Source organism: Trichechus manatus, unplaced genomic scaffold, assembly GCF_000243295.1.
Source record: "Trichechus manatus latirostris isolate Lorelei unplaced genomic scaffold, TriManLat1.0 scaffold00117, whole genome shotgun sequence".
Lineage (NCBI taxonomy): Eukaryota > Metazoa > Chordata > Mammalia > Sirenia > Trichechidae > Trichechus > Trichechus manatus.
The window spans coordinates 6,953,987-7,025,790 of record NW_004444053.1 but is presented as its reverse complement, the minus strand read 5'-3'; the positions used below and the strand labels follow the sequence as shown (position 1 = coordinate 7,025,790).

Sequence of the window (71,804 nt, the reverse complement as noted above, 5' to 3'; positions counted from 1 at the left end):
CTCAGTTTCTGGATCCCAGAATGAGGTGCTCCTCCTTTAAAGGACTATGAGGGAGGATATTCATCTTTTATACTTCATTTGGTGCCAACTTTTGCAAATTAAATTCCCAGTTAATATGGAGCACATAACGACTAATTTGATTTTTGGGAAAATCAAATCAGAGTTAAAGAGGAATTGTTTTTAAAAAATTAAAAAGAAAGATTTCTTTCATTTCTAGAGGGCAAATCTTCCGCCTTTAGTAAGCCCTGGACTGCGTATATTGTTGTTGTGCGGTACTCTTAAGTCGATGTCTAGTCATAGTGACCGATGTGACAGAGTAGAACTGCCCCATAGGATTTTCTTGGCTATTATCTTTATAGAGCAGATCGACAGGCCTTTCTCCCACAGAACTGCTGGGTGAGTTTGAATTGCCAACCTTTTGGTTAGCAACTGAGCGCTTAACCATTTGTACCACCAGGGCTTCTTAGATTGTGCATAGCTCCTGAAATATGCTTACAAATAGTAAATATTGCATTTATTTAGTCAGTCGACTAAAACTCACAGTGTACCTGCTATATGCCCTGTACCATGCCATCTAAAGGTAGAGAAATGATTAAGTTATGGTTCCTGCCTTCAAGCCCAAGGAGGGGCTCAGAGTCAGTCAGTAGTATTTTTGCAATGCAAGTGTTTATCATCTTCATCTCTCTGAACACCTCCATCTCCTCAGTGGCCCTGGCCACATTCATCCTTTGATTTGCAGGTAATCTAAAACACTTCCCCTGACACGCTCCAGTTCTGGGCAGCCATGCTAGTCCAGGGAGAGGAGAGATGACTTCTTCCTGTCCCCATTTGACTAGCAAATGAGTAGGTTCATGCTAGACTGTTTTGTTGTTACAGGCTGATTTGCAAGTTATTGGTCTGTGGCCATTTTTTAAAGGGAAAAGTGAAGAATTTTGATCTTAAGCCATCTGGAAAGAATCACTATTGCTTTAAGCATTGAAAGCAGAAGTACCTAAAAGAAATGCCAGCCCTTTGGAGAATCTTTGAAAAGCTCAGCTATTTGGCCACCAGCCAACTCTATCCTTTCCTCAAACATATAAATTCCTCCTTAGGAAGTTGCAGGTTATAAGGGCCCAAAATGAAATGCTTGAGGATTAGTTGTCATGGAAACAAAGCTAGGACATTAGCAGCTCACACAGCCTCACACTCCCTTCCCAACCAGGCCCTGCTCTGGGGGAAGAGCTGAGGGAGGGACACAGCCACAGAACAAAGATCAAAGGGTTTCAGATCAAGGAGCCTTGCCTGCTCAGTATTTTCCAGAGGAGCCCTTGTTTTTCATTCCTGAACAGAGGAGCAGTGAAGAAAGTGTGGTTTGGAGCTCTTCGTTTTACATTAAGTAGGGGCTATCATCTTTTCCCTTCTCTCCTCCTCCCCTTCTCTTCCTTTCCCCTCTCCTCTTCTCTCCATTCTTCTATTTTCTCTCTTTCCTTTCTCTCCTTCTCTCCATCTATGCTCCTTGTTTCTCACTTCATCCTGCTCATCCCCTCCCTAATAGTGTCATACTGACCTCCTTTTGATACTCCCAACAGTTGACAAACCAGTTCCTCCACTGTCACCTTCACCTCCACAGTCATCACCAAGTAACAGGTCAACCTTCTGGAGAGAAAAGATGTGCCTTTTACAAAGAAAATGAGGGCAGCCTCCTTAAAGAGAGATGCCAATCTCAGCTGCTCCTAACCTAGCGTCTCACTCAGACTTTGACATCACTGACATTATTTTTACATAGTGCAGCAGCTAATGATAGCTTGGTTTTATAGGTATGAATTAATCATCTTTGTCTCCGGTGCTCAACACAGTGCCAGGCCATAATAAATGTATATGGTATTATCTGCTCAGCTCTACCCACTTCCTTTGAAAACTATGTTTCTTCCCTTGCCCCACTTCATCCTTATGAGCTCTTATTTAATCCCTTCCCAATGATCATAATTGATTGCTTGATGAGATGGCACCTTTCCAATATGGGCCAAGTGCCTTGGGATGTTTGAACTTGGGACTACAAGTCGTCAAAAGCTATAAGGCCTAAAGCTTGGAAGCTGCCAGTAGTCACGTTTCCTACCACACGAAAATAGGCAGTCTGCAAGAGAAGAAAGAAAAAGGCAACACTTAGAGACAGCAGAGGAAAAAGATGGAGAATCTTCATCACACTAGGCCCTGGCTCTATGGTTCCTGGGGCCTGCTACATCTTTGCCTTTCTTGTGGCTTGCTTGCTGTGGTAGATAATGCAGGATCCTTCAAATGCATGAGCTGAGTTTCTGTCGCTTGTGACCAAAACAATCCTACTTCCTGTCATTTACAAGAACTTTGTAAATGTTTGTTGAATGATAAATGAGTTGTTTTTCAGTGTCCAAATGCAGAGTATCATAAGGCTGGAAGATGTTGCACAGGTCACTTGGGTTATCCCTCATTCCTCGGGCAGATCCACAGGGACACAAGCCTAGGAGAAAGTACTCTTAAAGCCCTCTGTGATCATTAAGGTTGTGTGCCAACTTGACTGGGCCATGATTCTCAGTGGTTTGGCAGTTATGATGTAGTTTGGCAGTTGTGTAAGGATGTAATCACCTCCATGATGAAAACTGATATAATGTGATCACCTCCATGATAGGATCTGATAAAAGTAGTTAATCAGTTGAAAGGGAGTATCCTTGGGAGTGTGACCTGCAGCCAATATATGTGGACTTTCTGGCAGAGCTTGCTGGCTTTTGCTCTGCTCTGGATCCTGTGCTTGGCTCGTCAACATCTGACCTCTGGTTCTTGGGCCTTGGGCCAGTGGTCTGCCGTCTTACCTGCCAATCTTGGATTCATCAGCCCTCGCAGCTGTGAGCCAGCAGCCTGCAGTCTGACCCGTGGATCTTGAGTTCATCAGCCCCTGCAGCTACATGAGTCAGGAGAAGCCCTGGCCTGGCCTGATTCCTGATCTCTATCCATGGACTTCGGACTTGCCAGTGCCTACAACCATGTAAGCCATTTCCTTGAGATAAATCTATATATACATATATATTGACTGGTTTTGCTTCTCTAGAGAACCCAGCCTAACCCTCCTAGAAAAACATTTTATGACCTCCCGTGGCTACTTAACAAAGGGGATGAGAGGAACATCGGCAACAATGACATCCTGAATTTCTCTTTCTTTCTTGAGAGTCCTCCTGACTTTCGTTCCCAGTCTTGATAATTTCCAATTCTCATTTAAAAAATATTATTTTAAATCTTTATCTCTTTCAATTTTTCATGTCATCTAAAATCTGTTTGTATTTCCCATCCTTTTTTTTTTGTTGCTATCATCCCATATATCATTGCCCCTGGATGATAAGCCTTATCATTTTCCCAGAAAATTAAAGGGGCTCATCATAAAGGGAGATATAATGTACATTCTTTCATCCAGAAAACATTTACTGAGAGTCTTGTATACATCAGGCACTATGCTAACAGCTGACATAATTTAAGCTCATAGGAGAGAAACATCAGGCCATATCCCAACACAATGAAATCTATAAGATGGCTGGAGTTCTTTGGTTATATTAGAAATAAACTGATTTTGATTATTACTGGAGTAGGTGGAACACTGTTTAAGTATTGTGAATCTTGGCTCTGAGGATTTACTTTTGCTTCTGCCAGTTACTCCAAGACCACTTCTTATTAAATTCTCAAATTGAGGATATTTGTACCACACTAGTAGTGTGAACTTAGATCACAAACCTGTATGAGTGCCAGGTTGTAGTTCAAATTCTCAGGTGAGATTTCCTCTCCTCCCTCCACTTAGTGCCAAGGTAGAGACATGCACTTTCTTTGCTGCCCCTGTCTATGTGGTGAATTTATTTCTTGTTTACCTTTGTATTGAGAGTGTAGCCCTTTGGTGTCCCAGCTCTATGCAGAGGTCTCTTATTAGATACCTCATCTTGAGCATTTTTTCTTTCTTATTAGTGCATAAAGAATAGCAGTGCATCTTTTAATTGATGGTATCTTATAATGAGTAAACAGAACCTGTTGTCGTCCAGTCAGTTCCAACCCATGGTGACCCTATAGGACAGAGTAGAACTGCTCCATAGGAGTGGCTGGTAGATTCGAACTGCTGACCTTTTGGTTAGTAGCCGAGCTCTTAACTGTTGCGCCACCAGTGCTCCTATAATGGGTACATACGGTAATTAATGGTTAAGAGCTATGGCTGCTAACCAAAAGGTCAGCAGTTCAAATCTACCAGGTGCTCCTTGGAAACCCTATAGGGCAGTTCTACTCTTTGGGATTTGGAAATAGGATGGGCATGGGGAAAGGAGAAAGCCACTGAAAAGAAGAGGTAGAAATGAACAAAAATGATTTTGCATAATTTTTACTTCAAGGATTCAGAATCAATGCCTTTGATCCTATTTGTCCATTATAATATATACATGGTAGGTCTCTGTTCCAAACAGCCCTGACCTCATGATTAATTATTAATCTACAGCCAATCAGAAAAGAATAAGAATCTGCATTGACTGATATATGTACTAATTACTATTGGCTGCAGGGCCATTTGGAGCTTAGAGGCCTGGGGAAGAGCTAGGACACTAGTGAGATCTGGTACCTTAGAGTAGTACACGTCACAGCTAGGAAAGTGCTCCAAGAGTACAAATTGTAACCATGGTTCAATGTGAGTGGGACCATATTCTTTCCCTGGAAGGGAGGGTGCCTGGGGGCTCGTGGCCACCATTTATTTATTGTTTATATCCCTTATTAAATGTAAATTCCGTTAAGGGCAGGAGCTTTGATTTCCTTCTTCATCAATGTCTTCCAGTGCCTAGAATAGCACCTCCCATAGTAGGTGCTTAAAGAATTCATTCATTGGATGAATGAATGGGTGGTAGGACACTGCTGGCACTGACAGTGGTGTCCCAGGCTAGGGCCAGAGTCATGGATGTGGTGCCTCAGGTCTGAGTTTGCAGTGCTGAGGAGGTGCAGTCACCAGGCCCAAAGTAAGTAACATAAAAATTTCACAACCCCTTTGAAAAATCACTAACGTGCAAAAGATAGTTTTTTTTTTAGCTAGAATTCATCTTCTGCATATCCTCACCAGCTAAAAAGAATTTGTTCAGATTTACTTTCTTCATTTTGTATTATGAACACACAACAAGCATAGTCTGTTTTAAATACACACACAAACTATTTCGATATTGAAAGCAATTTCTAACTGCACCCCCTACCCCCATAGATCATGATGTGGCCCCACTGAGAATCTCTGTGTTTCCCTGTTTTGTTCTCTACAAACTCCCTTCTCCAAACTGGATTCCAGCCCCTTGAATCTTGTCCAGTGGCTAAGCTTTGTCACAGGCAACCAGACTTCCAAGATGATGAATTCCTTCCCTTCACACACACCCCTCCACCTTCACTCCCCACTTTGCTGGACTCCTCCACTTTGTTTGGGCTCCAATTGCTGGCCCAAATCCCAGGGATGACTGGTGCAAGATGTGTTCACTGACTTTGCCACGCTCTTGGGTCTAGTCTGTCTTCCTACCCTCCTCCCCCCACCTCCCAAGCCTTGTCTACTCTGGTGGGCAAGTTTCCTGTCAGGACCTGGCTCTTTCTGGTCCCTCCCTGCCTTCCCACTCCAAAGACATGACACATTCAAATAAACCTGAATGTTTAACAGGCTGAGAGAACAGAGGCCTCTGCCTGAAGCAAGCGTGTGGTATTTCCCCTACAAGATGAGGCTTGACTTTGTTTTGCTTGCAGTCAGTTTTATCCCTCAGAAGGTAGAGGATTCCAAAGAAGGAATGGCTACTTGGAGCTTAACTCTAACCAAGGCTGAAGTGATTCGTTGATATGAAATCTTAGATTTGAGGGGGTGGAAGGAGCTCCAGCTGCGGACTCGGAAAGGCCTAAGTTCAATCCCCAGCTTAGTGTGAACCTGGGCAAGTTACTTAACCTTTGTGAGATCCAATTTCCTCATGTACATTATAGGGATAATAGTAGCTATTTTGTAGTGTTACTGTAAGAATGAAATGTAAACCCACCAACAGTGTTGAACACCAGTTGCCATTGAGTCAGTCCTGACTCTTGGAGACCTCCTGTTTGTCAGTGTAGAACTGTGCTACATAGGGTTTTCAATGGCTGGTTTTTCAGAAGTAGTTTTCCGGGATTTTTTCCAAGGCATCTCTGGACTCCAACTTCTAACCTTTTAATTAGTGGCCAAGTGTGTTAACCATTTGTACCACCCAGGGACTTGGACATGTAGTAGGGAGTGCAATAAATGCTTATCTGGTCACCCTCTTTGCCAGCACACAACATAGATTTGCAAGTGTTAGTTTCTTTTTCTCTTAATAAAAATTAAAACTTCACATTTCCAAATGTAAAATAAAAACATAAGTTTGTTCCTATGGTCAGAGACTCTAAACGCAAAGCTTGGATGCTCATTATACCCATCCTCGTAAGAATCTTAGTATTCTAACAGGTGTTTTTATTCTCATTATTTTGTTGCTGTTGGTGTGCCATCAAGTCAATTCTGACTCATAGCAACCCTAGAGGACAGAGTAGAGCTGACCCATAGGGTTTCTCAGCCTGTAATCTTTACAGAAGCAGATTGCCAGGTGTTTTCTCCCTCGGAGCTGCTAGTGGGTTTGAACTACCAACTTTTGGTTAGCCGCCAAGAGTTTAAACATTGTGCCACCAGGGCTCTTTATTATAGAGCACAGGAAACCAAGACCCATAGAGGTTAAGTAACATGACCAAAGGTATACAATTATTAAGTATCACAATTCTGGGCTTATCCTTGAGATGGTATCAACCCAATTATAGTAAGAATGTTACCTCAGGCTCATCAGAAGCTCTAATTGGGAGTTATATATGATTTTGATTAATAAAAAGAAAATTAATAATTGTTTACTAAGTGGAACTTCTTTGACAGCAGTGTTTGAAACTAACAGAACATAGAGAGGGGTAGTATTTAAAGAGGTCTTTGCCATTCTACAAAACAATTACTTCGCTCTCTTCAATAGGTCTGTCCTAGGCTGGGTTCTCTAGAGAAGCAAAGTCAGTGAAGTATGTGTGTGTGTCTATATATATATGTATATATGTATATATAGAGAGACAGAGAGAGAAAGAGAGATATTTATATCAAGAAAATGGCTCATGCAATTGTACAGGCTGGAAAGTACCAAGTCCGTGGGTCAGGCGTCAGGCTGGAGGCTTCTCCTGACTCACATAGCTGCAGGGGCTGATGAACTTAAGATTGCCAGGTCAGACAACAGGCTGCTGGCTCATGGGGAGCAGAGGTGACAAATCCAAGATTGGCAGGTAAGATGACTGGCTGCTGGCTCAAGTCCCAAGAATCAGAGTTCAGATGATGACGAGCTGAATGCAGGACCCAGAGCAGAGCAAAAGCCAGCAAGCTTTGCCATAAAGTCCACATATATTGGATATAGGCTTTACCCCCAAGGAAACTCCCTTTCAAGTAATTGGTTGCTCATAACAATCTCATCATAGAGATTACATTATATCAGATCTCATCATGGAGGTGATTATATCATTACATAACTGCCAAACTACATCATAACTGCCAAACCACTAAGAATTATGGTCCAACGAAGTTGAAACATAACTTTAACAATCTAGTCCACCCTTTGCTAACTTGGCACCTGTGCACATCTCCTTAAACCATACATAATCTCTAAATAAAGACAATTATAGAGTAATTCTTGTGCCTAACATGATACAACTAACACCTGCACAACTGAAAATGTACTAGCCCTGTTTATATCTTATGTTTTATGAGTGAAGAAAACAAAAATATTTGATACATACATAAAAGGAAGAAATACTCATGACAATTAAAGTCCTCCTTTCTGCAACTGGTCATGTGGTTGTAGCTGGTATTTAGAACTACCTTCTTCCACCACCCACTATGTATTCCCTTTAAATTCAGCAAGCACTCAGCTTGTTATGGTTCTTTGCCTAGGGAGGTGACCCACACCTTCATTCCTGAAGGATCTAGGCCATTAGTAGTCATGTCAGAACTGGGTTGCTGTGGTTTTCCATTGACTTTAATCCCAGGGCATGGCAGTACTAAGAGATGCCCTAAGGAATCTCCTGCATTCCAGACATACTCTTCTTTACTTCCATAATGTACTATCAATCTGATTTCCTCTTGGTAATCAGGATCAATCACACCCAAATATGGTAACTCCCTTCTTTGCCTGTTGAACCAGAGGCATAAAGAACCCAAAGTGGCCAGGTGGCATTCTTAACTTCCAGTTCAGTGGAATCAGTGATGTGTTTCCAGGTGGGAGCATTCCTCCCTTTGGAACTAAGACCTCTAGGCCTGCAGAGCATAAGGTTGTGGGGACAGGAAGCAAAAATCTTGCAAGTGGGTCACTAGGGGTAATAGTGAGTGGTGCCACTCCCATTTCCACCCCTTGATTCTAGGAGCCACGAATCCTGGCTATGGGAGAAACAGCACCATATATTGGATGCTGGTTTAGAGCATATACAGCCTCCTTGAGAACAATGCCCCAATCGTGCAAGGTATTGCCACCTAGCTGATGCTATAATTGTGTCTTTAGAAGGCTATTCCATTGTTCTATTAAGGCGGCTGCTTAAGGATGATAGGGAACATGATAAGACCAGTGAATTCCATGAGCATGGGCTCATTGTTGCCCTTCATTTGCTTGATCCAAGTTGACTCTGTATGGGATACCATGACGGTGGATAAGGCATTCTGTAAGTCCATGGATGGTAGTTCTGGCAAAAGCACTGTGTGCAGGGAAGGCAACTCCGTATCTAAAGTAAGCGTCTGTTCCAGTAAGAACGATCTGCCCTTTCCATGATGGAAGTGGTCCAATGTAATCAACTTGCCACCTAGTTGATGGCTGATCACCTTGAGGAATGGTGCCATATTGGGGACTCTGTTGGTTTCTGCTGCTGGCAGACTGGGCACTCAGCAGTGCCTGTAGCCAAGTTGGCATTGGTGAGTGGAAGTCCATATTGCTGAGCCCACACATAACCTCCATCCCTGCAACCATAGCCACTTTGTTCATGAGCCCATTGGGCAATGACAGGAGTGACTGGGGAAAGAGGATGACTGATTTCCACTTAAAGTGGAAAGTTTTAACTTGATTGTTAAAATCCTCCTCCACCAAGGTCATCTTTTGGTGAGCATTCACGAGCCACAAGTATCTTCACTTTTTTGTCCCATTCAGAGAGGTCTATCCACATAACTTTTCCCCATACCTCCTTGTCTCCAATTTTCCAATCATGTTCCTTTCCAGGTCCCTGACCATCCAGCCAAATGATTGGCCACAGCCCATGAATCAATATACAATCACACATCTGGCCATTTCTCCTTCTAAGCAAAGTGAACAACCAGGTGCAATGCTCAAAGTTCTGCCCACTGGGAGGATTTCCCTTCACCACTGTCCTTCAGGGAGGTCCCAGCAAGGGGCTGTAGTGCTGCTGCTGTCCACTTTCGAGTGGTGCCTGCATATCGCTCAGAACCATCTGTAAACCAGGCATGAGTTTTCTCTTCCCCAGTCAGCTGATCATAAGGAACTCCCCATGAGGCCATAGGTGCAGACGGGGAGATGGACGGTAATGTGACAGGAGTGGAGACCATGGGCATTGGGGCCACTTCGTCATGCAACTTACTTGTGCCTTCAGGTCCTGCTCAAGCCTGATGTTGCATATACCACTTCCATTTAATGATGGAGTGCTGCTGTGCACATCCCACTTTATGCCTCTGTGGTTCAGTCAGCACCCAGTTCATGATGGTGAACTCAGGCCGCATGGTGACTTGGTGTCCCATGGTTGAGCATTCACTCTCTACTAAGGTCCAGTAACAAGCCAAAAGCTGTTTCTCAAAAGGAGAGTAGTTGTCTGCAGAGGATGGCAAGGCTTTGCTCCAAAATCCTAAGGGTCTGTGTTGTGATTCACCAATAGGAGTTTGCCAAAGACTCCAAACAGCATCTCTGTCTGCCACTGACACTTCAAGTACCATTGGATCAGCTGGATCATATGGCCCAAGTGGCAGAGACACTTGCACAACAGCCTGAACCTGTTGCAGAGCCTTCTCTTGTTGTGGGCTCCACTCAAAACTAACAGCTTTTCAAAGCACTTGATAAATAGACCAGAGTATAACACCCAAATGAGAGACATGTTGCCTCCAAAATCCAAAGAGGCCCACCAGACGTTATGCTTCCTTTTTAGTTGCAGAGGGACCAGATGCAATAACTTATCCTTCCCTCTAGAAGGAATATCTTGACATGCCCCACAGCATTGAACCTCTAGAAATTTTACTTAGGTGGAAGGTGCCTGAATTTTTGTCGGATTAATTTCCCACCCTCTAGCACGCAAATGGAGCCCTGGTGGCACAGCGGTTAAGAGCTCGGCTACTAAACAGAAGGTTGGCCCTTTGAATCCACCAGCTGCTTCTCGGAAGCCCTATGGGCCAGTTCTACTTTGTCCTATAGGGTCGCTATGAGTCAGAATTGACTCGATGGCAACGGGTACACAGCATGCAAATGTTTTACCAGTAAGTCCAGAGTCATTGACATTTCTTCCTTACTAGGTAAAATCAGCATAATGTCATCAATGTAATGGACCAATGTTACATCTTGTGGAAGGGAAAGGTGATCAAGGTCCCTGTGGACTAAATGATGACATAGGGCTGGAGAGCTGATATACCTCTGAGGTAAGACACTGAAGGTGTATTGCTGGCCTTGCCAGCTGAAGGCAATCTGCTTCTGGTGGTCCTTCAAAACAGGTATGGAGAAAAAGGCATTAGCCAGATCAATAGCTGCACACCAGGTACCAGGAGATATATTAGCTCAAGTAATGAAACCACATCTAGAACAGCAGCTGCAATTGGAGTCAACGCCTAGTTAAGTCTAGGATAATCCACTGTTATTCTTCAAGATGAATCTGTTTTTTGCACAGGCCAAATAGGTAAGCTGAATGGCGATGTGGTGGGAATAATCACCCTTGCATCCTTCAGGTCCTTGATGGTGGCAGTAATCTCTGGAATCCCTCCAGAAATGCAGTATTTCTTTTGGTTTACTATCTTCCTATGTAGTAGCAGTTCTAATGGCTTCCATTTAACCTTTCCTACCATAACAGCCCTTACTCTACATGTCAGGGATCCAATGTATAACCCATTTCAAGTTGCTGAATATGTCTATTCCAATTATGCATTCTGGAACTGGGGAAATCACTACAGGATGGGTTTGGGGACCCATTGGATCCACTGTGAGATGGACATGAGGTACACTCCATTAATAACCTGACTTCCATATGCCCCCACTCTGACTGGTGGGCCACAGTGATGTTTTGGGTCTCCTGGAATTTAGTGTTACTTCAGAGCCAGTATCCAGTAATCCCCCAAAAGTCTGGTTATTTTGTTTCCCTCAATGAACAGTCAATCTCGTAAAAGGCTGTAGATCCCTCTGGGAAAGGCTGGGAGAAAGATTAACAGTATATATTTTGGCAGTGTGGTGGGGTTCTTCCTCAAGGGGACCCAGCCTCCTCTTCATTCAAGGGGTTGTGGGTCTGTAAACTTGCTCAAGTCTGGAAACTGAGGGGCTCTGACTCTCTATTTTGGTGATTCAAGTTAGACTGCTGTTCACTAGACCTACAATTCTTCTGCTTGTACAGACCAAGTAAATATTTAGTAGATTTCCCATCTATTTCACTCCTAGTTAAACAATGACTAAGTAGCCAATGCCATAAGTCCATACAAGTCAAACTATTCTGATTACTCTTTTGACTCCACTGTCCATTATCATGGTAACCACGCCCACCTTGTCTTTGTCGCTTGAGTGTCACCATTTGGTCCCTACTTAGCACCACAGGGCCCAATAATACCCATTGCAGTTAGGTGTCTTAATTCAGTTAGTGCAGTTCCCACTGTCAAATTGGACTTGCATAAAACAGCAATGACAGTGGTCTTCAATGATGCTGGGGCTCCCTTCACAAATTTGGTCCTCACCGTTGTGGTAAAAGGTATGTCCTCTGGGCACCCCATGTGTGGTTCTGTGGGTCTAACCTGATAAATCCACTCTAACATGCCAATTTCCCTAATCCTTCGGATACCTTCTTCTACCGTATATGAAGGAAGTCTGATACTTCAACTTGATATAGTGTAGGTCACCATGTAATCCATTATTCAGCGACTCAACCAAATAAACTATTAGATCCTTTCCTAACCTCTCATGTTGAAACACTGAATGAAGAATCTGTGCTTAGTGGGTCCATATCAATAAACTCAGACTGATCTAGCTTTATGTTCTTTGCACCATTATCCCACCCTCTTAATAGTCTTTACCACACATATTCCCCAAGTTTCTGTTTGTACATATTAGAAAAATCAAGCAGTTCTTTTGGAGTCTAGTGTATCTCCTCCTGGGTCACACTTTGTACTTCACCTTTTGGAGATTGCTGGAACTTAAGTCTAGTTACAGGTCTAGAAACAAAAATGGGTGGTGGGGATGTGTTTTGAGAACATTCAGCAATGTCTTGTATGGCATCTGCCTCAGGCAATGCCCCAGGTGATGACTCAGACACCACCCCAGGTGATATCTCAGAGAAAGGCTCTTCAGACACAGTTGGGTTAATTTCATCAGATAGGGGTGCAGGGGCTAATGGTTTTGTTGACAGGAGTGATTCAATAGAATTCTGAGGCTCAGTGTCCCCAGCTTCCTGATTATCTTCCCACATGTCCCCATCCCAAACATCAGGATCCCATTTTTTCCCAATCAATGCTTTCACTTTAACTTCAGACACCATTCGAGGTTGGGACTGCAATTGGCATTGTAATTCAGCTACTCTTACAATAAAACTCTGGGTTTGGTTTTTGGCAGTATCAGTTCTGTTACTAGAAGAAATAATGCTTTCTTTCAGGGCGCAAGTGGCAACTTTGAGGTCATTTATGTGGTGCTTGAGTTTTGACTCTGAAACCCTGAGCTCATCTCTTTCACCATTTTGTCTAGCAAAAGTAAAATCAACCAACCAGCTTCCTTATACTTCTCATTCTGACAAAATTATAGAAAAGTATCAAGCATGTGACCACCTAGATCCTTGCTTCTCACCGATACTTGATTTATTGGTAGTGATATTTTTCGTATTCATATTGCCAAATCACACCATGGATTAGCAGTACCCTCTTTACTACTGGAAGCACAGTCATCAACATCTTTAAGACTAACCAGACTCGAGAATCAGTTTAGAAAATTCATCCTTACAATTTTGTTTCTCTAGAACCACTCTGTACCAAATGTCTTAGGCTGGATTCTCTAGAGAAAAAAAACTAGTGAAGCATATATGTATGTGTAGAGAGAGAGAGAGAGATTTATATCAAGGAAATGACTCATGTGGTCATCGAGGCTGGAAAGTCCCAAGTCTGTGGGTCAGGCATCAGGCTGGAGGCTTCTCCTGACTCACATTGCTACAGGGGCTGATGAACCCAAGATCAGCAGGTTAGATGGCAGGCTGCTGGCTCAAGTCCCAAAAACCAGAGTTCAGATGATGACGAGCCAAATGCAGGATCCAGAATGCCATACCCCCCAGAAAACTCCCTTTAAACTGACTGGCTACTCATAACAATCTAATCATAGAGGAGATTACATTATATCAGATCTCATCATGGAGGTGATTACATCATAACTGCCAAACTACATCATAACTGCCAAATCATTGAGAATTATGGCCCATCCAGTTTGACACACAACCTTAACCATCACAATATGAACATCATAAAAAGTCAAGTGGTGTACATGTCTAGATTAAAAGAGAACAAATGCAAACTGCCATCCTTTATTTGATTCAGATGTAAACAAACCAGCCACAAAAGATATGTTGGGAGGAAAAGATTAGTCCAAAGGACTAATTGTCCACAGCTACCAAGGCCTCCACCGGACTGAGTCCAGTACAACTAGACGGTGCCCGGCTACCACCACTGACTGCTCTGACCAGGATCACAACAGAGGGTTCTGGACAGAGCTGTAGAAGGATGTAGAGCATAATTCTAACTCACAAAAAAAAAAGACCAGATTTACTGGCCTAAAGGAGACTGGAGAAACCTCAAGAGTATGGCCGCCAGACACCCTTTTAGCTCAGTGGTGAAGTTACCTCCAAGGTTCACTGTTCAGTCTGGGAGTGGACAGCCCCGTAAAACCAAATGAGACTAACGAGGTACAGGAGTCCAGTGACAAGGGCCAGAAGGCAGAAGGGGACAAGGAAGCTGGTGATAGGGAACCCAAGGTTGAGTAAGGATATTGTTGATGTGTTGTGAGATTGTTAACCACTGTCATAGGGCATCATTTGTAGTAACTGTTAAATGAGAAACGATTTTGTTCTGTAAGCCTTCATCTTATGTGAGAATAACAGCAGAATTGGAAGAGCGTAGTCAATGTCACTGAACTGTGTATGTAGGAATTTTTGAAACGGTGTCTCTTTGGCTATGTGTATTTTCACCAAAAAAAAAAAAAAAAGTTGAGAATTTAGAGGGTTAATATGTTGCGGGATTGTTAACCAACGTCATAAAACAACATGGGTACTACTGTTTCATGAGAAACTATTTGTTCTGTAAGCCTTCACCTGAAGTACAATAAAAATAAAAAAAGACATGTTGGGGACAATTTAGGAAATGCGAATATGAGCTGAGTATAGACAACAATAGGGAATTATTACTCATTTTTTGTTCAGTGGGATAATGGTATTATGTTTTGAAGGAGACTTTGAAGTATTTAATGATAAAATGTCACGTCTTTATTTTAAAATGGTTTAGCAAAACACTATGTAGATGAAAGAAATGTGACAACATATAGACAGTTGTAGACTCTAAGTGGAAGGTATATGGGTGTTCACTGTGTGATTATTTCTACTTCTCTGTATATTTGAATACTGTCATAATAAAATATAAATTAAAAAAGAGGACTTTTGGAATCCCTGACTGAAGGGAGGGCTCTAGAGCTGTTGGTTCCTGATCCTGTTCCTTTCAACATTTGTATCAAAGACTGAGAGGAAAGACAGAAGACCAGGTCATTAAACCTAGGAGGACTAGTGAAGGATGGAATCTAGATTCAGAAAGATAGTCACTGACTGGAACATAGCCAGAGGAACCTTAATAAGGAGGAATATAAAACCTGTTGCCATGGAGTCGATTCCAACTCATAACAACCCTATAAGACAGAGTAGAACTTCCTCATAGGGTTTCCAAGGCTGTCTATCTTTACGGAAGTGGACTGCCACATCTTTCTCCCGCTGAACAGCTGGTAGGTTCAAACTGCTGGCCTTTCAGTTAGCAGCCAAGTGCTTAGCCACTGTGCCACCAGGGCTCCTTAGGAGGAATACAGTGTCGTGAGCATAGGTTTAAAAAAATTAACAGCCTGGGGAAAGCTGAAAGAACAGTAAACGGGCAAAAAGACTTTAATTAGTGTCAGTCAATGTGAGAGAATAAGCGTGATGCAGATGCTAGGAAAACTAATGCCATTTTAGTTTATATTTCTAGAAGTAAGAGATCGAGAACAAGGGAGCTTAGGAATCCCAAAGTCACATTTAGCCAGGCCACACCTGGAGTTTTGGACTCCACTTTAGTTGCCACATTTTGACTGACACTGGAGTGGATCTAGAGAGGATGACTGGGGCCATGTCATCAAATATTTCAAGGACCATGGTTTTGTGGAAGAGGGTCTACTTCCACGTAGGCAGCTCCATAAAAAAGAACCAGATGCACTTGTTTCAATAAAGGGAAAACTTTTTTGAAGAGCTGCACCAGTGAAGGACTGCATTTGTTAAACGGCATTGTGTAAAACATTATTGCTTCTGTTTAATGATAGGAGAACAATGGTAAATTTGACCCAGAAAGAGAGGAAAAGCAAGTGAAAGAGCTTTGAAAGGTTTAAAATGCTACATAAGCTTGAAGCATTTGATACTATTTGCCAGCAGTAGCACGTCAGTGGAAAAATTTCCAAGGGCCAGTGATAAAATTTATTCTTTAAACTGGATGCTTGACTGAACTTTGTAGTATTCAAGGACTGTGTTTGTGTCAGGAAGACAAACAATTATGTTGATAGTCTACTGACTTCCCAACTCCAAAGCTAGATAGCCCCCAGGCAGCTTTGAAAAGGTTTTTAGTTTGTTTCACTCTGTTTTGTGTTTGAATCAGTGAAACATTCAAATGATTCAAAATTCAAAGAGTAAATTATAATGTGAAAAATGCCCCCTCGAAATTTCTGTCCCCCCAGCCACCCAGTTCCACTCCTCACTGGCAGTTAATGTGCCAATATCTCTTTCCTGTTATTTTCTCACATCTTACTCTTTATGCAATTTCTCGGTGTGAGAATCTAGGAAGTCAGGGCTTCCTGACTTTTCTGGCTGTGTGACATCCCTCAGGATGATCTCTGCTACACAAGACTGAGTGGAGGACAACCCAAGAGTTTTAGGAACAAGTTTTCCTTGCAACAGCAAGCATCTCCCAGTGCCCAATTTCACTATTCTGCAGTTGACTGCCCAGGCAGTTAAACATCTTGCCAAAGACTTTGCAAAGAACAAGATAACATCCTGTGTGCCTGAATGTGGCTATTCCCCCCCCCCGCCCCCACACCAACGTTCCTGACAGGGTCACAAAATTGCATCTTTGTTCCTGTCCAGAGAGTTGGACAGTTGCGTCATGGAGAACGTTATTGCTGTAATCACAGGATGTTCAGTTTATAGTAGAGAGGAATTTGTGCTTACTCACGTTCTGTCCCGCGTCCGCGCTCTTCATTTACGTGTGCAGGTGTGCACGTGCATGTGTGTGTGTGTGCATTATTTCTCCAGTTAAAATTGTAAGTTCTTCAGAGGCAGGATTCTAATATCTAAACCCTTTGTATCTTCAGAGCCCAAATTCAGGGATCTTAGCTCAATTATTTTATCATAGTGTTTGACAAGCCTTTTCACTATTCTGAATATCTCTCAAGTATGTGTCTGGGTAGCTCCTGTGGGGATATAATGTTAGCATGAAATACTCTTCTTGTCCCCATTAAGTTATATATTTTCTAGAGAGGTAAGAGTTGCATATATGACACAGGGACCGTACTTAATAAAGTGCTACATTAGGACGGGCTTGAGGCGGACATGGTTGAAACAGAATCAGTCATCCCCATTTCCCCTAGCAGGTAGTTAGTTACATTTTGTCCATTTCTAAAATTTTCTAATTTAACCTTGATTCGTAAGGATTTAGTTTATAGAGAATAAAATGTTTGAGGTTGATTATTAGAAACAAGGCCTGAGCTTCCTCCTCATCTTGCAAATCTTCTATGCTCCTCATCCCAAAGATGCCCCCTGACTTGAGTAACTGCACCTAAATAGGAACATTCTAGATAGGGCTTTCCTTAGGAGGAGACAAGTCAGCTCTGCCAAACTTGTTACACTTCTGCTATTTAGTACAACGGGAAGCTCCAGTGTGATATCACAAGTCCCAGGAGCTAACAGGTCCCCTGACAGGCCTCCCCTGAGCTTGGATGGAGACAAGGGAAACGATGAGTGACTCTGAACAGAGCACACGGCCTTGGAGGCCCGCAGGGTTTCCCAAGGTTAAGCTGTCAACTGAATGTGACAATGATTTTGAGTTAAATACCTGAAAAATTATATTTTTAAAGCTATAGCATGACTCTTCCTTGAATACAGCATTTCTCTGCATTCCGGGGAATGAAGGAATTGTGCTGATTGATTGGTTTTTAAGTTCTCTGTTGGGGTGAAGGAAAAAGAAAGAGTAGGAGTAAGTCTGATTCACGCCTGTTGATTTTTACTGAGTCTGTCTTTTTTTAAGAACAACAAAATCAGATGTTAGTCTTGAAACAAAAAGCAACCCAAGATCAACCATTTGGTAAAATTAATCTGAACTGTACATGACTTCGAACCGTAAATAACATTATGACTAGATTTTCATAATGAAGAAATTGCCCTGGCCTATTGACGAGAGGTTTTGGGATAAAGCCTAGGAACATACTGTAGATAAAATAATAACTGCCACATCCACATTATTACCTCTAAGGACCCAACTCTGTATAGGAAAGGTTGTACCAAAAGCGATGACAAGGCAACCATCTCACCCCACATCACAAGTGGAAGCAAAGGTTTCCATAGGTAGGATTATTTCTTTTAAACATTTACTACTGGTAGATAAAATCAGGCAGCATAAGTATACGAAGATCTCTTTTCAAGTTTAAATAAAAATGGTGGCACTAGGTTGGTCATGTGGCAAAGTTTGTCACAGCAGGATTTCTTAATTTAGGAAATTCATCCCTCAGTGCCATTACTCTCCAGGATTTGGTTACAGGAGCAAAGGAAAAGAGGAAATTAACCAGCTGGCTAGCCATTCAACAGAGCTGCTGAGGGAGCATCTCTGAAGGGGCATCACTAGTGTGCTAAGGCCACACTGGTCCAGGTTTGGACCTCAGATTCTGGGAAGTGAGTTCACACTAACCAATAGCAAATAAACTAATCAACAAACCACCCATCTAGAGAAATGACAGTTTAAAGGGAACTAGAATTCTTGTGACAGCTGGTCAATCCACTCAATTCTCTTTGGGACACTATTTGAGAAACCAAACTAAGATTATAAAGTTGCTGGGTAGACAATCTGAGCATAAGGTGATAAATTATGCTACAAGTCAGTAGCATCATTTAACTCTGAAAACCTGCTGCTCCTGTTGTTCTAAATCCTATGTCAGAGGAATCTGATTACTCAGGTCGGTGTGTGAAAGCATCTTGGCATCACTTTCCCTGAAGGGACGGAGGCAAAAGGGTATCCTCACATAGACCAGAAGTTATCAAAGTGTGGTCTGGGGAATCTATGAAACCCTTTCAAAGTACCTGTGAGGTCAAAATCATTTTCACAATAATTCTAAGGTGTTATTTGCCTTTTTATTCTCTTTCTCTCACAGGGTACAGTGGAGTTTTCCAGAGGCTACATGACATGTGATAATGCCATCACTCTGGCAGCTAACGGAAGGTGTGCTTGTGTATTCTTGTGTTTTGAAAATTTCTCCACTTTGATCTCTAATATGATAAATATCAACAGCTATGCACTACATTTTAAAAAGTTATTTACCTTTCTCGATACTTAAGTGTGTAAAAGGTTCCTACAACTAAAAAGTTCAAAAACTACTAAAATACACCATCTTTCTCTGTCAGCATGCTGGGACACCAGTCAACACTAGAATGTTCTTTTTAATGAGATTTTGGAAGCATCCTACATGAAGACTTCTTAATGAGGTTTAGGAAGCACTCTATCTCACTTAACCAAAAAAACTCAAATCAGTTGCCATTGAGTTGATTCTGACTCATGGCGACTCCATGTGTGTCAGAGTAGAATTGTGCTCTATAGGGTTTCCAGTGGCTAATTTTTCGGAAGTAGATCAGGAGGGCCTTCTTCTGAGGCACCTCTGGGTAGACTCAAACCGCCAACATTTTGGTTAACTGTTTGTGCCACCCAGGAGCCCTCTATCTCATTATCAAAAAACCAAAAACTAAAATGTTGCCGTGGAGTCAATTCTGACTTATAGTGACCCTAGAGGACAGAGTAGAACTGCCTCATAGGGTTTCCAAGGCTGTAATCTTTATGGAAGCAGACTACCACATCTTTCTCCCATGGGTTCGAACCGTTGACCCTTCGGTTAACATCTGAGCACTTAACTACTGCATCACCAGGGCTCCTTAGCCATACGATATTCAGATTATCTCAAAAGCTCCAAGTAATTGTTTTTTGGGCATGCATTCCCCCTTAATGGTGGCTTGGAACTGCCGACCCTTTGGTTGCTTAACCACTGCACCACCAGGGCTTCTTTCCATCACATTAACCCAAAAACAAAACCTACTGCCATTGAGTCGATTCCAACTCATAGTAACCTTATAGAACAGAGTAGAACTGTCCATAGGGTTTTCAGGCTGTAAATCTTTACGGAAGCAGACTGCCACATCTTTCTCCCACAGAGCGGCTGCTTCTTTTGAAACGTGGACCTTCTGGTTAGCAGCCAAGCGCTTTAACCACTGTGTCACTATGGCTCTCTATCTCATTAAACCCGATCAAACCCACTGTCATCAAGTCAATTCTGACTTATAGTGACCCTATAGGACAGAGTAGAATTGCCTCATAGGGTTTCCAAGGCTGTAATCTTTATGGAAGCAGACTGCCACATCTTTCTCCCATTGGTTCGAACCATTGACCCTTCGGTTAACATCTGAGCACTTAACTACTGCATCACCAGGGCTCCTTAGCCATACGATATTCAGATTATCTCAAAAGCTCCAAGTAATTGTTTTTTGGGCATGCATTCCCCCTTAATGGCATGAGTATAAACATCCTGTTACTGGATATGTTAATTTGTGAAAATCTAAAGAAGAAAACTCTTTTACCTGTGACATGTCTATATTTTGACAATTATACGAAATGAGATCAGAATCAATGCACACAGCCTTCACCTTGACAGGAAGTGGGTACTGTTGTTGGAGTTCTTGAACCGGAGTGAAGTTAAGAATCATATGAGGTCTGTTTAGGCACCAGGCCATTTGGTCTAGATTTCTGAAGCCCATTCTTCAAACAGACTCAGCACATAGGCCGGTTCTCACCTGTTGGTCCAGTGTCCATTCGGTCACAATCCTGGGATTCCACAAGGTCACTGCGTCTTAAGGAATGGAAGGGGTCTTTTTTATATGAGCCTTCCTGAAGCTGAGCACAGAGCATATGTGCCCATAAATATAATAGTTGGGAGCCTCGAGTTTTCCTTTGACTCCCTCATACTGCTGACATGTAGACTAGGACAGATGTGGAGGTGTACATCCTCAAACCAAAGTAACCAAGCTACAAAACATAAGCACTTGGCGTGGATTTGAATGAGCAAAGATTAGCTGTATATCTGATATATGCAAGGCAGTAAAGGAGGTGACTGGGGAGGGCAGGGCAAGGCACAGTTACTGTCCTCATGGGTTGTAACAATTAATCACTTGCCATTTTCCAGTTTTGCATCAAAGTATCCTCTGGTCATTTACCTGCATAAACTGACAGACATAAGCACAGAAGGGTGACCTCCATTTCTCTCCTTCTTTCTTAACAGACTAAATTCATATAGGATCCCCTGGGGCCATCTCTAGCCCCCTGCCCTGAAGGAAGAGCTGAAATAACTTTCACAAAATATTCATGTCTTAGAAACGGAAAACTATTGTCTATTATAACATGGATAAGAAACTTTAACCAAATAAAACGAGACACACTTACATGGCTCTATTTCAATCAATAAATTTTTATAATCATATAATTAAGCCATTTTGTCTTTGGGAGAAGTAGGTGAGAAGATAGTAACAAGAACTAGAATACCAGCAACTGTTAGGAAGGCAAAACTGAGTCACGTTATTGGAAATAGGAGGAAAGTATGAGGAGAGAGCCCCAATGTCAGAGATTGGTTTGGTGAGGTTGTTTTCTCTCTGGGAGTCCGGAAGAGATGAGCCCAGACCACTCACCGCCTCATTGTCTTGCTAATTGGCCCCTTTCTGGGCAAGGAAGAGAGCTGCCTCTCCTGCAGAGTTCTGTAGGCATCTGAGAGCAGGTCCTGGAAGACAGCTGTCCTAGGGCCCAGAATGGGCAGTCTGTAGTCAATGTTCTCTGGAAGGCAATGCAAGAAGAAGAAAGAACAAGGGCTGCTTATGTTGTACCCTTAAAGAAACTCAAAATAACTAAAGGACACCAAAGGCCTTCTTAACCTTATAAAACAGATTCAAAATTCACAGAAGAATTCTCTGAATAGAACCACCTTATCCCTCACAACACTTAAGCCTTTACAAATCTCATCAAAGAGGCCAGAAAGAAGTACCTAGAGACATACAATTCAAGTATCAGGAGCCATCACCAATTGAATTGAAATGAAGATAAAATATGTCTGGAGTTGTAATGTGAACCAAAGGGAAAAGAGGATTCAATTCTCAGGAGACTTTTCAGGGACCACATACATTGTTCTGAACTTTTTAAAAAACTAAAACAAAACATAATCTTACAAAGAAGTGAGAAAGTGGTTGCATTTCAAAAGGAACCTTCGGTTTATGAAATAATTTATTTTAGGCGTCTTTAAAATCCTTAACACCCTGACCTGTTTTTCGAATGTGGTTTTATTTACAAAAAGTTGGTTAGTATTCAGCTTTTCAGGAAGACACATCACTTGAAGGAGAGTAAATCAGTGCATGAAATAACCCTTTCCCATTGGGAGTCTCCGAATAATTAATGGAATTGGAGCCCTGACTTCTTTGGAACAAGTTCCTCCGTCCAGCTAAATGAGAGCTTAGAGATGTTACAGACTCATACAAACCCAGGATCCAGTTCAGTCTCATCACTGTAATGAAGAGGAAACAGAGGTCCAGGGTCACAGGCACTGATGAGCTGAGGACCAGAACCCAGATTTCTTCAATCTTAACCCAGTGCTAACTACCACCCTGTGCCAGGTGATAGCCCAAGTTAGGTGGTTAGCATCTGTAGCAATGTTTATCATGACCAAGTGTCACAGGATGCTTGGCAAAGGGAAAGATAAATGAAACCAGAAGGAATCCCCATCACTTGTGTAGATAGGCCCTTTTCACTCGCTTGGGTCTCATTAAGAATAATGGGTAATATATAAGGTTTAGTTGAATCCAGAAAAAGAGTAGATAGAAATCACTGTTGTGACCAACAGAATGAGTCAAACAACCACTGGCAATAATGTTTGCTGGAATGAGTCAGCCATGTGGTATTTGTGGCATGTCCACAGGGAACACAGCCCAGCAATAAGCAGCAAGTGCTGCAATATGAATATGCCTAAGCTACATAAACCAGTGAGGCTAGGGCAGCGTCAGCAGTTTGCCTGGGTCGACCAAAGGGGAAGGCTGCTTGTGCTGAGTGTCTGGCTCTCAGTGGGGCAAACGGTTCTCTGGTTTTACAGGTTGAGAATCGAAGCCCAGAGGGTTTAAACATTTGGCCAAGCCTATACAGCAAGGCTAGGCTCCAATTCCAGGTTTCTTTGCTCCTAGACTACTCTTTTTCCATTATCTCAGAGAACAACACAAGGCCAAGGCTTAGCTCAGAAGGGTCACAACTAGAGTTGACTGTAGATCTACTAAGCTTCAGCTCCTAGTCAGCTCCACAACCACTCTCCTGCAAACCTCACCTCCAATATTGCTGTCCTAGGTTGGACTATGTGGGCAAGAACCAGGTTCTGTCTAAGAACATAATGTACCGATCTTGTGTACACCATGTCTAGCTCTTTCACTGCTAATTGAAGTATACTGCTAGGGCTAATAAGCTGATGAAAGGCATCTTGTTACTCTGTCCTCCATGGTCAGAAAATAAACATTGTTGCTGAGGGAAGGGCATGTAATAGTGTGTGTGTGTTGGGGGAGGGGGAGTTGGTTGGTTCATCCCTTTGTGAGAGCAGGCCTGAAAAAGTCCAGGTCCAAGGGAAACTCTGAATGAATGTGTGGCTGGTACAGAAAGCCTTGAAACAAACTGCACATGCCTGTCACCCAGTGTTCTTTTGGCTTCAAGAGAATGAGGTCATCACAGACCAGCAGAGTGTGGAGCTTTCTTTGGGTGAATGCTCTTAGCTCTAGGCTCTTCTGTCCACTTTGGCTAAATGAGAGCCATGAACTAGGCCAATGTTTTTGGGCACATAAGAAGGGACTCAGTGGGACTAACAGCCTCTCACACCACTACAGCAACATGTCCAAGCTTCAGCTCTTACCTTGGTCTCTGGTCCTCCTTTTGGCATCCCCTCCCCCCCGCAGACATTCCTCTATCCTCAAATTTCCTTTCTAGATGCTTTCTCAGCTCAGTTTGACTCTAGCTCCCCTGCAACTCCCAGGATAGAGCTTAGACTTCCCCATCTGTACAAAATGAAGAAAGTAGTCTTGATTTTCCTTATTGTGTGTATCAAATTAAAGAAAAAACTTTAGATGGCTCAGTTAATATGGGAGCAAATGAAAAGAAGGACAAAGTTACTAAGGTGACAGCCTGTGCTGCACTAAACCTTCAAACGGTATCTCCTCAAAAAATGACCCCTCCCACCTTCACAAGTCGGCTTCTGTAAAGGATGAGACTTAGGTCAATGCTGAAGCTGGAGACAGAGCCTCTATCCTTTTTTCTATCAATAGCAAAGATAAAAATAGCACCAGTCAGCTGCTGGGAGAAGGCAGGTGTTTTAGGGGACCTGCAGGGGTGGAAGGTTGAGGGCCCTGGTGAGGCAATTTCAGGCATGTGCACACGCAGCTCCCTTCCCACCTTAATTGGTACCATCAGGGCTGCTCGTCAGGGGACTTATATCTAGTTTCTACCACATACGTATGCAAATTCCTCAGCAAGTAGATTACAGGGCTCTTTAGAAGGAATGGGGCAGAGCCATGTGGCACGGAACCGGCTTGGGAAGGAAAGTGACACAGATAAGAAGGGCAAGTAAAGCCTGAAGAGGGGACAGGTGGGCTTGGAGAGAGTGGAGGGCTGAAGACCAGTCAAAGCAGGACAAAAGAGCAACACGTGAAACAGAAAGGGACAAGGAACGGGAATTTGTTCAGAAAATTTAGAAATTATTTCAGGGATTAAACTTTTCATTCTCCCACCCCGGGGTAGTCTGTCTCACACTATAAGTACTCCAAAAGAAACCAAACCTGTCAGGATGTCATCATGGGGAAGTTTGGGTACAGTCTTGGCTCTTGGTGGGTGAAGACCCATCATCCTGATTGGAGGGAGCAAGAATACACATCAGTTAATTGGTGAGGGCTTGGTGGAAAGGGATGTATCTTTAAAACACAGATGGTCTCTTGACTCCCGTATCTGTTAACCTGGTGACTAGGCCACTTGTGCAGCAGTGTGAGGTGACTGGGGCTACTAGTTATCAAGCTGTTTTCACTTATGGCATTTTTATGGATTTCAAGAAAACCTTCATCGTAAAAAAAAAAAAAAAGTTTTATCCTACTGTCAAAACATGCATAGTCTGAAAACAGGAGGGATTAAATAACACATCCTCCAATTTCCAGGAAAAAAAAGGTAGCAACTCTTCCAGATCAGTAATCTGCCCTTCAAGAGCAAAATTGAGAGAATATTTTGGCTGGAACCTTTCAATTTTAGAGAAAAACGTCTCGACCACATCGTATTTCTCCTGATGGCCAAGGCTGTATATGAGACCAAATCATTTCTACATTTGTTTAAAATGCTTAATTTCTAAAAACTGATAAACCTATTAACTTTGATGGTCTGTCTAAGGATCTACACTTATTTCATGGTTTCTATTTTCATAAAGATCTTTCAAGATCATTTTTGCTTTGCTAAGAAATAAAAGTCAGTTCAGCCACTATATTTTATTCAATTGCCATTGGAATACTCATTGGGATTGAGAAAAAGAGAAAAACCCCTTTTATTAACCACTTTGGGCAAAACAGGCAGATGGTATTTGTAGGACTGAATAGCTTAAGATTCTTTCTACACTGTAATTCAATAAATATCCATCCATCCATCCATTCATCACCCATCATGCATCTTTCCTTTGTCTCTCCCTCTCTCTATCCCTCCTCCCTTCCTTCCCTTCCTTTCTCTTTCCTTTTTCTCTCCTTCCTCCCTGCCCTCCTCATTCCCTCCCTTCCTTTCTTCCTTCCTTCCAACAAACATCATTTTAATTCCTGTAATGGCTATAATTAAAGTCACTTTTAAAAAATTGTATTATTTCAGTGAAGACAATTCCACAGGCCTATATATGCAGGAGAACGCTGGTGGCACCAGTGGTTAAGCATTTGGCTGCTAACCAAGAGGTTGGCAGTTTGAATCCACTAACCACTCCTTGGAAACCCTATGGGGAAATTCTACTCTGTTCCGTAGGGTTGCTATGAGTCAGAAGTGACTCGACAGCAACCGGGTTGTTTTTGTTTTTTTGTAATATATGTAGTGAAACTAATAAAATATGAGGACTGATTTTATAAGCTATAAACAGAATCAGACGCACTACTTTATAGTCACACTAGATAAGTGTCAAACAGAAGTGGTGCATGTTCCTTCATAACATGAAAAAAATGACAATTTTATGACACTTCTGGTTGGTGTTGATGTGATTTTAGGACTGGTTCAACACTTGGTCTTAGCTTTAAAGGGATAAGAGCTATTTGTTTAAAATAAAACCAGTTAATGATTCTGGGATGTGGGACTTTACTTAAAGTGCCACACTAGCAAGATGAACTAAATGGGGCAATAATTGTCAAAAGTATCCTCCATAGAAGAGTAAACTTTTGCTCAGAAATCCCTGATTTTAGATAGTCCAGTTATTCATTTAAAGTCCATAAAGAATATTTATTAGAATTATTTTTATTGTGATCTGATATAAGAGCTCTTTGGAATTATAGAATCAGTATTTAAAAACAAACAAACCACACCAGTTGCCACTGAGTCAATTCCAACTCACAGTGGCCCTATAGGACAGAGTAGAAGATCCCCACAGGGTTTCCAGGCAGTGGCTGGTGGATTCGAACTGCCGACCTTTTGGTTAGCAGCTGAGCTCATAACCACTGCGCCAGCAGGGCTCCAGAACTGGTGCACAGTCGATTCCAACTCATAGTGACCCTACAGGATAGAGCAGAACTGCCCCATAGGGTTTCCAAGGAGCAGCTGCTAGATTTGAACTGCTGACCTTTTGGTTAGCAGTCATATAGCTCTTAACCACTGTGTCACCAAGGCTCCAGAATCGGTATAGGATAAATGTGATTAGGGCTGGAGCTTGTACTGCTCAAATACTCATGTCCTCTATCACCCCGTCTACCTGGGCCAGGCACCTGGTACATAGTTTCAATGTATCTGAGTCCAAATCTCAGCCTGGAACAAATGACCTTGAGTTCATAAAAGCAATCAGAACATATGCTGCTGTGCAATGTAAGGTTACAAAAAAAGACCTATTTATGTTTCCACATTACTGTTCTTTATATGAGGAAGAAAGATTTAAAGAACGCCATTAGATTACACATAACTTCTCTGGTTGATCATATATAAGGCTGGCTGTATTTCTACATTTCAATCATAAGGCAGGTCTACCTACACTGGTGCCCTATACCAGGTGAGTACCTGTTTTGAATTTTTGAAGAAAGTAAACACTGAGTCCTTTTCCCCCTTCTGAAAGTTAAATACAGGGGAAAAACACAATTATTTATATTCTAATCAGAATTCCGACTAGAATTTCTGTTGCACTTGATCTTGATAAGAAAGCAGCAAATGACAACAAAGTAAACTAATAACACGGATTTAGTTATTAAAAAGTAGCAGAGGTTGTTCTGAACTCAGGACAGATTGTGTGTAATCTCCCTTGCCTTCTGAATTAGATATGTCATCTGTATGGGCAATTTGTATTTTGTTCTGCCTGAGTTACCAAAGACATCTCCTATGCTATTCCTTAGACTGCTCTTGTGAAGGTGGAAAGATAATACTTTCTACAGTAGTTTCAACAGCTGTTCAAGCAAAACTATGAAAAATATTTTTGGTTTCACTATAGTTAGCCAGAAAATGAAACCAGTCAAGAAGTCCATTCCCTAAGCATTCTCTAAGAACCTACTTACCACGTTTCTCAATCTACTGTTCTGTGTCCCCCAGATATAACCAGAATTAAAGCCATATCCTGACTTGAATCTTTGACTTACCTATGACTCATAAAATTCTCAAAGGAGAGTTTCAGATCATCTGGGATGAGCATAGTTCTTGGTTGCACCTGAGGAGGAAATAAGAATGCTCAAAACTACATTCTTATTTAAATAAATAATGTACCACCTTGGCGAACCCAAGCTGTGTTTAATACCAAAGTCACTCATACATCCTTTTGTGATATGAATCAACCAGAGAGCACCACCCTGCCCTCCGTGCCATAGGGTGTTTGTTCTTCCCTGGTTATCAGATTTTGAAGTTAGGTAGCTCAGGATTAGTACCTGTTACCGTTGAGTCAATTCCAACTCACAATGACCCAACAGGGCTGGGTAGAACTGTCTCATAAAGTTTCCAAGGCTGTAAATCTTTACAGAAGCAGACTGCCACATCTTTCTCCCACGAGAGCAACTGGTGGGTTCTAACCACTGACCTTTTGGTTAGCAGCCAAGTGCTTTAACCACTGGCACCACCCGGGCTCCTTTCACGACTAGTAAACCTTCCAATTCTCTGCCTAAATCGCTCCCCACACATTCTTCTGGTCTCAGGTTAACCATCACTTTCTCACACTCCTGGACTGTGGTTTGGTAGTCCCCTGCCTTCTGTTCCTATTGTTCTCTGGGCTTCGTCTATCAGAATACTCACAGCCTTTTTACTGTATTTACTTGCTTAATGTCTGGCTTCCCTGATAGACTTTCAGCTTCATGAGACCAGAGAAAATGTCACTGTTTTTGTATTTCCATGTCCTAATATTACTGAACCTGGAAAGGTGGGTCCTTGTCCAGCTTGCTAAGACTTGCCAATTATCTGGACACTGGTCTTTGACAAAGAGAAAGTAACTTTATTACAATGCACAGAGCAAGCAGCCAGGAGGAAGTTCCTCAGATCCGGCTCCCCAAGCTATGGGGAAGCAGGGCTTATATGTGATTTGGGCAGCAAGATGGCAACCGCGCAGATGTACTGGAGAGGGAAAATTCTAGAAGGCAGCCAGGAACCAGGAGATGATGTGGTTCTTGTTGGACCTCTTGCTTTGGAATGGGTCTGGGTGATGATTTTCCTTCTGATTTGTTCCACCTGTTGCTGCGTCTTCTATTGAGGTCAATTAGTGGTCACAGCTAGCCCTTCCGCGCATGCGGGGCAGGCCAACTCTGGCTTGGGCTAGTTTAAGGACTAATGGAAATTTACTAGCATTCATAGGGTCAGATTACACTAACACAGTACCTGTTTAAGAAATACGTGTTGACAGAATTAGTGAATGAATGACCCCACTTTGAAGCACATTTTAAAAATTTAAGTGTGTCCTTCATGCAGGGGTAAAATCATTTATACAGTTAACAGTATTCGTGGTTAAGAGACATCATTTTCTTCAACTTTTTTTTACATTTGTTACTAGCACTAGATGTTGGTTTTCTTTTGGAGACCATGTTTTCACTAAGCAGTATTTATTTTCATTATTTCTCAAAAATTACTGTAGTCACGACAATGAAAAGATAATCACAAAGATGTGGATGAAGATGTTCAGCTGGGTTACTAAGTGACTTGTGATTTAAACTTATTACTCAGAAAAACTCCAAATTACTCTGTGTCAAGGACCGTTACAGGTGTTTGAAAATAGCAAAAAAAAAAAAAACCCTGAAGAGTAAGTCTACAAAAATGCCAAGCATCTGCTGTATTTAATCATATTGTTCTCCTAACTCATTAGCCAAGGGTAGGATGGGGGTGAGAGTGGAAGAAGGTGATCTCATAGTAAGTAGCATGTGGTACTTGTCTGGAGCCCTGGTGGCACAGTGGTTAAGAGCTTGGCTGCTAACCAGAAGGTCAGCAGTTTGAATCCACCAGCTGCTCCCTGGAAACTCTATGGGGCAGTTCTACTATGTCTTATAGAGTCAGAATTGACTTGACAGCAATGGGTTTTGGTACTTGTCTTGTAACAAGAGTAGTGGGGGAGGCAGAGCCTTCAGAGAGAAGCTGACGAGAGATTTCTAGATACATAAAAAGAGGTGAGAATATACCACAGACAGACTTTGCCTTTCTTCAAAATTTCATCTAAAGCTAGCCCTGTTCTAAGGAAAGATAAAGGGAACTTTTTACCTCCTCCTGAATAGCATGACCCCTGATCTAAAGCCTCTTAATCCAGCTAGTACTACTGTTTCCCAACATTATGTGTGAAGTGGGCTATAGGGGCTACTCAGAACAAAGCTGTTAAAGAGAGCATTTTGTCTCTGAGAAAAAAATGTGTCATGTGGTGAACTCCTATTAATTCTTGAAAACTCTGCAAAGTGTCTTCTTCCAGATAGGCTTCACTGAGCAGCCTTTCATTCCCCACCAGATCCGTTTTTATTTATATTTATCACATCTTGTTGTAATTTATTTGATTATCTATTTGGCTCTTTAAAGACAGGGCTTCTGTCATCATCGTCATCTTTTTTTTTTGCTTTTTTTGTGACTGATACATTACCTAAGTACTTGGTCCATGGCAGGCAATTGATAAATATTTGTTGAAATAAACTGAATTACATAAATGGACCTCTGGAACCAATAAATATACATTAGAGCATGTCTACCTACATTATGACCAGCTTGGCAATTACTTTTACGGGACTCAAATGTGTTAGAGAGTAATGCAAATAACAGAAGAGCTACAAAATAGGTGTTTTAAAGCGAAGATGAACTGTTTGGAGTAAGGCATAAAAAAGACAGTTGGTCAACAGTTCTGCTGAAAACCAAGGCAGATATCCTTGGTAATTCACCACCATAATCACACGGGAATACGAGTAGTTACATGGGACTATGGTAGTTACACATGTCAGGTCCTACTTAGGAAATCTTTTCCTTCCTTCTTTCTTTTTTTGAGATGAATCTATTTTATGTGTTTATTTTAAACATATTCTTCCAAAGCTAATTTTTTAAAATAACCATTTTAAAGTGCACAAGTTGGTGATTTTTAGTATAGTCACAAAGTTGTACAACCAACACTACTATCTAATTCCAGAACATTTTCATCACCCCAAAAAGAAACCCTGTACCCGTTAGCAATCAGTCCCCATTTGCCCCTTCCCCAGTCCCTGGCACCATGAATCTACTTTCTGTCTCTAGGGATTTGCTGATTCTGGACATTTTATATAAATGGAATCATACAACATGTGGCCTTTTTGTCTGGTTTCTTTCACTTAGCATACTGTTATCAAGGTTCATCCATGTTATAACATGCATCAGCACTTCATTTCTTTTCATGGTCAAATAATATTCCATTATCTCGATAGACCACATTTTGTTTATTCATTCATCAGGTGATGGGTATTTGGGTGGTTTCCATTTTCAGGCTATTAAGAATGTGGCTGCTATGAATGTTCACCTGTAAATTTTTGTGTGGACATATGTTTTCAGTTCTCTTAAGTATATATCTAGGAGTGAAACTGCTGGGCCATATGGTAACTTTATGTTTAACTTTTTGAAGAACGTCCAAACTGTTTTCCAAGGCAGCTGCACTGTTCTACATTCCCACTAGCAATGTATGAGAGTTCCAATTTCTCCATATCCTTGTCAACACTTGTTATTGTCCATCTTTTTTTTATTATAGTGATCCTAGTGAGTGTGAAATAGTATCTCATTGTGGTTTTGTTCCCTAATGACTTAATGATGTTGAGTAAAAGTCTATTAAAATATTTTGTCCATTTTTTAATTGGGTTGTCTTTTATTGTTGTGCTGTAAGAGTTCTTTATATATTCTGGGTACTAGTCCGTTATCAGATATATGCTTTTCAAATATTTTCTCCCATTCTGTGGGCTGTCTTTTCACTTTCTTGGTACATAGCGTCCTTTGATGGACAAAAGTTTTTAACTTCGATGAAATCCAATTTATCTATTTTATATTTTGTCACTTATGCTCTAAGTGTCATATTTAAGAAACCAATGCCTAATTCAAGGTCATTCAAGATTTATGCCTATGTTTTCTTATAAGAGTTTTATGGTTTTAGCTCTTACATTTAAGTCTTTGATTTTGAGTTAATTTTTGCATGTGGCGTGGGCAGAGGTCTAACGTCATTCTTTTACCTGTGGATTATACAGTTGTCTCAGTACCCTTTGTTGAAAAGACTATTCTTTTCGCCTGAATTGTCTTGGCACCGTTGTCAAAAATCAATTGTCCATAAATGTAAGGGTTTATTTCTGGACCCTCAATTCTATTCCATTGGTCCATATGTCTATACTTACTCTGGTACCACACACTCTTGATTATTGTAGGTTTGCACTAAGTTTTGAAATCAGAAAGTGTGAGTCCTCTAACTTTGTTCTTATTTGAAATTGTTTTTGGCTATTCTGAGTCTCTTCCATTTCCATATGAATTTTAAGATCTGCTTGTCAATTTCTGCAAAAAAGGTATCTGGGAATTTAAAAGGGATTGCATTGAATCTGTAGATCAATTTGGGGATTATTGTCATTTTAACAATATTGTCTTCCAGTCCATGAACACGGGATTCTTTTCACTTGTTTAGGGCTTCTTTAATATCTTTCAGTTATGTTTTATAGTTTTTGATGTACAAGTCTTGCACTTCTCTTATCAAATTTATCCCTAAGTATTTTATTCTTTTTGATACTATTGTAAATGGAATTGTTTTATTAATTTCACTTTTGGATTGTTCATTGCTAGTGTATAGAAATACAACAGATTTTTGTATATTGATCTTGTATTCTACGACTCTACTGTACTTATTCACTTATTAGTGCTAATAGTTTTTTGTGAGTTACTTAAGATTTTCTGTATTCCAAGAGTATGTCATCTGTGAAGAGAAAGAGTTTTACTTCTTCTTTTCCAATCTTTATGGTTTTATTTCTTTTTCTTGCCAAATTGCCTGAGTTAGAACCTCCAGCACAATGTTGAATAGAAGTGGCGAGAGCAGACATCCTCACCTTGTTCCTGATCTTAGCAGGAAAACATCAAGTCTTTCACCATTAAGTATGATGTTAGCTGTGGATTTTTCACAGATGTCGTTTATGAGGTTGAGGAAGCTCTCTTCTATTCCCAGGAGTCTTTTTCTGTATTCCCTAGCATTTCCCTTCAACTCACTGCTGAGAAAGGACTGCAGTTCTGCAGCCTTACCCCTGGAAGGACTGTGATGTGCTACTGCACACAGCAAGCTAAGGGTATTTCATCCTTGTTTTCTAACTTTTCGTAAGTTTCCCACCTGGATCTGCATGCACTAGTTCTGAGAGCAGTAGGGTAACTTTTGTATTTGAGGAACTTCCATGAGGTGGGGGAGGGGGCAACCTGCATGGAAAGATTGCAACAGGTAAAACCACAGCATATGGTTCTACTCCTATCAGGCCTGGGCGAGGACAAAGGACAGAGAGGAGGTCTTGAGAAAAAGGACAGCTGCTGAAGTCCCAAGCAAGCCAGGTGGCCAAGGCCAGCTTAGGCCCAGGGTCAGTGTGTTCTAAATGTGGTCACAAGTGAAGTGGTTCCGGGAATAAGTCCAGGAGAAATCCCAATCCTAGTTTTTCAGACTCCGGTCAATGTTAATATTGAATACTGTGCACCTATTTATGTACAAAATGAACATTGATTGTAATACCCAGCTATGCTTTTGCCAGTGGTTTAGGTTAAGTTTCCAAATCTCACACAAAAATTTCACAAAGCTGCTGCTGCTCTTCCACATCCCACTAACCGAAGCACCTCTGCCGTGAACTCATTGAAGGAGCTTCTCTGTGTTCTTCTGCCACCCCTTGCTCTTCCTCTTATTGCACACCTAACCTTACCTCTCTCCTCGAGTCAGAGGAGAGTCATAGGATCTCAGAGTTGAAGAGACCATTCCCCAAACTCTACCCTAAACCTAATCAGTCAGCTAAGTTAACCTTCAACCTAACTCTGATCCTTACTCTGACCCGAACAACCATTCTAATACTAACCCTAACTGACCCTAGTCCTAACTTCAACCTTGGAAAGCCTCTCCTTCAGCACCTCTAACAGATGCCAGAGGTTTGTCCTTGTTTCTTTCACATTCCCCTTGATATCCTTCTTTTTTCCTAATACCCCCCATACTGTCCCACTACCAATGATAGATATCCAGGGTAGGTGACAACCCCACTAGCTAGAAAGTACTATAGAATCTTCTGCAGGTTTTTTCCTGAGGTGCTGACTGAATTAATGATGAACCCAAAGATGAAGTGCTTGTTTCATGTGGTAATGGTGGAGAAGGATTTTGTGTGTGTGTGTGTGTGTGTGTGCGTGTGCATGCACGTGTGTTGTGCTGGGGCGATGTTAAGGAGGAAAAAGGAGCTCCATGTCCCCCTGAACCTGAACTCCATGAGGGTGCAGTCACCCTAGGAGTCTAAAATGAGGCAGCTCATCTCACCTCATCTCTTCCCCTCTGGCCCACCTACCTGGGTTCACCTTTGGCTTGTTGAGACAGGGAAGGTTTATCATATCATGTTAGTTGCTGGTGCTCTCAGGGCCAACAGCTCCTCACTTGCAGCCCTTTCCAAGGTCTTCACTGAAAGGGACCCCACCACAGTCTCCTCAACAAAGCTTTGCTGGGGCAGGGCAGAGCTCTGCCCTGGAGGTGACTGTGCCCAGCTCTGACACCCCCCACCCCACTTTGCCTACCATTTTTCTTTCTCGACATGTGGAGCACAGCTGCCTGTTCCTGAGCAGCACGGAGTTACTCTGGCTCCTGCTCACCTGAGGGGAAGGAGAGACAGAGAGAAGTGAGGAAATGGGGCACCTGACGCAACAAATAAGTGGGAAAAGGGTGGAGTGGGGAGAGAGGTAACAGTTATTCCTTTCCTAAAACAGAGATGGACGCTTGCGTCTCAGCCCCATTCAGGGTGGACATTGAATCTGAGGTTGGCTGAGGCTGGTAGGTTCAGAAAGGGCCTAGGCAGGAGGGAGTGAGCCATAGACTCTGTGGTGGCCTCAGTGGTGGTCTCGGGCCCCTGCATACAGCGGAGCAGGTACAAAGACAGCTCACAGAGGGAGCTGTAACTGGGGGCTGCAATCTAGCAGGGGCGCTGCTTCCCACTGAGAGCGCCCAGGAGCTGCTACTTCCAATAGATGGTGTATTTTCCCCATATCACACAAAGGCTCTGCCATCTGGACCAGCTGAGGATCTCTAACAGCCTAAGAAAGAATGAAGAGAAGACTTCTTTCCTGCAAACCTTCCTGGCCCCTCCCAGTCATTATCCTCTTTTCTCAGACTTTAACTCTGGCCCCACATCCCTTCTCCAGCATCCACTGGTCAGCACCACTTCAGCCCTTCCTTGCTCCTGGGAGCTGCAAGTAAAGCCCTGAGCAAAACTGGAGCTGGTGTGTGGGCCATGTACCCCTCCTTCCTCTGGGCGCAGAGGCTGCTCAGTCAGGCAAAGAAGTACCCAGTGGAGGGAGGGTGAGAACGCCTCATCTGCTCATGGCTTTCTCATTTCCCTTCTGCTGAAGGGTGAAAGAGAGGGCTTAGAAGCACTAACACCTGGAACACAAGGTTTTCATCAGCACCTCTGGTACAAGGTTTGGTTAGGGAGAAATGGGAACTTGTGGCTGAAACTGTGTTTGGGGATTTTCTCTCACCCTTCTTCAGTCACTAACATCAACAGCTGTGAGCTATGTTCACAGTGAGTGTAGAATATGGTGAAGAGTGAGGCTGCGGTGACCAGCAGACAACTGTCAACTGAAATCTGCTCCTTGGTTTGATTGGCTCATTGACCTATCACTATATGTGTGTGCAGGCCTTGCCCTGGCCCCTTCCTGCTGTCCTGGAGCCTTCCTGCTCTGGGAGGTTTCGGGAACACTAAGAGGGGTATAGAGCCACACAGCCTGGGGAGAGCTTAGGGGTGCTCCTAAGGTGCCTTTGCAGGAGAGGTCTGCAGGTGGCTTCCTCCTATGACAGACATGGCGCTTGGGTGGGGCAATACTGAAAACTCTTGACAAAGTTGGAATATTTGACAAATATTGAAAATACATTTCATTTTTATAGAGCATTTTAAAAGAATCAACTCAGTATTGCAATGTTGTGGGTTGCTATGTTGAAGCATGAGTGGGAATGACTAGACTCATTCATTAAACAACAAACATTGTGGTGCCACCATGTGGAGGGCACTGTGATGGGGCCACAAAGCTGAATAAGACAGAGTTCCTGGCCCCAAGGGAAACAAGGGAAGAATACAAATCCATTCCTCTGCCCATTCAGTTAGGTTCTGGAGACATTGAGATGAATACGACACAGCTTCTGACCTCAACCTGCTCACCATCCAGCAGGCAGTGTACCAAGAAGTACGATGGTGTTGACGGTGCACTGACAGAGGCTGTAGAATATAGTGAGGCCACAGTAAAACCGAATGGAACTGCTGAGCTCACCTGGGCGGGGCTGGGGGCTGGGGCAGACAGGGAAGAGTCTGAGAAGAGTTCAAAGAGCAGGCAAGCTTGAGTAGGTGTTTGTGGGGATGGGGAGGGCATTCCAAGCCCAGGAAACACTGTGCAACAATATGGGGGAATAACCTAGCAAATAAGCTCCAGAGGGTCGTTTGGAATGGCTGGATTGGGAGGAGGAAGGTAAGGAGAAGAGAGGCAAGAGAGGAGACATGTGTGGACTCCTCTGCTTCTGGGCTGATTCAACTTTCTACCATGTGTTATCTGAGGCCCTGGGGGTGGTATCCCCTGCAGCTCAGGCTCCTCCCCCATCCCTTACATCCCTGAGGTCTGAGACTCAGAACCCTTTCTGAAACCTTGCTTCAAGGTAGGATGCTTTGGGTGTCAGAGAGCAGGCAGTGGTACCTGTGGTTCTTCAGGAAAGTGAGAGTCTACTTCTGATGGGAGGAATCAGGAAAGCTTTCCTGGAAGTGGCATTTGCACTTGGTCTGAAAGGAGGAGGAGGACCTGGACAGGTGGAGGTGGGGTAGGAAAATGCTTAGGTGGGCATGCTTTTAGTAGAGTTATAAGCAGATCTTATCTTCCCTGCAATTGATTCCTCTACTTTCCTCCACCTTTTCCAGACTTCAGGTTTCTGCATAAGAATACTGCAAGACCCTACAGGGACTGGAGCCACCGTTTTCCCTATCAATCAAGCAACAGGCATATTCGGGATCGCTCAGGTACATGGCAGGGTCTTTCCAGGTCACCTTAACGGAAACTGTAAGTGTGGCCCCCGAGCACCACAACCATGATGACTACAGCCTTGTCCTTGGGACCCAAAGGACCAAATGTTTTATGTATTATCCTGCCTTCCTTGTTAACTCCTCAGCCTTTAAACCATAGCTTAGGTGTTACTTTCTCAAAAAACCTTTCTCCTTCCCCTCCTCCCTCTCTCACCTCCCTGAACTGAGGAGGGTGTCTGCCTCTCTGACTTTATCATAGCTTTGGCATAACTTTCACTGCATTATGTACTCTTGTTCTTTTTTTTTTTTTTTTTTTTATGTGTTTATCTCCTGCACCAGGCTGAGTTCTTTAAGAGCAAGGGCCATGACTTAGGCATCTTTGTGTTTCTAGAACCGATCACAATCCCTGGCACACAGCAGGTGTTCAGAAAAAGTTAGTTGAATGAATGAGCCATTGTAGGCATTTTAAACAATCTGGTATAAATACAGACATAACCAACTTACAGCCATGTATATAGACACATATTACACAAAATATAAGTGTGCGTGAAGATCACTATTTTAACACTCTGTGCAGGGAAACAGCACAGGACATTAGTGTTGTAGGGCAACAAATTCTTTCTATAGAATGTGCTGGGGAAGAGCACTGGCAGGGAGTCCAGAGGCTCTGTTCTAGCCTGGAGCTTTGAGCGACTTGAGCATCTTTGGTCAATCACGGAAACTCCCTGGGCCTCCCCTCCCAACAGTAGTCTCTGTGACCCAAAAGACAGAGGTAGAAGCTCTAATCCTGCCCATGCTTTACGTGGAGAGGTGAAAACCAATCTTTGATCTGTGGCTTCTGTCATCTCTGCAAGGAATGTGGCAGTGGCTCCACCTCTTACTCACTGTCAGCTGAAGCCTAGCCTCCAAGAAGAGCCACTCAGCTCCTCCTCATGGGGAGAGGAGGGTGAGAGCACCGGGGAGTGTTTACACAGCAAGGGAGGTAGCGGTGGTGGGTAAGTCCTGCCTAGATGGTCTACAAACAGTTTGGGATTCCGTGTTCTGTAGGCCTCCGATTCTGCCCTCCTGTCTTGCTTTCCTTCTCAGGACCTTTCCTTCTGCAGTACTCTCTTTCCTTTGTCACTCTTACTTTCCTTAAGGCCAGCTCAGCAGCACTAGCAGGAATCCAGAATGAGTTGGCCAAGGTTCACAGCACAAGCCCCTGGTTACATCATCTTTAGAGTCAGAGCCACCAAGAGAAGAGGCTCTGAAATCTTAACGGGGCTCTCATTTCCCAAGCAGCTGTCCACAGGGCAACAGATGGCAGTTGTGATGGGAGAGTGACAGCAACCTGTTTGTAGCTTGGCCAAGGTATGATGCATATTTCAGCCAGTCCCCAGAAGCCAAGGCCTGCTCTTCACATTTCACAACTGAAAATATCCTATCATCCAAGGTCAGCACCTGCTGTGGTTCCTAAGATCTGGCTCATGGCCTCAGTCCTTCGCCTTCTTGTATCCTTCACACACACACATACACACACACACACCTGTCTACATAACAAAAGCTGAAAAATGGAAGCACAGATGGAGATTTTAAAAATAGACGTGGCGAGCATGGCTTGAGGAGCACTGACAGCCTTGCCTCTGTCCTTCTTGGCCTCTGACACCTCTATTCCTTTTCTCCTTTTTAACTGAGAGACCTCACAGGTCACCTAGTTCAACTCTTCCAATTAACGCAATGAGGAGACTGTGGCCCAGAAAGGCTACAAGATTTGCCCAAGAGCACTTTTACTTAGTGGCAATGGGCCAGAAAGTTCTTTGGATAAAAGAGTCAAAGAAAAACTACATTTCCTCAGAGAAAGGGTGGAATCTTAGGACCCATATGATTCTTATACCCCTTAAGGCTCAAAAATTAGTGGCCAGAGAACCATTTTCAATGTTCTAAAAGACCCTGTTGCTGTTGTTAGGTGCTGTTGAGTTGGTTCCGACTCATAGTAACCGTATGTACAAGAGAAGGAAACACGGCCCGGTGCTGCTCCATCTTCACAATCATTGTTATGCTTGAGCCCATTATTGTGGCTACCGTGTCAATCCATCTCATTGAGGGTCTTCCTCTTTTTTGAATCGAGGGCAACAGATATGTCTGTTGCTGTTGAGTTGAAAAAGAGGTGTGTGTGTGTAAACATATGTATACACACACATATACATATGCTACTTTACCAAGCATGATGTCGTTCTCCAGGGACTGATCCCTCCTGACAACATGTCCAAAGTATGTGAGACAAAGTCTCGCCATCTTTGCTTCTAAGGAGCATTCTGGCTGTATTTCTTCCAAGACAGATTTGTCCATTCTTTTGACAGTCCATGGTATATTCAATGTTCTTCGCCAACACCACAATTCAAAGGCATCAATTCTTCTTCAGTCTTCCTTATTCACTGCCCAGATTTTCACTAATTTTTTTCAGAAGTAGACTGTCAGGTCCTTCTTCCTCGTCTGTCTTAGTCTGGAAGCTCAGCTGAAACCTGTCCACCATGGGTGACCCTGCTGGTATTTGAATACCGGTGGCATAGCTTCCAGCATCACAGCAACACACAAGCACCCACAGTACAACAAACTGACAGACATGTAGGGGAAAGCTAAATATAGTTTTAAAAAATGCTATTACTGTTCATTAGGAAAAAATATCAAACACACACAAAATAATAGACAGTCATGTATCCACCATTCATGGTTTTACTACCATCAGTATTTCAGGTCAGTGATGTCCGTTACTACTTTCCTTTAAAAAATGTATTTGTGGTAATATGTGTTTGATCAATGTAAACAGGAAAAGGACTTGGGGGTATTTAAAGTAGGTTACTTGGTGGTCACAAGCTTTCAAAATTGATAGTCAACCAGAGAAAACCAAAAAAAAAAAGAGTTCTTGAGAAATTGTAAGACAGAAGATAGGAAGGCAACACCCTCTACATTTTCCAGCTGTGCCTCTGCTACCGTGCATTCTTTTTAGCCAGGGCTTTCTGCCATAGGTCTGCTAAAGACAAAGTAAATATGTTCCCATCTTTACTCTGACCCATTGGATTGGAACAACAAACCCATATCAAAGATAGTAGAGAGAAGTGGGGACAAGGATGGAAGAGGGCGAGGGCAGCATTTTAAATCTACTAGCGATTGAGGAGCTCCAGCTAAATTTACACCCCACCCCCAGCAGTGGGCAAAAGTGTTTTCAGGTGTCCAGCTGCAGAGCTCCAGATCACCCACACACATCTGCTTCTGTCTGGCTCTGGATCGCTGAGTAAATCACCTCTTGGGCTCAATTGTTCAGCTACTACAATATACTTTCCTGTTTCACTGCATCTTGAAGAGTTGGAGGTTGATGCCTGTAAATGGCAGGTGAAAGTTGGGCCTAGCAAACAAGCCTCTCCACAGGAGTTATTTAAAAATGGGGAAAGGCTTAGCTTAATTTCTTTGTCTTTTAATTTTTTATTTGTCTTCTTTCTCAGCTTTGCCTTTCCTTTTCTGTTTTTTGCCCCTCTACTTCTCTGTCTCTCTGTCTAGGCTTCTGTTATCTTGCTGTCTCTCCTTCTCCTTGTCTCTGAGCCTGTTTCCTCTCCATCTATTCATTAGGTAGTATTGCTCCAGACACATGTACACTGCATCTGCCATGGGGCTGCTCCTGGGTTGGGGAGGAGTGCCGTTTGAAATGTGGCTGTTCAAAGTTCTGCCCTTTGACCGGTGACGGTGAAGAGAAAGCAAGCCAGGTGGCAGGACCTTTGTGCCTACGCATGGGGGCCAGGTCCTCTCGCTGGCTGCGGGCTGCCAGCAGCCTCTTGGCAGGTACCTGATGTGCAGGTTGCAGGAACAGATAGTGTCCACAGTGCATTCCACTCCCCTGAGACACAACACAACACAGTTTCTTTCTACAAAGGAGCAGCTGCCAGCTGAGCCGTGTTTATCTCACAGTGTCCATGTGCATGCCTTCATGCTCACAGCAGACCCTCGAGGCTAGAATTACATTTGAGGAGGCCAGGCAGGCCTGAGATACCTGCAGGTGTCACCAACACAGCAAGGATCCTGGGTTCCCCATCTGCCTTTCCAGTCTGCAAGGGCGACTCTCTTTCTCATACACACACCAGCTGAAGGTCAAAAACACGAAGGCCTTGGTCATCCCCCAGTAAGGCCAGGGTGAGGTGCTTTGTTCTTCTCTACTAAACCCGTTGCAGTCCAGTCGAGTCGATTCCGACTCACAGCGACCATATAGTAGGAGGCATGTATTCCTGATTTCTCACGGGTCTGCCCCGAGACTGGCCTCCAGCGTTCCCTATTGGATGAACAGCTGTTGCTCTTGGCTGGCATCTAGTGGCCAATGGTGAGTATTGCAGACGAGAAACGCTAAGCCCGGCTGGAGGACGGCCTCTCACTTCGCGTCATTACTAACACATTCCTACCCCGTCCACTGGCCCGGCCAGCTGGGAGCCTAGAATCTTAGCGCCTAGAATGCGATCGTGCACTGAGACCCAGAGCTGACCTGGGATGAGGAGACGCTCGGCGGCAGTGAGAGCCTGCCTAAATAGGAAGTTCAGAAAGACGCAGTGACTGAAAGACTTCTCGCTCATTCTGCAGCAATTGTTGGCCCATCGTGCCTCCGCTCATCCCCCTCAGTCCATGTCCTGGTAGCCACTGTTACCTACTTGTTCAGGTGTTACCAAGGTGTTAGGGGGTTAATGAGGTGACTCTCAGTCACAGCTCTGGCCTTGACACTCCTAGGCTCAAACCTGGAAAGTCTCCTCATGCTCTAGACGTTCGGGCCCTCTCTGCTCTGGCCGGGCCCACCCTTCTCCTGGTTCCCTCCCCGTACCCCCACGCTGCTGTCTGCTGGTTCCTTGACAAGCCACTTCCTGCGCTTTCAGTCTCCCGAGTCTTCACTCTTCCCTTCACCTGAGAGTCCTTTCAGCACTTCCTCCTCTGCTGGCTCTTCCCCCCACGTGTGAAAAGCATATCTGCAAGATCCAGTGCACATGCCACTTCCTTCTTGAATTATTCACTCGCTGCACCTCTGCTCACCCCTTTCCCAACTTGGAGGCCACCTTTCCCTCCCCGGCCCCTCAAAGTACCTCATCCTGCTCTATGACACTCATTCTGTTGTTGTGTACCTGTCCAGTCTGCCCACTCATTTGTGTAGGCTGCAACTGTGACTTACTCGTCTCTGAACTATATTAAAGCAAATACAAAGGGCTAGGTAAGCATCCAGGCTCCTAATACTTGTGGCTCACACATGTACTGAGTTCTTGCTAGGGGTCGGGCACTGTGCCAAGTACGCTAGGAACAGCTCTGCATTCGCTGCCTACAGCAGTGCCCAGAGAGATGCACAATTCTTCAGGTGAAGAGACCGCCTAGCTCCCTCCTCGAGAGATGCACCACCTCGAGAGATGCACCACTAACGTCAGGGAAGCCTCCATACAGCATGCAGTGTCACTGAGGGTAGCTGAGCAGTTGATTACACCAAGATCCTTTTACACATTCTGTGAGGTGGAAGGGAGATGAGGAGTTTTTAATTTAAAATTCCATAGGTATAGGGTTGTAGGTGGGAGACATGAATAATTCAGTTTGGGGAAGTGTCAGGGACTCCAGAAATTAGGATTGGTTCAGGTCACTGAAGATTTCACAATCTTCACGGGGTAGATCACGAAATGTTTATTTTATTGGTTTTCCTTTTTATGATTCTAACCTTATAGTTTTGTTATGCATGTTTTCGTGTTGCTCTCAAACCAGGTACATACAAATCACTTACAATGTGATGTTAGGATTAGAAACTTTCTGAATTTAGAAACAGAAACATAGAAGCATGTGAGGTTTGTAGTAACCACTCTTCTTAAGATAGCTGTGCACCTGCATACTGTTATAAAGAAAATGTAACATAGGACTAAATTTTGGTAAATTGGCCTTGAGATTTAAATGTGTCATAAACAACCCCTTGAATCTCTAATCTTGAAGAAAGATGCAACATTACACCATCTGGCTGACCTTAAAAAAAGATGTAACACAGTAGTCTTAAGCATGACGTCACCTGGCCCATACCATGCAAAGCCAAGGCGAAAAAGTCACATATAAGCCATGGATTCTGGTATATTCACCAAAAACAAGGCAATGGCAAAAGGCCTCTCTGACTCTCTTCCTGAAGACTGAGAGCCTGCTAAGATACTGCCTGCCACAGCCAACCTCAAGATTCTAGATACAGGGGACCTCCTCTGAGTTTGAAATGTGGTTAAGCCGTCCTCCCGAGACCACTCACTAAAGTTGAATGCCTGGAGTCTATAGATTTACTCTAACCATTAAACTAACAATGTAATTGTTAATTCTGATTCTCCGGTTTGAAATCAATGTCTTGAGGTCTTACTGCCTCGCCAGGACTACTGTGCAATAAACTAAACGAGTATATGTATGAAAATCTGAGTATTTCTCTACTTATTTCAAAATAAAAATCCTCACAGGACAAGCTTTATTCTTAGTTCTAGAGGACTGGGGCCCTAAGGCACTTGAGATGGGGTGGTTGGGGTGCTCATTTATTTCACGCAACAAGTATTTATTGAAGATGGATGATGTGCCAGGCACAGGGCTATGCTTAAACAACAGGAAAATGCCTTCGCATTCACATTCTATGCCATCTTAGAAGTGCTATTGGTTTCATTTCAATTTTTAAAAAGCTGAATACCTTAGACAAGGCATCTGGAACTTGAAACAAAAATGGCAAATTCATATCCTTCTTGGATGAAATCAGAATAGTAGTAGAGGACTGAGGAGACCTAGATAATTGAAACAAGAGAAAGTTAGAACCATAGGCTTCGGGATGAAAAGCCAGACCCTTGGTTGTTTCAGAGAGAACACCCCTAGGAGCCCTCCTCCTCCACCCCAGTCCTGGAGGGCCCAGGCCATAAAGGAGCTCCCAAAAGATGGTTTCACCCTCCTAAGTCCCTTTGGCTTCTCTCTCCCTTTTGTTTGGAACTAACCAGCGCCAGTTCTGGCAACCAAATCGGTTGCCATCGAGTTGATTCCGACTCATAGTGACCCTACAGGACACAGTAGAACTGCCCCATAGGGTTTCCAAGGAGTGGCTGATGAGTATAGTACACCCCAAATCTCCTTCTGAAAGGACAGAAGTTACTGACGTTTCACAAGTGCCTGTCATTTCACTCCTGTCCTGCTTTCCTGGAGTAGGTATCTCTGCCCGCTGACACAGTCCACCCATTTCCTTCCATGGAACATCATCTTTTCCCTCCAACCACTCTTTTCCTCCAGAAACATTCCTTCCCGTCAGCTAGTGATGCAGTGATGCTGCAGGGGCACACCATTCTCTTCACAGGGTGACCTGCCTATGGCCTCCTTGCTGGCTGCTGTGATTCAGATCACTATAGTGGAAGGGGCCACGGCGTGTGGGGCCTGGTGAGCATGAGTCACCTGTGCGTACAGCACTGTGCATGCCCCTGGCATCCATGACGTGGAAACTCAGAATGCTGGTAGTTACGCCAAGAACACCTCTTCTCTCTAATGAGGAAGAATTCCATTGTCCATTGTTCATGTATAACTAAGACATGTGAAAGGAGTTTGGTGTTCAGGAAGCGTTTATTGTTTCATTCCCCCTCACCATTTCCCTGGGCCCTGCAGGACCAGGGTGGCAGGTTGGAAGGAGCTCCTTCACTGCCTTTGTCTTGGACCTGTCCCAAATGCTGACCAGGAAAGACCAGAAAGCCAGGTTAGAACTGCTTAAGAAATGATACTCTTAAATAAACAGGACCTCTGTGTGAACAGAAGGGCCTCTGGAGATGCATGATGAGTGTGGCTTCAGCATAGTCAGGCTAACCTGAGAGAATCTTTCTTGAAGGGAGTGGAGGTTAACAGGCCAGTGTGGGTCTGTGCCAGGCACATGTCTCTCCTCCCCAGCCTCACAGGTGTGTCTGGGGCACTCTGAGCACATTTTACTAAATGTCCTTTAAATTTTTCGGACTGTTCTGCATTAGAACTGCTTGCCCAAAGCTATCTAATACTTAAGGCACGTCTAGACCTTTTTTCTAGGGTCATTGACTCAGAAACGGCTTTTGCCAAAAATAAATAGCCCAGAACCCAGGGCGCTGGCCAGATGAGGAGTTTCTACTCCTAAAAAATGTTGACACTGAAACAAACCATCCTTTCAAAATACTTTGCATTCCTATCTTGTACCCCTGAAAACTCGGGGTACCTCACAGGCATGGTCCAGCTCATTTTCTCAGAATTCTTGTGAGGTAGGTAAGCTCCATTTCTCTTAACAAGGGTTGAGATAAACCCAAACCAAACCCACTGCCATCGAGTCGATTCCAACTCATAGCAACCTCATAGGACAGAGCAGAACTGCCCCATAGAGTTTCCAAAGAGCGGCTGGGGGATTCGAACTGCCGAGCTCTTTGGTTAGCAGCCATAGCTCGCCATAGCTCTTAACCACCAGGGCTCCAGGGTTGAAATAGCAGCCCTGAATCCTCTCAGAATAGCAATGAGTTGAGCTTCACTGCCCACCTTAGGTAACCTCTCCTGTGATTTGCTTCAGCTTGGCTGGTGGAGGACAAACCACCACCTTCCCTTCCCAGATGGCTGTCTACAGATGTACAGTCTAACGCTCAGCCCCTGGCTGTGACTGTGAACAGCTGCTGAGGATGCCCACTTGTGTTCTGGGCCTGCCCTCCTCAAGCCCTCCTCCCCGTTTCCACCCCTCTCAAAGGCTTATGAGTCCCTGGGCGGTGCAGATGGTTAAGTGCTGGACTACTAACCAAAAGGTTGGCAGTTCGAACCCACCCAGAGATGCCATGGAAGAAAGGCTTGGTGATCTGCTTCCAAAAGGTCACAGCCTTGAAAACCCTATGGACTGCAGTTCTACTCTGCACACATGGGGTCACCATGAGTCAGAATCAACTTGATGGCAACTAATAACTACAATAACATGGAAGGTTTGTATAATGAAGGAACAAGAGGGCGGGAGTTAGCCAGGCACCAGGGACACTTTGTTCCTGGCTGGAGGGGCAGGTCTAATAGGCATGTGGGTAGGATGGGATGGTGGGACGTTACCCTGTTAGAGGTCAAACACTAGCAATTTCACATAAAAATCCAAATTTCTGGCATAGTTAGAAAAACCAGTATTTCTGGCAACTGGACTAAGGTATGCACAGGCAACACTGGCTGGGGTTGAGTGTGGGCTGTCCCCTTTAGATGGGGGTAAGGGAGCTCTGTTCACTGCAGTCCCCATTTGGCCAGCTCTACTCATCTGTGTCCCCATCTGATGCTCCGAAGTGCCTGAGTTGGTGCCCCTGCCCCACCAATAGAAGGTGCTAAAGCGTCCTTCCTCGTGTTGATCCCTGGTGTTCTAACCATTCTTAATAAGAACTATATCACCTGGTATTATTTTATAAGCAAGCCTTTGGGTTTGTGAACCTCTGCCTGCCTGCTTTATGCTAAGACACTAGTTTGGGTTTACATATGTTCAAAGTTATGTAAAAATAACAGAAGCGAACAACAAGCACTTGAAGGTGCTCTGAAAATACACAAAACTGCATAACAGCTTACTGAGAATGTAGTTTTTTAAAAGGTGCAGCAGATGAAGCCATGGTATGTGTTATTGACATGGGGATGAGGAGGGAGCCACAGAAATGTCCCTCATGGAGAGTCACTTTTCTAGGGATAGGAGGGTACCTGACAGTTACCAACAGGAGTACAACCTATCTTGTAAGCTGCCTTACATGCCAGTGAGCCGACCCCTTTTAAGTCTGTGATGTGCCTAGGAACTTCCCTCCCCCTCCCTGGCCAGCCCTTTCCCCAGCCTCCTCCTGGTTTTTCCCATTCACTTCCCACGTTATCTCACAATCTCACATCCACCCTTCCTTCCATTTCCCCTTTGCAGTGCAGGAGTATATCCAGGGACCATCTCATCAAAAACGGGGGAAGGCAGGAGCATGAGGAAACACAGTTATTTCAAGTGGCAGCACTGAAATGCTCCTTACACACCAATTCCTCATATTAAAACAAACAAACAAAGCCCAGAAATATGTGTTCTATAGCAGTTTGCTTGGAAGAGGAGGGACTGGAGGCTTTGGGAGAGATTGCTTCAAAGTCAAATTTAGGGAGTTGTTACTTTATAACGATTGGAATGCATGGCTCTAGGCTCTTGATGGGTGAAATCTGAAAATTTCAAACGAAGGCAAAGGAACAAAGGCAGGGTGAGGAGGGAAAAGGAGGCCAGTGCACGTCTTGAGAGGCAGTGTCCAGAGGCAAAATTCTCTGGCAGAGTTAAGAGGTGGTGGTAGAGAGGGAAGTTATTTGGGACAATATCTCCCCAGGCCAGGTCTGTACTCAGTGCTCACTTTTGTCTGGGAAATGCAGGCTATTGCTGGTTTCGGAGCATTTGACTTGGGTTTCTCAACTGCTCAGGTGTGCCCCTCTGATAACTACTTCCCACCCCTTATTAAGAAATCATCCACTGTGAAACCTTTCTTGAAATCTCTGCCCTCAGAGACTGAGCTATTACCTTTTGGGGAGGCTGAGCACTAATGGCTTGTTTATGAAGCTGGCCTCACTAAGCCAAGGAATCTTGTCAAATTTTGGAACAGAAACCTGGAGAGAAAGGAAAAGCGGTCAGTTTGCAGAATTTGTCACACTTGGTCATTGCTAGCATTACGCTGACCACACTCATCTAATAGCAGCCATGCTTTACAGTCAATATTTTACAAAACATTTTTATATGTTTTATATTTGACCCTTATAACCATCCCATAAAGTAGCCAAGAGCAAGTACTGTTGTCTTCACGTAACAGATGAGGAAATCACAATCTAGAGAGTATGATTTCCCCTGAGCCACACAGCTAGTAAGTGGTTTCAGGTTTGCTGACTTTTGTGTCCACTATATCTTGTGTTCCACTATATCTCTTTGCTTCTCATTACTTCCATCTGTTTATTCATCCCCTAATATTTCCATGAATCCAGAGGAATATTAGCAACCCCCTGTTTCAAGCCTCTGGCTATGTTTTCAGCCACAGGGTCCTCCACTCTCACCCATTCTGGGAGGCAAAGAGGAAAGAACCAAGCTTTGAAGTTAGAGAGAACTGGTATTAATCTCGGTCCATCCACTCTCCAGCTGTGTGGGCTCCGACACATCACAATCTCTCTGAGCCTCAGTTTTGCCCTCTGTGAAAGGAGCGTGATATCATTACTATGAACGTCAAAGGACAAGAAAGCAAGCTCCACGAGTACAGGGATTTCTTTTTTTTTTTTTTTTTTGGTCCGTTTCAATTAACTGCTTTATCAGGAGCACTTACAGCAGTGCTTGACACTTGCCGGTATTCAGTGAATACTTGCCCAAAGAACTCATGGATGCCAGGAAGTCTCAAGTTGAGGACCTGACTTCAAAATAGGAGCTCAATAAAAGTAGCCGTTACTATCTCTCTTCTGCCAGCCAGCCACTATCCCTATCCTCACTTGCTTCACCCGGACCTTGATGCCACACTACCTGTCTTTCTGTTGGGATTAGCTTTCCCAAGTTCCCGGCGTTCCGCTTCGGACCGGTCCCAGGAAGAACAGCCAGGAGGTCCTCCGAGCGGCCAGGAGGGGGCAGCAGCGTTCTCGTAGTGCTCACCAGGAGAAGAAGGACGCTCTTGCCGTGGAGGTGGGGGCGGAACCGGAACTGTTCGGTCGCCGTCGCGACCCCGGCGTCCCGGATGGGGAAGGAGGCGGGCGGCCGCCCTCCCCTGGCCGAGCACCCTTGGGAGCCCGCGGGCAGGTGGGTTCCTAGTGGGCGTCGGTGTTTCCGGGTCCCCTTCTCCTCTGCCATCCACCGTAGGCCCACGGCTGGGTGAGGGGCGGTGGCGGGCAGGGGAGACCCGGGAGGGTCTGTAGGGTGCCCCCAGGGACACACTACCTCCGCCCCAACCCTGCTGGCGGGCGTTGCCCACATCGGCTCGGCGCACCGGGTGGCTGCGGGCTGGGGTCCCTGCTACAGTGAGGGGGCTCCTAGGGTGTCTGGCTTGTGAAGCAAAACCTATCGTGGTCTCCATGGAAGAAATAAAGGTTGGGCAATAGGAATTTTCTTCGCAGATTTGCTGCTTTGGTCTATGTGTTTCTGATTCTTTTTCCTGTTGTGAAAAAGGAGTGATCATTTTCTTCGGTCCTCACAATAGTTTCCGCGGTTATAAGTCGGAACATAGCTCTTTAAAGGGTGTTAAGCTCAGTTAATGGTTGAAGACTTTTTAGTTTGAGTCCTTGGTTTTTGCTAAATAAACCACAGAGTTCATACCTTTCTGTATTGTGCAGTTTACTGTTGTCTTTAGATCGGCCCCTCTGAAGCCCATCCACAGATTCAGGAGTATGTGAACCAGCAGTTAAGAACTGGCTTACAGGGAGACATGATGTGAGACACAGGCTTTGGGATCAGACTTGGGTTTGAATCCTGGCTCCACTATTTATCACTCTGTTAACCTTGGGCTAGAGTTACCTAAGCAGTTGGAACCTCAGTCTTTACTAGTTAAAGTGGGACTAATACAACTTGGAAAGATTGTGAAAATTAAATGAAAGACGGTACATAAGCCATCTAGCACTTAGCAGGTACTCAATAAATGCTAGCTAATGATAGTGACTATTACTGTTCAAGGGATTATAATTTTAAAATGTGAAATGAAGTTTTAATGTTCATAATTATGAGATGGCCACCACATATAGTTTGCTCAGACTTGTAGTGGGCTTAATTGGTTTGATTTTTAACTCAGTCTGTTCCTTGACTTTTCATGACTTTCATAGGTTCATAGTCTTTCTTTTTCTAGGAAATTGCTGTGTTGTCCTGCCACAGAGAACAAACTCATCTATTGCAGGCCTAGCCTGGGTTGCTGCCTTTGAAAGCAAGGGAAGGTCGGTAGAATATCAACTACAGTACAGCATGGAATTTCCAGAGAAGTCTTACTTCAAAACTTCGTAAAGAACCAGAACCACATGGACTTCTGCAAGGGGGATTGAACTGGCCTGAATTTGAGGGAAAGGATAATGTGTGACCAACCAGTGACTAATACCAAGGAGGCAAAGTGGCAGAAGGTCTTGTATGAGCGACAGCCATTCCCTGATAACTATGTGGATCGGCGGTTCTTGGAAGAGCTCCGGAAAAACATCTATGCCCGGAAATACCAGTATTGGGCTGTGGTGTTTGAGTCCAGTGTGGTGATACAGCAGCTGTGCAGTGTATGTGTTTTTGTGGTTATCTGGTGGTATATGGACGAGGGTCTTCTGGCCCCTCACTGGCTTTTTGGGACTGGCCTGGCTTCTTCACTGATTGGCTATGTTTTGTTTGATCTCATTGATGGAGGTGAAGGGCGGAAGAAGAGTGGACGGACGCGGTGGGCAGACCTGAAGAGTGCGCTGGTTTTCATTACTTTTACGTATGGTTTTTCACCAGTGCTGAAGACCCTGACAGAGTCTGTCAGCACTGACACCATCTATGCCATGTCAGTCTTCATGCTGTTAGGCCACCTCATCTTCTTCGACTATGGTGCCAATGCTGCCATTGTATCCAGCACGCTGTCCTTGAACATGGCGATCTTTGCCTCTGTCTGCCTGGCCTCACGCCTGCCCCGGTCCCTGCATGCCTTCATCATGGTGACGTTTGCCATCCAGATTTTTGCCCTGTGGCCCATGTTGCAGAAGAAACTGAAGGCATGTACCCCCCGCAGCTATGTGGGGGTCACACTGCTTTTCGCGTTTTCAGCCTTCGGAGGCTTGCTCTCCATCAGTGGTGTGGGAGCCATACTCTTTGCCCTTCTGCTTGTTTCCATCTCGTGTCTCTGCCCTTTCTACCTCATTCGCCTGCAGCTCTTTAAAGAAAACATTCATGGGCCTTGGGATGAGGCTGAAATCAAAGAAGACTTGTCTAGGTTCCTCAGCTAAGTTAGGGCTCTCCAGACTCCATTATTAAGGCAAGCTGATAAAGTAGCTTCCTAACTATTACAAGATTTGAAGACAGAGTTCCATTCTGGAAGTAGCATGCTGATGTGGGTGGGAGAGCAGAGATCAAAAGAAAAAGTTAACTAAAGGCTGAAGTGTTGAAGGTCCTTATCCTTTCCATATTCTGTGGATGACAAAGCTTTGTGGGCCCTCTTGAATTATTGCCTCGTATTATTTGCTGTAACAAATGAAGTGATGTGGCTTCTATTTATTAAAAAAATAACAACACATCAATCAATTTGTCTCATGATTTTTCTGTAAGGAAGAGGTAGACAGGGACATGCAGGGTGAGAGGATAAAAACTCTATATGTAATTACTTCTCTAGCATCAATGCAGGCTTCGTTATTTATCTAGAACTCTAATCCTAGAACCTTGGATGCTTTGTCCAGTTTAGTTGTTCACGATCACAAAGTTGGTCAGTTAAACTTAAGTCAGAGTTTCTATTTAGTTCTGTGTATATCCATAAATGTATTTTAACAAACATTGGGAACTTTATCTGCCTACCTGCTCGCCTGTCCTATGTAATCTAAAGTGCTTTTGTGGGGGACACAAAGATGAACAAAATAGAGGTACTAAGTTCCTTACAGTCTAATGGAGACAGTGAAGCATGTACACAACTGTAAGGGGTAGTGTGATGCTGTGGGAGTTCGAAGAGGCTAGGGGTCAAGTTCGACTGGAATAATTAGGAAATAATAAAGGGGTTAGTCTTGGAGGATGGGTGGGATTTAAATGGGTAAAAGATGGTTGTTTCAGAGCAAGATGGCAAAGGCCTTCAGCGGCCAGGTCAGTAATGTAAGCAAGTGAAGCTGGCCTACTTTGACTCACAGCAACCATGGAGAACTGGCAAAAGCAAGCCCTGTCCAGTGCGGGCAGCTATGCTCCATCGGATTGTTTCTCTTCAGAATTTGGGCCTAGATTCAGATCTTTGGAATTCCAAATAAAATTTCACTAGCCGCACATCTGATTTTTAGTATGAAATCTGACTTGAAAATTTCATCTTAAGTTTAAAAGTAAAACCCTCATGTAGGCCAAAAAATATTTGCAAGCAAAATGTGACTACTACTGTGCCACACCTGTTCTTGGCGCAGGCACAAAGCAGGGAAAGTATTTAATGGGAGTTTAAGGTTATGGAGACTTGGGGGGTGGGTGTTGGAGAATGGAAGCTTTGAGTAACAATTTGGGGCCTATGGATACTCAAGAATTGGCGCTGTAAATTGCAGGTAATGGGAGGCATCCAGCTTGGCTAAGGAGGGAGTAAGTTACTAGATCTTGGACTAGTTATTTAACTTCACTATGTCTCAGTGTTTTCATCCATATAGTGGGAATAATAGTATCTACCTCTGGGATTGTGGTGAGATCATATATACAGAGTACTTTGAAGAACAGCTGACATTGCATTATTTAGTGTTAGCTGTTAATTATTGTTATGTTGATAGGAAGACTTGAGAGCAGAGACAAGGTGTGAAATGTAACAGGTGCCTTTCAGAATAGACGGTCTCCATGGGGTAATTCATTTGGAGCAAGTTGCTATACTGCCCCCTTCTTGCTACATATTCAGAAATCTCATCAGTGCATGGTGTTCTTAAGAAGTAATGTTCTTATTACTCTGAACATAGATTTCTCAAATCTTGAATAGGATTTTGAACTAGTGCCTTCAGCTCTGTCATCTCACATCATTTTTTCCTGATTAGAATAGATGACTATTATGTTTCATGATAAAAAATGGGTGGTTTTCCTTGACTAAAGTCAATTAGACTAGTTTCATGGACCCAAGGACGCTGGCCAATGGGAGAGAAGGGTCTCAGAGACATACCTGTAGAGCCCAGAGCATTCATCTACTGTCCTGCATTGGGTTTGGCCTCTCATACCTCTAGAGTGGCCAGATTTGGCTCACATTTATTATATAGTCTACATCGGGAACAGGGCCAGGTGTTGGTGGTTGGAGGTGGTAAAGAGTTGTATAAAATTGTGTCATTCATTTTTTATGTTTTAAATACATTTGCCTTATTTGAATAGGTTTCCAATCATAAACTTTAGGGAACTCACATGGCATCCTATCCATGGATATGAACAGAGTTCCCCAAATTTGAACCACTTTCAAGAATTGCTCCTTAGCATAATGAATTAATGTGCCTGTGTCATTTACAGCTCTTTCTTATCACACTGTATAGGGTTTGGAGTCACCCAAGTTCTGATTCACTTTAGTGGTTGTCGAAGTTCAGTATGGAGGTGGCAGGCGATGGTAAGTTGTGGGGTGGCTGTGGGGTGAAGGGTGGGGCAGGAGACTCATTCAGGTTAGAAAAATGGTGGCTGCTGGGAGAAGGATATTACAGCTAGAGTGAACATTGCATTCTGGCAATGATGAGAAGCCTAGGGTAGATGGGCTATAGTGAGAGGGGATGAGGCCGGAGAATACTGAATACTTTTAATTATTGTATCCTGTAGTCAATGGGAAATTAAGGAGCTTTTAAAATGGAATGTGGTAAGGTTATATATTATTGTATGCATACATGTATGTAGAGAGCAGGACTTTGGACCAATTCTAAAGAGTTCAGTCATGGTGACGGAAACAAGGGCAGCATACTCATTGCATAGCAACCAAATCTTGTGCGTTGGCTTTTGAAGAGTAGGAACCAGGCAGTGGTGCCTGGCTCAGAGATGGTGGCTGACTGTTTCACATTGAATGTGCGTGGCTTTCCACAGTCCTGCCAATAATCCAATCTCCCACATCAGGAAACTTTCAGGAGATGGGGGAGATTGGATTATTGGCTCCTGAAAGTTTCCTGATGGCAGAGATTGGATTATTGGCAGGACTGTGGAGTGCAACACACATTCAGAGTGGCACAGTTGGCCGCCATCTTTGAGTAGAGCACCACTGCCTGTTTCCTACTCTGGTCAAAAGCCCATGTGCAAGAGATTTTGGTTCCTATGCAATGTGTACGCTGCTCTTGTTTCAGTTGGCTATGACTGAACTACTTCAAACCAGTTCAAAGCCCTGCCTTGTTTCCGTCAGCCATGACTGAACATATTAGAAGTGGTTTGAAGCTCTGGTAGAGAGAGAGAGTCCCTGGGTAGTGCAAATGGTTAAGCACTTGGCTACTAACCAAAAGGTTGGTGGTTCGAATCCACCCAGAGGTGCCTTGGAAGAAAGGCCTGGTGATCTATTCTGAAAGGTCACAGGCATTGAAAATCCTATGGAGCAGTTCTACTTCGGATACTCATGGGTTGCCATGAGTCAGAGTTGACTCTTCAGCATCTAACAACAAATATATATGTTGTCCCACCAAACACACTTCTCTGTCTATGTTAATTCTGACAGCAGTTTTGAGGCTGAAATACAGAGGTTGAGTATAGAGAGCAAAGAAATTGTGGGGCCAGTGGTCTGGACTATGGGAGCTGGCAGTGAGCATGGAGATGGGTGGCCTGATTAGAGAGATTTTCAGAGAATTTGGTAACTTCATGTTGGGAGGGAAGAACAGTAGAGAAGAACCATGGGGCTTCTAGCTTGAGTCGATTTGTGTTTCCATTAACTATACTATGAGAAAACAGAAGTGAGAGTGGGTTTTAGGGGTGAAGTGGTTAATGAGATAAGAATGGGACATGTGCCTGAGGTGGTACATCCAGGCTAAATTGTCCCATATGCAGTATCTGGTGGACAGTGGCTCAAAATTCTGGGCATAATTTAGAAGGGTATTGAAATCTCAACAGAACCCAGTGCTTCTTACTTGGAATATGGAGTGGTTGCCCCACAAGCAGGCTGTAGTGGAATTAGAAATGCATCACAGAAGGATAAGTAGAATAATCAAAATGATAGGAATCAAAGGGAAAGGAGGCTTCCCCCATGAAAGTGGATTAGAGAATAGACCACCACAATCTGGGAGGAAGGTTGGAAGAATATGTAAGCATTGCCTATAAAATTGCTAAGGGTGAAAACTATTGTTGATTTGTTCACCAAATTATGACTTGTTAGGAGAAGACACCCTTTGAAATTTGGGCAAGAAAAAGGAAAATATAATTTTATACACTTTCTGCATGTAAATCCAAGAAGTTGGCAAAGGCCTGGAATACAAATAGATTTTGCAAATAAAGAAGACCTAAATAACTTGTAAGAAAATGTTAAAAACTCCCTACCCTTAAGTGTTGCTATTGGCATGGGATTCAGGCCTAGACGACGATTGATATGACCTAGTGTGACAGTTGTTGGGAAAGTTACTTATCACTTAAGTTCAGTGACCCAGTCAATCTCTTAAATTTAAACCACCTTTAAAGGGTGCAAACAGAATATTAATGATTTCTATTTCTTGAGAATATGGTGAATGTGGGCAGGGGGAAGAGAGTTAAATCCCAATCTGTCACATACCTGTTTGCATTAGAAGCTTCCTCCCCTTTTCTCTCTGCACTTCTCCCCCTCAGTTTTGCTTCTTGCCACTTTAAGTTATAGGTAAGACTGAAGGGGGGTGGCAGCTGCGCAAATGAGAGCAAGGAGGGAGGAATGGGGAGGAGGCAGCTTTGCCTATCCCTCCAAAATGGTGCTAGGGATTGTAGTTGGGATGGAAGAGATGGAAGTTTGCAACTATGCTTTATTTTGTGCCATGATGTTGCTGATAAATGATTGGCACGTAGCTAGAAGCTGTGCAGGGATCTGAGTGCGGCAGTAGTCACACACATGGCAGTGATCCTGATGGCAGTGTTATTCCTGTATGCTGTGTCACTATTGTAAACTTTTGAGAAAGCCTTTGGGCAGCCAGCTTAAATTGTGGATTTAAGAATTCCTACTGAGCATATTCGAGTGTGCATATGGAGCCATCTTCTAAGACAAAGGCTCAAGGACAAAGACAACAAGAAAAGCCAGCAGAGGGCATCAGTCACACAATTATACTATATTTCAAATCCCTTGAGTTTGGGGAAATAGGGCTGGGACATAGTGCCATCTTGTGGAAGTTATTGACACTCATTTTTATAATGAAATTCAGTAAGAGTGTTGAAGGTCTTGCTGAATTGTGGTTTTGGAAATAACTACCGTCTGAGGTTCCTATAAATTCAGGAAGAAAATGGCACACTGGGATTTGATGAAAAATAGTAGCTGCTTTAGACACTTTATATACATTATTTTATTTACTTCCCGTAACAATCCTGTAAGACAGGTATTGTTTCCATTTTATAGTTGAGAAAACTGAGAATCAGAGTGGACTACACTGACAGTTTGGGCTGTAAATTACTTTCTTGACAACTGAACTGCATCTAGGCCTAAAGGCGAACTGGTAGGCAGTTGCAGTTAATGCTTTCTCAAATCCGTCTTCATCCTCTCTATCTCTTACTCTCTTCCCTCAACATCCAACAAAACATTTTAGTGTCCACCCAGGCCTACCTCTACATTTATGATATTTGGCCTCAAGAATTTATTCATCCAACAAATAGTTATTGGGCACTTACATGTGACAGCCACTGTTGCATGTGCTTGGGATAGATCTATGATTGAAACAAAGATCCTTGACCTAGTGGAGCTTACATTCTAGCAATAAACATAATAAGTAAATTGCATTGACGGTTAGAAGGTAATAAATGCTATGGAAACCAGGAAAAGTGCATGGTGTTAAGTTGAGGGTCAGACAGGTTTCATGGAAAAGGTAATATTTAACCAAAGACTTGAAGGAAGTAAGGGGAATAATCCAGATTCCCTGAGGAAGAGCATTCCAGGTACAGGAAGAAGCTGTTGGAAAGGCCCTAAGGCAGAAGAATGCTTGGCGTGTTGGGGGAAGAGCAAGGAGTGGCTGAAATGGAGTGAGTAGAGGAGAATAGAAGGTGAGGTCGGAGAGGTTGTGTGTGTGTGTGTAGGGGGGCTACATCATATAGTACATTCTAGGCTATTAAAAGGACTTTTTAAAAGGCTTATTCTGTGTACTGTGGGGCAGGAGTAGATGCAAGAAGAAATGTTGGGAGGCTATTGCAGTAATCCAAGCAGGAGATGTTGGTGGCTCATAACAGGGTGATAGCAGAGAAAGTGGTGGAAAATAGACACATTCTGGATACAGTCTGAAGGTAGAACCAACAAGGCTTCCTGACATATTAGATGTAGGTTGTGAAAAAAAGGAAGTCATGAATGATCCTAAGGTTTTTGGCCTGAGAAACTGGAAAGATGGCGACTCCATCAGTTGCGATGGTGGGTGGGGTGTGGGTGTAGTTTTTGGGAGGTAGATCAGGAATTCAGTTTGTGGCATGTTGGCTTTGAAACATCTTTTTAGACATCCAGGCAGAAATGTTGGGTAAGGAGTTGGAGATATGAGTCTGGAGTTTGGGAGACATGTATGGAATAGAGATAAAAATTTGTAAATTGTTGGTATATAAATTGTAAATCCCTGAGACTAGACAAGATCACCAAGGAAGTGGGGATAGACAGAGAAGAGGCCCAAAGACGGAATTCAAATCTAGGGGAGAAGAAGAACAAGCAAAGAGATTGAGACAGCACAACCACTGAGGCAGGAGGAAAACCAAGAGAGCTTAGTATCCTGGAAGCCAAGTGCAGAATGTGTCTTAAGGTGGAAGGGTGATCAACTGTCAAATTCCGATAAGTCAAGTAAGACAAGGACAGAATTGACCATTGGACTTAGCAAGGAGAAGAACATTGGAGTCCTTGAAATAAGCAGTTTTTTTTTTTTTTTTGGTGGAGTGGTGGGAGTAAAAACACTATTTGGAGTGGGTTTAAGAGAGAATAGGAGGGGAATTGGAGGCAGCAAATACAGACAATTTTCTGGGATTTTTGCTCCAAAGGGCAGCCAAGAAACAGGACAGAAACTGAAAGGGGAAGTGAGGACAAGGATTTTTTTTTTTTTTTTGAGATGGGAGAAATGATAGCATGTCTATGTGCTGGTGGAAATGAAATAGTACAGAGTAAAAACCGATGCGGGAGAGAGGGGAGTATTGCTGGAGCAATATTCATGAGTAGGCAAGAGGAGGTGGGATCTAGTACACAAGTGGAGGGATTGGCTTTAGACAAGGCCAGGAACAGTTCATCTATGGTAACAAGTGGAAAGGCAGCGTATATGGATAAAGATGCTGGAAAGAGGGTAGATGAGGTGATGGAAATCTTTGGAAGTTCTTTTCTGACTACTTCAGTTTTTTCAGGAAATCGGGAGGTGAGGTAATCATCTGAGAGTGAGATGGGGGAGAAGGAATGGGGCAGGGAGGAGAGAGAAGATGTGAGATGTTTTAGGACATTGGGAGACGGAACGGATTAGGAACGCTTAGTAAAATTGCCTGACAGTAGTAAGGATTCACTTGAGTATGTAGTCATTACTTTAAAGTGAAACCAGTCAGTTTGGTTGTGTTTGTGTGTTTTCCAGACCATGAACAGCGACATGGGTACACACCAGAGTAGGTGGAGAGGTGTATTTACCCAGGGTGGTGGTTTTATCAAATTGAGAGAACATTAAGGGAGAAAGGTATGTATGTATGTACACACTCACACACACACACACACACACACACACAAAGAGGCATGATTATGATGATTGACCATGGAGTTCAAGTTGGGTAAGAAGAACAGTGAACCTCAAGGGGATGATGGGCAATAAAAATGTGTTAGAGGTCCAGGAGGTTATAAGAATAGAGGGAGTAGACTAGAAAATAGGAAGTGGAGATCTGAGAGTGGATAAAGACAAGGGTATACCTTTGGGCGTAGTAGCTGAGGTAGGGTGGAGGGCAAGATCACTGGAGGAGTGAAGTCCAAGAAAACGAGAAGCAAGGTGGGGGGTTAGAAGGATTACCTACAGGTATGTGGAAATCCCTAAGAATTAAGATTGGAGTAGTACTGGAGAGAGTGATGGTGAAACAGCTAAAATCATGGAGAAGGGAGAATGAACTGAGGTTGGTAGATGAAGGCAAGGATGAGGGGTTGTGTGTGCTGCAATCTGGTGCCATGACGCTCAAAGCTGGGGGTTCTAGGGAGGAGGGCGAATGGTCTGAGCAAAACTGCGGAACAGGATCCCTACCCCACTTCAGGTGCAGCAGTCTGAAGGCTGTGGAGGCAAGCAGCCACCTTTTGAGAAGGCTGCAAGGGCAGCAGTGCCCTCAGCGGAGAATCTGGCTTTGTCACAGCAGGAAGGTGAAGGACACAGCCAGAGGACTGAAGATACAGGAGGTTGTGCTGCTCACGGGTAGTGAATTACAGAGGGCACAGTGGGAGGGCTTCAGTAGGGGAGGGGTGGGAAAAGGGGACAGAATAGGCATGTACAGAACTGTATGGGGATTAGAGGCCAGGAGAGGAGGGCAACCTAGCCATCTGGGGGTTCTTGTGATGACTGACGTGAACTGGGATAAAGGGTTAAATAAGTCCCAGTGGGCTCAAGGGAGGTACCTCTGTGGTGCAAGCAGTTTGTGATGGGCTGCTAACCTGAAGGTTGATGGCTCGAACCCACCCAGTGGCACTGCAGAAGAAAGGCCTGGTGATCTACTTCCGTAAAGATTGCAACCAAGAAAACCCTATGGGGCAGTTCTGCCCTGTCACATGGGGTTATTATGAGTTGGAATTGACTTGAAGGAGATGCGTTTGGGTTTTTGGTTGGGTTCACAGCAGACAGTGGTGGTAAGATTGTGCATGTTGGTGGGGAGGAGGGGTGGATTTCTGGAGCCGCCTCTTCACCTTGAAGGCGATGTGGTCTTTGTGTGCAGGCGTCACATCATCATGAACATGCTATTACTCTTTGCTGGTGGGGTTAATGTGCTGATTCCCTGGGTAATGTGCATTTTGGCGGGCCTTCTGTGGATAATGACACAAACTTTCTGAGAACTGTGCAAACTTCCAGCAGTGGGGTGGTATCATTTGTAGTGGCAAAGTGACCAGAGCTTAGGTGAGAGCCAGAGTTGAACTTAATGTAAAGTCAGGACCGAGGCCCTGGGGAAGGTGAGGCCTGAGGAGGCACACTCCCCCACCACTTGGGGGTGCCTGGGAGTGCTGGGCTTCATGGGATAGGTAGAATAGAAATGGCAGAAAACCTGTTGGAGTGAGCTAGCTTAGACCACGCCAACACTTTTGGCCTCTTTTTCCTTTTCCACTCCATAGGTGCCATCAGTATTGCTTTATCTGGGAAAACAATAGCAGTTGCTCACCAAACCAAAAACACCATTTTCCTCCGAGGCACTTTACTGTGACCAATCAGGGAATTCCTCAGAGGTGGGGTAGTCAGAAAGCTTCTGTTTCCAGCTGCCCGGCATTTGCTCAGCACCGTGGGCCTGGCCACCCTGTTGTGCTGGAGCCTCCTCGTGCCCATCAAGTAATGCAGGGGCCCTGAGGTAGCTGCAAACGGCCCTTTCTGCACCCACCGACACCAAGGACCAGCCCAAGGTCTCCTGTCTTCTGTCCTAAACAGACTGTTTCTGTACTCTTGATTATAGTGCTGTTGGGACAATGGATTACATTGATTTTACCCAGGCTGAGGTCAAGAGAAGTTACTGTCCTGTGGGCCCCTGTAAAGCTAGGTCAGAGGAACAGCTCTGCTCCCCAAGGCCAGCCGGCTCCCTGCTCACCCCAGGATGGCCCGTGGCCTTACGTCACCCAAGTAACATTTGAACTCCGGTTAGTGGAACACTGTGGGCCTCCTGCTGTTTGTAAACTGCAAAATAAACAGATCTTTAGGATCCCCAGCAGTTTTTGTATATGCAACCGAGAGTATTTTTGTCTTTGAAAAAGAAGGCTGCAGAAGGAATTGTTTCTTTGGCTCAGACTTGCTCTCTGTAGAGCACCAGGAGAAGAAAAAATAGCCCTGAAAGAGTCTGAGTGACTAGGCTTTTTGGTAGTGTTATATGAAGCTTCAAAAATATACTTTGCGAGCCGCTGTTTCGAGAGGCGGGTACTCCTGCAGAGCCAGCTCCAGTGACTTCTTGGTTACTGTCTTCAGGATCTTTAAGACTCTTTGGCCTCCCAGGGATTGCCGAGGCTTTCTCTAGTCCATGCCTATACTGGTGATGGCTAATATTTGTGAGGTTCCTTGAAGATGCGGCCTCAGGCTAAAAATCAAGACCTGATATAAAGTCCTAGCAAACTGATTTGATTGAACACTGAGTATAGAAGTAGCAGTTCACTGTTTTGACTTGTCCAATAGTCTGCCACCTAGTCTGATCTTAGTGCTAACAGCATTGCAATTCAATAGTAACTTTTATTATAAAAGAAAAAGGGTATATATTATTGTAGTAGAGACAGCTGGTATGTCCCTTTCAATGGTACTCAGGAAGTATAGTATCATAAGCTCAATGTGATTTATTCATCTATACACTCTGTATTTTAAAGGGCTGCAAAAGGTTTTTTCTTTTTCAGTAATCTTAATCCGCTATGAGTGAGGCTGATGCTTTTAAAATGAGTTCACAGTTGGAAAGGTTTACTTTAGAATCTCAGGGAACTGCACTAAAGAATCCAATAACAATTTTCTGAGGATTTTTTAAAAATCAATACCGAGTTATAAAACATAGGTGTTGACAAGTACATTTTTTTTCAAACTATAGAATAATGAGGATTGAAGTGCATCATGTTCCAAAACCATGAAAAGTATCCACGTCTATAATGGAACAGCAGAGTTTATCTCATCTCCATTTGATTTTCAACTTCTAGGATGTCTTTTGAAACATCCCTCAATCTATATGTAGTTCCCAAGGCTTATAAACATTTACTTACTAGTGAAACCTCCTAAGGAAAAGACTGGAGGTTTTAAAATTTGTTTCTTACCTTCAGTTCTCTCCTCTCCATCTCTTAGATGTCCAGGTTAGTTCACTGCTGCCCGTGGGAGGCTGTGCAGTGTACCTTCTCAGTCCAAACAAAGCCTTTTGTTAGAAGCCAATGCAAGTTAACAGCCCACGGTTTCAATACCAATATGTCTTTTTCTCAGCCAACACCTGCATAATTTAGAGTCTGGTATGATTCCATTAGAAATGAACAGTTTGGTTTCTAATTGGCTAAAAATGAGTTCTACGCCTTTCTTTGTCCGAGGTCAAAATCACCATGTTCTGGAACATTAACATGTGTGTGAGTAAAGCGGTTAATCTGATTCTAGAACTCAGACAGCTGCTTCTGCCCTGAAGTCAGTAGCAGTTCTCCATGAAAGACAACCACACTTTCCCGGTGTTATAACACTATAGTGTAACTGCCTGTTTAGCTATTTTGTAAGCTACTTTTATCCTGTTATTTCCCTGATGTAATTAAATAAGTTCAGGAAATGCTTGCTGCATCAATAAAGGAATGAATGTATTTAAGGAATATTATGTTTATTAAGGAGCCCTGGTGGCACAGTGGTTTAGAGTTCAGCTGCTAACTAAAAGGTCGGCAGTTCAAATCCACCAGTTGCTCCTTTATTAAGGTATAATAGTGGAGCCCTGGTGGTGCAGTGGTTAAAAGCTCAACAGCTCGAACCCACCAGCCACTCCCTGGAAACCCTATGGGGCAGTTCTACCCTGTCCTACAGGGTTGCTATGAGTCAGAATCAGTTCGATGTCAATTTTTTTTTTAATAATAGTTTATTAAGGGTATAATAGTTTGAGTCCTCCTGCCCATCCTGAGTTGTCATTAATTCTGAAGAATGCTGTACCTTTCCAACTCTCTATCAAATATTGAGGGTGGGAGGAAGGGTAGGGAGAATGGGAAAAAGGTATATCATGAAACACAGAAACACTGTTAACAGTAAATACATATTTACAAACCTTAGCAGTTTCATTTTACTCCAGGATGCTTCCTTTCTCCCCGATTCCCCCAACCCCCCTTTTTTTCTTATAGAATGTGAGAAAAGAAGTGTAGTTTTTCATTGAGGAGACCGAGTAAGGTTACCAGGGAATAGCCTGATTCCGCTAGTTCTTGAGTTTCCCATTCTCATTGTTTGTCAGATCAATTTAAGTTTTAAACATCTAAACTGTGTAACACTGTATAAAAATAAGTCCACGTTTGTAACACGGTGGAAAAGTACCGAATACTTTAAAAAGATGAATTGGAGAAAACCTTCCCATTGACAACTGTTTTTGTTTGGGGAGGTGGTATGAAATAATCTAGAAGCATTGTGTCTGTTGGGATGGGAATGCTATGTGATGGGAATGCTGTCCAATAAGAGTATTGATTAAAAAATCAAATGCCTGGCCTGGAGGTAAGGGGAGGGGCAAAGGTTGCAAGCTGTACATATTTTGCATCAACTTGATCACCTCCAGGTATACATCAGCTTCTATTGATTCCCTGCTGTGGAGGCCTTGAACTTTTCTTAGATACCAGTGATTCTATCTGGTAGTCACTTGATGAGAGATACAAGTAAAAATGGATGTAACATGCCATATGAAATTTTAACCTCAGAAGTAAACTGGTTTTGCACTTCTGAGTGAAGGGATCAGTCCTGAAAAAAGATTTTATGGTCCAGAGAAAGAGCATTATTAATGAAGCGCTGTCACCTTAGCGCTGGGGGTTCCTGTCCACATCTTCCACATGCCTCTCTTGCCAGGGCTTGCCGAGGTTGGGTGTGACGTAAAAAGTGAGGAACACTTCTGATGTTTTGTTGCCTGGTTTTCTGTCTTAATATGCTAAAGTAAGGCACACTCAGAAGTGAGCTCATTTAAGAGGAGATACTTTTAAATTCTAATTTAGGCCATGTCAGTCTTCAAACAAGAACATTCAAAATTAAACCTCAAAACTTTGGGCATGCTTCAGATTCCATATTTGGCAGGATATACTATATTACCTTAATAATAAACATTTATTTGGATAAATCTTTGGGATACTTTTTAAAAACACAATAGCTTAAAATTTCAGTGTTGGAATTAAAGATTATGGCACAAAGTTCTTTTTTCCCCAAACTCTCATAGATGCCATTCTTCATTAAAAGATCTTAAGAATCTTTCTTCTCAAGGTAGCAACATTTCCTTGTCTTGTTGTACTTTATTCTGAGTGATGTTTTTCCCCTGAATTTGCCAAACCAAATTTGTGAAGTTTCAGACCTACTGTTCCTTTCATGATCTTACATATTTTATTTCCTACAAGAGTGCTTAGAAAAACAATAAAAATAGGAAAATAATATTTTTTTAATGGGATTCCTACAGGCAGGGTGAAGTTATTCAGTCTGCTGTGTCTTTTTTAGACACCTAGAATTTTTACTTCATATGTTCATTCTTCTACTGGACGGAAGCTTCAGTTGAAGACAGATTATTATTCTCCACCAAATAACATCTTAAATCACATGCTTTAAGAATTTAAAACCAAGCTTTTTCTATTTCAGCTCCTTAAAAGATCAAATTATATATTTGTTACCTTACCTGGTTTTAGTTGAAACAGACTCTTATTTTTACTTGAGTCTTCATTAGAAACAGAAACCGAACACATTTCATGTTTTTATATAGAATAAATTTTGTTTTTATTAAAGACACAGATAAAAAATAAAAGTTTTTATGTGCATATGACATACAGTGCAAAGGAAAGGCTGTTTATACACCATGGACAGACATGTTGGAAACAAAAGGACATGAATGATGGGGGTTAGGATGGCCGTCCTGGAACTGCAGGAGGGGGGCGCCTAGTGAAAACAAAACAAAACAAAATAACAAAAAGAAAAACACAGATGCAGGGGAAGAAAACAACATCTAAATCATAAATCCAAATATAGCATGCAAAAATACCCCACAAAAGTCAAATTCGACTGGACGAAAACATGCAGACATGCAGGGAAATGGAAGAACATCACATGGCAAGGTTAGCAGCTCCCAGGACTTAGCCTGGCTGCCAGCAGGGTGCTAGGTATGAGCCATCTGAGCCCACTCCAAAATCTCATTATTTTGTACCACGGAATGATAAACTGAAATCCGTGCAATCATTTTCAGGCGAACTGGGAACAGTACCACAGCCAAAAACCTTTATAACTTGAGTATTTGATTTTCAGCCCTGATTTTGTGACACTCAGTTATTTCCAAAGATTCCAACCAATGTTGTGAAACATCCATGGGGAGAGGAGGGGTTGATATAGAAATATGGCAGGTGAAATTTTTTTTTATGGTGAAGGAAATTAGAAGGTGTCAAGAGATCAAATGAGCAATGTAATCACAACACAGAGATATCAGGAGTCAATCTTGGAGAAAAGGATTGCTGAATAAAAATTTGCTGCAGGTGAAGAGGCCCATGTGTGATAGCTGGAACCAGGCCAAGGGAAGCTAAGCAGCTAGGTCTGGTCCTTGGTGACCCTGGGAGTTTGCAGGCATTCCCTCTGTCTCAGAGTTAGGTGCAAGTGAAGTTGTGATTTATTCTGAACCGGGTCCCGGGTGAGAGCTGGTTCGCTGGATCCTTTTCTACATCCCTGGCGTTCACCTCGTCAGGCCCACGGTTGTGAAATAAGGGTCCAGAGCTGTGTTTCATTTTGACATCAGCCTCTCTTGCTGTTTGTTTGCCAGGAAGATGATTTGCTGCTAGAGAGGATACAGTAAACTCTACATTGTAACAAACAGCTCTAGAAGTAGGAAAATGGCCAAGTGAAGCTTTTCCGTTGGTTTCCAACAGAAGTCTACACTTTGATTTTCTCTTTCTAACCAGATTGGTAATGAACTCAATATTACAGCAAGCCATAGCACTGTGGGGCTATTGCAGTACCCTATTTTCCATGGGGCTTCTTTTTGGCCACTCATCCAGGTGTTCGACAACATACTCACTTCCACATTACTCTTGTAACACTTCAGTGAGTGGAGCAATGAGGTCTACAAAATACAAAAACAAAACAAACTTCTTTTTCATCTTCTATGAGATGTTAATGGAGCCAAACTGACCAGGCTATTTCTGAGCAATGGTTAAAAAAAATGAGTTTACCATCCCCAAAGTCCAAGACCAATTTCTTCAGTCTAATTTAAGCTAGCTACACTAAGGAGGCCTCCCATTCATTTAAATGATGAAGAACTTGTTACTTGTACATAACCTTTCATTTGCCGGGGGTGGGGTGGGGGTGGGGGTGGGGAGGTGGTTCTGCAAGCTTGTAGCTTTAGAGATCCAGGTAATGGGTATCCCTGGTGTTTTCATGAAGAAAGTGTAATTAAATTCCTGTCAGGCTCAATGAGATTTATCACCTGCCCAGCAAACAAACTATTTTTGAGTTCTGAAGGGGCTTTAGGACACTTTAATTACCTCAGCAGGGTGGGGAGGTGAGCCATTAAATCAAACAGCAAGTCCACAGTGCTGAAGGGACATTCTGTCAGCATATGCCAAAACACTTTCCTGTTTGAGCCAGTTTGGTGTTCTAATCCAGAAACAGGATCAGAAACTTAACGTCTCAGAATATATTTCACTGACAGACAGCACAACTGGACTAAACCAAAACTAAGACGTTTCCTGAAAACAGTCAAACACTTTGAGGGACAGAGTAGCAGGGGTAGGGGCTGGGGACCATGCTTTCAGGGGACGTCTAGGTCAATTGGCATAATAGCTTATTAAGAAAGTGTTCTGCATCCTATTTTGGTGAGTGGTGTCTGGGGTCTTAAAAGCTTGCAAGTGGCCATTTAATATGCATCAATTGGTCCCAACCACCTGGAATAAAGGCAAATGAAGAACACCAAAGACACAAGGAAAGTATTAGCCCAAGAGACAGAAAGGGCCACATAAACCAGAGACTTCATCAGCCTGAGACCAGAACTAGATGGTGCCCGGCTACCACCAATGACCACCCTGACAGGGAACACAACAGAGAGTCCTGGATGGAGTAGGAGAAAGGTGGGGTGCAGAACTCAAATTCTAGTAAGAAGGCCAGACTTAATCGTTTGATTGAGACTGGTGGAGCCCCGGAAAGCACAGCCCCTGGATTCTCTTATCAGCCCAGAACCAAAACAATTTCCAAGGCCAACCCTTCAGACAGGGATTGGACTGGACTGTGGGACATAAAGTGATACTCGTGTTGTGCTTCTCAGCTCAAGTAGATACAAGAGACGAAAGGGGCAGCTTCTGTCTGGAGGTGAGATGGGAAGGCAGAGAGGGTTAGGAGCTGGCTGAATGGACATGGGGAATCAGGGGAGGAAAGGAGGAGTGTGCTATCACAGTATGGGGAGAGCAATTAGGGTCACATAACAATGTATGTATAAATTTTTGTATGGGAAAAAATTTAAAAAAATATATATTTCACTGACAGAATGTTTGTTTCAAAAATCAGGGTGCCTTTATCCTCTCACAGCTCCTTTCTTCATGTCTTCGTTTATCCTGTATCTAACTTCCCTCATTGCCAAAAAACATTGTTGATGATGATACTATTTCAGTTTCAGAGTTAGTTATATCACAGATCTCAGAAGTTTGGGTTTTTGCTATTTCTTCCCCAGAATTTCCTTTCTGACAGTCACAGGGCTGAAGTGCTGAAGGCAAGTGCCAGAAATACACGAAGAGCTACAAAGGTGCCTCATACTGTTGTTGCCTCCAGTATGAAAGTTTATTGAATACTCAGTTGCTAGCTCATTTTATAGTTCATCATACTAGTATTTGCCATATAAACAGACCTACCTAAATCAAGATTATAATTTCAGGTTATATCCTCTTAACTGTTTTAAAAATATAATTTCATAGACGAAGTGTTTGGCCAAAACAGGAAGGTAAAGAGGCAGGAAAAACTGCCCGGAACATGGACACAATTCATACGTAAAAGACTCAATTATCGATAAGAACGATGAATTATCTACATTCTCCTGGATCTGCCTCTGGTCTGAGGGTGACATTCTTCTGGCAAGATCCCTCGGAAAGGTCTGCCTTATAATATCTTTCTTTTAAAATGTCACAAAACTTTCTCTGCTTGTTTTCTTTGCCCATCATTTAGGTAATTTAATATCCCAGAATTATAGATGAGCCTGAAGGTGTGGGAAAGTGAGGCAGGAAAGGCAAGAACAGCATTCTTCTAAATTCTCCTGTGATGATCTGTAAGGATTTTAAATCAGCCTGGATCTCCTCCTTTATAATAATCTCATGGGAGGAATGCAATTAATTTAAAGGTGTGCTTTTTTTGGAGAGTGGGAGAGAAAAGGTAAAGTAGGAAATTGTCTGAATTCTCCATAAGGTTCCCTGTGACTCATTGCATGGATGTCTCTAATTTGCTTCCTGTTTCTATGTGACCTTCCTCCTTGAGATTCAGATGGTGCTGTGACAAAGAACTCGAGCTCCAGGAGGATTGTCCTGAGTTGGGAGATCTTGTTCTTCTTACATCCAGCTATCTGTTATTGACAGTCTGTACTGGGACAATCACACTCAATACCTTTCCCTCTGGCCTAAAGCCACCAGGGCATGTTTTCTAGGGAACGTACCTCAGAACATTAGTCCTGTGAGATGCTCTCTAAATAAAGCTTGTATGGTCAAATAAGTCTGAGAAACATTAGACACTAACGCTCTCTAGAAGATTCACAACACAGTCTGATTTTAAAGCTTCTGTCAAGTCTTCCAGAAAAGAAACATTTCAAGTTGCCATTTCCGAAATACATTTGACCAAGAAACCCTTGGTTTATCTGTGTGTAAAATTTGTTAAAATCTCACGGAAAACACTTTGGGAAACTCTGAATTAAGGTGGTGATTTTAACCAATGTCTCCTACATGTATTCCAATTACTAGGAATACCAACGAGTGATCTTAAAAGTGGCAATGCCAAGCATGTGTTGAAGTGCTGGTGCGTGTAACCCAAGCACCAGATACGTTTCTCAGTATAGAACCTAAGAGTTCCAGCAGAAAAACAAGAACCTTGAAAACAAAAATTGAGCAGATGTTTACAATGATACCAGAACTGTTTTGAAAACACAAATTGGCAATCTTCCAAACAGTCACAAAAAGGTCCTTTGAATTTGGTAACTTTCAGTAGAAAATTCTGTATATATTATTAACATATTTTAGAATCAAGCAGTAAAGAAACAACTGTACAACACAATTCTCATCCACTCTCTTCCAGTAAGAAGCTTCCCTTGAAGACACTGACGGAGCCTCTCATGGAAGATATATTGATATAAAAAATTACAACAAGAAAGGGTGGTTTAACACAGCAATCTGTCCAGTTCGTCTTTTCACAATGACCATCTCCTGATCACAGAGGGAAAGTAAACCACCATCTCTCTCCTCTTCTTGGCTTCTGCTTTTGGATGGCACAACCTAGGACTATAGATAATACTAACTGATAGATACCAATCTCTCACCAAACCCTCGTAATGAAGTCTTCTGTTCTCTGGTGAATCAGGACAAGGATGTATGTAATGGCTGAACTTTCCTCCATTCTCTGAATTCTGGGGAACTGAGAGGAGTATACTGTCCCTTCTATGCCCAATGAGTCCAAAGCTCAGTTATCTAAGAAATGCCTTCTGTGGATCTAACACCTGGGCAAAAAGCATCCTTCCTCCTTCTACTTCCAGTGTTTCTCATGACTGCTTACCTTTTCAATGGCAAAATGTCATGGTGCCTCTTGGTAGGTGTCACATTGCCCCTCCAGCTGTCTAGGATTTGTGTCCTTCTTCAGCCTTATCCAACACTGACTCAAATCAGGAGTAAAATGTCTCCCACTCTCTTGCTTTTGATTTATCCAATTTGCTCCCTTTAAAAATATCATCCTTCCCCAAATTAATGATAGCGATGCAAATGCTATTATTCTCCACTTTGGTAACTTTGGGCTAATTCTCCAGAAGAGGTATAAATATTTAGAAATCTTAAGTATTATTGAAATACACAGATATGACTCAAATATATACAAGAATGAAGAAGGGGGAGTCCTTCAAATGTTATAATTTATTTCAGGTTCAGAGATACAGCTTCACATTTTCACAATAGGTGCATGTGACCTCCAAGAATAATTCAGGCTTTAGGAACTTGCTTCAAAAATTCCATTCACAGAGTCCATATACCAGCATTAAGAAATCCCAAAAGTGCCAAGAAGACAGTAGAAAGTATTCTGGCTCATATTAATTAAAGAATCAACAGAGAAGACGACATTTAGCTCTGTATACTCTCTCATAAAAAAGAAATATTAGAAATTTGATTCACAAAAGGGAGAGAAAAACAGACAGGCAAGCAAAACAGGCTATACCCATGAAATAAAACACAAATCAAGTAATAGTGGTGGAATTTCTGGTTAGGGGGGAATAATTTTTATCAGGTTGGCAGCAGACAATGCAAGAGGTTAGACACAGTAAATTTTTTTTACCATAATTTTTTAAATATTACACAATTAGCAAAGTTTAAGGAATTCAAGGGTAAAAATGAAAAAAGAAATTAATGCCTTGAGCTGAGCCATGTGTGAAACTCCAGACCAAAGAGGTGAGAAGTCTCACCAGTATACCAGTATGAACAGGTCTTAAGACAAACAGGAGACTCTTCCTTGAGTTTCCTCTCTCTTGCTCTCACACATGCACACACTCTTATATATACACACACTCTTACACATATATATACACACACAAATAACTATGCATATATTACACAGGCATCAAAGTAATCTTAAAGTTTTACAATACAGAGCACCGCATAATTTTAAACATACCAACTAGACAGGATAATTAAGATTACCTAGAAGACACATTTGAGCTTTTGATAAAGGGTTGAGTGATCTGGTGAACTAATAATGGTTTCTCTAAATTCATCTAGCGTCATTCACATTATTAAATTCTGAGCCCACAGCTAGCAAGTCCGCCAGGTGCAATAATACAAAAGTCATGGCTTGAATCTCATACACTGTCTTCTTCCATTGAATTCCGCAGCTTAGAGATCTACTATTTAGCCTTTATTCTCAATGCTAAGGAGATTCCCCTCAATTTCAAAATACTTATACCATTTGCCAAATGAAGAATGTTTACTGGAAGAAGTGGATGACCTACCTCCAAAGTATTGAGTACCTTCACCCTGAATTTTTAGCAAATTTACTTAGAAAAATCCACTAATTTTATTATACTGTTGTATCCCTCTACTTTCTCTTTTGATGTTTACCACAGAAAGAAAATAACTATGTAGACCAACAACTCCTCCCACCCCCCCAAAAAAAATTTAGAATTCTAATTAGAGATCTTAAAAGGTAGGTTTCCTGATCTTAAACACTTTTTTTTTTTTTAAATCAAACTGTATCGGCAAAGGTAATTCCTTCTTAGACAGCAGTGCTGCGAATTCCAATGCACTTGCCTGTGGATGTCACTCTACCATTATCATGGTGGTTCTGAGGTTTGTGCCTCTCAGAAGGAATACAATCTGGAGTTGGAAAACTGTGTATACCTCATGTATGTCATGAAATATGAATCACTGTTATCATGTATTATGGCATATCTTCCAAAGCTACCTCTTGTATTAGCACAGTTTAGAAAATATATTCATACATACACATACTAAGCACATGTATACATATTTACACCCATACATGTACATATATACACAATGCACATACAATCACACTCATGCTTGTAACATTTTAACAAGTGCTTTTAAACCTACCTACCCAAAGGTGCACAAAATACATGTACTTACAGAAACAAAGTTTACTATGTATATATTGTATACATAGAGACACATGCATATAAAATATGTTTATATACAGAAAACATCAACATTTATCACATACTGGTATTAGGTCCCATTTCATATTTGAGAATTATGGCTAGAGTCTATAGTAAAATGTCATAAAATTAACCTATATGACTACTTTTTAATTCTAAGTTCAGAAGGCTTATAGTTGTATCACAGGAACTGGTTTCATTATAATTGGGAGTAGAATGAGTTTGCATCTGAACAAGTAGGAAATTTGCTACTAAACAGACCCTACTGCTCTTCTATGTTACAAAACACAGCTAAAAGCAATATTCAGAAGAGTAATCTTGGTAGATGATTTTTGGAAATGCAATATACCTGTTCTAAATCAATACTATTTCAGTAATCTGTCCACAATTGAGTAAGTGGTTATTCTGGTTAGTCAATATGCATGCAAAATTTAGCATGTGACAATAAAGCTAGATTTACCTATCAAACAAACATATACTGGTTATTTTTTCCAAGTCCTAAAGCACACTCAATGTTTTATTTTATTAGACTAGACATGATGGAGCTACGTCTACTGGGCTGACGACATCAGAGCAATTAGTCAGGAGGAAGTCACACAAAAGAGAAGTGGTGTGGGGAACACTTAGAAAG

At 42.9% G+C, this 71,804-nt stretch overlaps 3 protein-coding genes across 4 annotated transcripts in view; 1 reads left to right on the top strand and 2 right to left on the bottom strand.

Moving 5' to 3' along the window:
• Positions 1-21,112: 21,112 nt before the first annotated feature.
• CUNH1orf105 (chromosome unknown C1orf105 homolog) lies at positions 21,113-48,673 on the bottom strand. Its single transcript, XM_012557746.2, has 7 exons — positions 48,230-48,673; positions 47,252-47,337; positions 43,421-43,511; positions 34,253-34,327; positions 27,655-27,722; positions 24,652-24,719; positions 21,113-21,631 (listed from the first exon to the last, which is right to left on the bottom strand). Exons 1-7 carry the CDS (start codon positions 48,671-48,673, stop codon positions 21,486-21,488), a joined length of 978 nt encoding a protein of 325 aa, XP_012413200.1. The 3' UTR covers positions 21,113-21,485.
• Positions 48,424-50,935, top strand: PIGC (phosphatidylinositol glycan anchor biosynthesis class C). Of its 2 annotated transcripts, none has more exons than XM_004384114.3 (2): positions 48,424-48,499; positions 49,536-50,935. In XM_004384114.3, exon 2 carries the CDS (start codon positions 49,753-49,755, stop codon positions 50,644-50,646), a length of 894 nt encoding a protein of 297 aa, XP_004384171.1. In that variant the 5' UTR covers positions 48,424-48,499; positions 49,536-49,752; the 3' UTR covers positions 50,647-50,935. The 2 variants fall into 2 exon arrangements, with proteins under 2 accessions (XP_004384171.1, XP_023594234.1); XM_023738466.1 differs by lacking the exon at positions 48,424-48,499 and adding an exon at positions 48,622-48,786.
• A 13,111-nt stretch (positions 50,936-64,046) lies between these two features.
• Positions 64,047-71,804, bottom strand: part of DNM3 (dynamin 3) — a 717,102-nt gene continuing 709,344 nt past the window's right edge. The window contains exon 21 of the mRNA XM_023738465.1: positions 64,047-64,230. Coding sequence (XP_023594233.1) covers positions 64,194-64,230 — 37 coding nt within the window. The 3' untranslated portion in view covers positions 64,047-64,193. The remainder of the gene's footprint in view (positions 64,231-71,804) is intronic.

Excerpts from the sequence above, each read along its gene's own strand:
- CUNH1orf105 (XM_012557746.2), bottom strand. The coding sequence starts at position 48,673 with ATGTGGGCAACGCCCGCCAGCAGGGTTGGGGCGGAGGTAGTGTGTCCC. Across the intron at positions 43,512-47,251 it reads GTGCTCAGCCTCCCCAAAAG|GTCTCCTCAGTCCTCTACTA; the intron begins GTAATAGCTCAG and ends TCAATTATCTAG. Across the intron at positions 24,720-27,654 it reads GAGAATTTTATGAGTCATAG|GATGATGGGTCTTCACCCAC; the intron begins GTAAGTCAAAGA and ends CCCTCCAATCAG.
- PIGC (XM_004384114.3), top strand. The coding sequence starts at position 49,753 with ATGTGTGACCAACCAGTGACTAATACCAAGGAGGCAAAGTGGCAGAAG.